This window comes from Anomaloglossus baeobatrachus, chromosome 2, assembly GCF_048569485.1.
Source record: "Anomaloglossus baeobatrachus isolate aAnoBae1 chromosome 2, aAnoBae1.hap1, whole genome shotgun sequence".
In the NCBI taxonomy this organism is placed as follows: Eukaryota; Metazoa; Chordata; class Amphibia; order Anura; family Aromobatidae; genus Anomaloglossus; species Anomaloglossus baeobatrachus.
This window is the reverse complement of record NC_134354.1, coordinates 110,723,590-110,795,678: the sequence shown is the minus strand read 5'-3', so window position 1 is coordinate 110,795,678 and position 72,089 is coordinate 110,723,590.

Here is a 72,089-nt window from a genome sequence, read left to right as displayed (position 1 = left end):
CATTGAGATCCCTGACTCTCCTGAGACCTCCGCCTGCAAGTCCTCTGTAGCTGCTCACTAACCTGCACCAGCTGGCTCCTCAGCTTCTTGATGCCATCCACCTGCGCTGCCTCTCCAATAAGATCCATCAGTTGTTCCCGGGCCTTCTGCTGCTGCCGCTCCGCTCACACAGCTCCGCACCACTTCAGGAGTCTTCATGCATCCGCTGATCCACAAGCAAAAGCTGCATGCAGTGTGCAACGTATATTCTTGGAGCCGCCAATCCACCGCAACCAACACTGTGCAACCGCCAACCGTTCCTCCTGGACGACTGCTTGCACTCTAGCACCGTATGTGATGGGGGTACTCACTCTACTTGCTTCTCAGTTACATTGAGGTAGGCACAGGCGGCACTTTGAATACAAAGTCCAGCCTGCTTTATTTAAACTGCATAAAGCATGCCACCAGTATACGAGATAAATGGCATTTCAGTGCAGGAAAACAACATATGCATTTTCCCCATGGCATTTTAGTTTTAGCTCAGTACGTCGCAGGATCAAGGCTTCTTGCAAGAAGACCAAAGTCAGTATATTTAACCCCCTCACAACACATACAGACCATGTGCCAAACAAACTGACACAATTTTAAAAGCCTGAGACACACCCATGGGCAGAAGTATGTGGATAGCCAGACCCACCCATCTCTCTGGCTATCTGTAAAACCTGTCCCTGGAATGCCCTAATAAGACTTGTGGCACTACAAGTCTTAGAGCAGATATTCAGGCTTCCACAACTTTCGGAATACATACCCTCTGCCATGTTACATAGTACATAATGATGTGCTCGTCACCTATATGACCAATCCATCTTTTGGACTGGGTGTCATTAGTAGTACTTATATGGTCACAGTTACGTATGTCATGATATTACTTTTAAAAAAGATAGTCAGGTATTTAAAGTTTTTTGAATGAATGTGAAGTCTGCCAAGTCAGGAGCTTGGCAACTTGTCCATACTAAAGGATCTGTAGAAGAATGTAACATGGTCAAATTTGACCCATGAAAACACATTTAAAAATCTGCATCACAATAAAATGCACTGATCATCTACTTTCCATAAATTATTAGCAAATTGGTTTAATTACACCTATCCCAAAAATTTACCAGCCTCCTCCATAGCCCCTCTAGCTGTCCTAACCATCGCCAAGATAGGTGTCTTTTCTACCATTGTAAGTAGAAGTCATCTTTAATCAATTTGCTCCTAATTTAGACAAAATAGCTGGAACGTTTATCACACAAACTGTACATGTGAGGTCTGTCTATTTTACAACAGGTGTAATATGTAGTTATGAAACGTCCATTTTTTTTATTTGACTGGACTACACTACTTCTTTATTTTCGTATGTATTAGTACATGATGATGTGGTCTACACCTATAGGACCCATCCATTTCTTGGACTGTCATTAACAGTACTTGTTTGGCAACAACTATCTAATCACATCTCAATATTACTTTTAAAAAAAAAGTCGGTCGGGCATATAAGGTTTCACGTTACATTTCCTGGCATCCCAAGGGAACTCCAGTATCAATCTGCACAGATCCTCAGTATACCAGGTTTCTCCCTGGGCAGTCCGTGTCTGCACTGGGCCCACAAGGGATTGCACTTCAGCAGTTCCCATTGCGATCCCTGACTCTCCTGAGACCTCCGCCTGCAAGTCCTCTTTAGCTGCTCACTAACCTGCACCAGCTGGCTCCTCAGCTTCTTGATGCCATCCACCTGCACTGCCTCTCCAATAAGATCCATAAGTTGTTCCCGGGCCTTCTGCTGCTGCCGCTCCGCTCACACAGCTCCGCACCACTTCAGGAGTCTTCATGCATCCGCTGATCCACAAGCAAAAGCTGCATGCAGTGTGCAACGTATATTCTTGGAGCCGCCAATCCACCGCAACCAACACTGTGCAACCGCCAACCGTTCCTCCTGGACGACTGCTTGCACTCTAGCACCGTATGTGATGGGGGTACTCACTCTACTTGCTTCTCAGTTACATTGAGGTAGGCACAGGCGGCACTTTGAATACAAAGTCCAGCCTGCTTTATTTAAACTGCATAAAGCATGCCACCAGTATACGAGATAAATGGCATTTCAGTGCAGGAAAACAACATATGCATTTTCCCCATGGTATTTTAGTTTTAGCTCAGTACGTCGCAGGATCAAGTCTTCTTGCAAGAAGACCAAAGTCAGTATATTTAACCCCCCTCACAACACATACAGACCATGTGCCAAACAAACTGACACAATTTTAAAAGCCTGAGACACACCCATGGGCAGAAGTATGTGGATAGCCAGACCCACCCATCTCTCTGGCTATCTGTAAAACCTGTCCCTGGAATGCCCTAATAAGACTTGTGGCACTACAAGTCTTAGAGCAGATATTCAGGCTTCCACAACTTTCGGAATACATACCCTCTGCCATGTTACATAGTACATAATGATGTGCTCGTCACCTATATGACCAATCCATCTTTTGGACTGGGTGTCATTAGTAGTACTTATATGGTCACAGTTACGTATGTCATGATATTACTTTTAAAAAAGATAGTCAGGTATTTAAAGTTTTTTGAATGAATGTGAAGTCTGCCAAGTCAGGAGCTTGGCAACTTATCCATACTAAAGGATCTGTAGAAGAATGTAACATGGTCAAATTTGACCCATGAAAACACATTTAAAAATCTGCATCACAATAAAATGCACTGATCATCTACTTTCCATAAATTATTAGCAAATTGGTTTAATTACACCTATCCCAAAAATTTACCAGCCTCCTCCATAGCCCCTCTAGCTGTCCTAACCATCGCCAAGATAGGTGTCTTTTCTACCATTGTAAGTAGAAGTCATCTTTAATCAATTTGCTCCTAATTTAGACAAAATAGCTGGAACGTTTATCACACAAACTGTACATGTGAGGTCTGCCTATTTTACAACAGGTGTAATATGTAGTTATGAAACCTCCTTTTTTTTTATTTGCCTGGACTACACTACTTCTTAATTTTCGTAGGTATTAGTACATGATGATGTGGTCTACACCTATAGGACCCATCCATCTCTTGGACTGTCATTAACAGTACATGTTTGGTAACAACTATCTAATCACATCTCAATATTACTTTTAAAAATATAGTCGGTCGGGCATATAAAGTTGAACGTTACATTTCCTGGCTTCCCAAGGGAACTCCAGTATCAATCTGCACAGATCCTCAGTATACCAGGTTTCTCCCTGGGCAGTCCGTGTCTGCACTGGGCCCACAAGGGATTGCACTTCAGCAGTTCCCATTGCGATCCCTGACTCTCCTGAGACCTCCGCCTGCAAGTCCTCTTTAGCTGCTCACTAACCTGCACCAGCTGGCTCCTCAGCTTCTTGATGCCATCCACCTGCACTGCCTCTCCAATAAGATCCATCAGTTGTTCCCGGGCCTTCTGCTGCTGCCGCTCCGCTCACACAGCTCCGCACCACTTCAGGAGTCTTCATGCATCCGCTGATCCACAAGCAAAAGCTGCATGCAGTGTGCAACGTATATTCTTGGAGCCGCCAATCCACCGCAACCAACACTGTGCAACCGCCAACCGTTCCTCCTGGACGACTGCTTGCACTCTAGCACCGTATGTGATGGGGGTACTCACTCTACTTGCTTCTCAGTTACATTGAGGTAGGCACAGGCGGCACTTTGAATACAAAGTCCAGCCTGCTTTATTTAAACTGCATAAAGCATGCCACCAGTATACGAGATAAATGGCATTTCAGTGCAGGAAAACAACATATGCATTTTCCCCATGGCATTTTAGTTTTAGCTCAGTACGTCGCAGGATCAAGTCTTCTTGCAAGAAGACCAAAGTCAGTATATTTAACCCCCCTCACAACACATACAGACCATGTGCCAAACAAACTGACACAATTTTAAAAGCCTGAGACACACCCATGGGCAGAAGTATGTGGATAGCCAGACCCACCCATCTCTCTGGCTATCTGTAAATCCTGTCCCTGGAATGCCCTAATAAGACTTGTGGCACTACACGTCTTAGAGCAGATATTCAGGCTTCCACAACTTTCGGAATACATACCCTCTGCCATGTTACATAGTACATAATGATGTGCTCGTCACCTATATGACCAATCCATCTTTTGGACTGGGTGTCATTAGTAGTACTTATATGGTCACAGTTACGTATGTCATGATATTACTTTTAAAAAAGATAGTCAGGTATTTAAAGTTTTTTGAATGAATGTTAAGTCTGCTAAGTCAGGAGCTTGGAAACTTATCCATACTAAAGGATCTGTAGAAGAATGTAACATGGTCAAATTTGACCCATGAAAACACATTTAAAAATCTGCATCACAATAAAATGCACTGATCATCTACTTTCCATAAATTATTAGCAAATTGGTTTAATTACACCTATCCAAAAAATTTACCAGCCTCCTCCATAGCCCCTCTAGCTGTCCTAACCATCGCCAAGATAGGTGTCTTTTCTACCATTGTAAGTAGAAGTCATCTTTAATCAATTTGCTCCTAATTTAGACAAAATAGCTGGAACGTTTATCACACAAACTGTACATGTGAGGTCTGCCTATTTTACAACAGGTGTAATATGTAGTTATGAAACCTCCATTTTTTTTATTTGCCTGGACTACACTACTTCTTAATTTTCGTAGGTATTAGTACATGATGATGTGGTCTACACCTATAGGACCCATCCATCTCTTGGACTGTCATTAACAGTACATGTTTGGCAACAACTATCTAATCACATCTCAATATTACTTTTAAAAATATAGTCGGTTGGGCATATAAAGTTTAACGTTACATTTCCTGGCTTCCCAAGGGAACTCCAGTATCAATCTGCACAGATCCTCAGTATACCAGGTTTCTCCCTGGGCAGTCCGTGTCTGCACTGGGCCCACAAGGGATTGCACTTCAGCAGTTCCCATTGCAATCCCTGACTGTCCTGAGACCTCCGCCTGCCGGTCCCCTTTAGCTGCTCACTAACCTGCACCAGCTGGCTCCTCAGCTTCTTGATGCCATCCACCTGCGCTGCCTCTCCAATAAGATCCATCAGTTGTTCCCGGGCCTTCTGCTGCTGCCGCTCCGCTCACACAGCTCCGCACCACTTCAGGAGTCTTCATGCATCCGCTGTACCACAAGCAAAAGCTGCATGCAGTGTGCAACATATATTCTTGGAGCCGCCAATCCGCCGCAACCAACACTGTGCAACCGCCAACCGTTCCTCCCGGACGACTGCTTGCACTCTAGCACCGTATGTGATGGGGGTACTCACTCTACTTGCATCTCAGTTACATTGAGGTAGGCACAGGAGGCACTTTGAATACAAAGTCCAGACTGCTTTATTTAAACTGCATAAAGCATGCCACCAGTATACGAGATAAATGGCATTTCAGTGCAGGAAAACAACATATGCATTTTCCCCATGGCATTTTAGTTTTAGCTCAGTACGTCGCAGGATCAAGTCTTCTTGCAAGAAGACCAAAGTCAGTATATTTAACCCCCCTCACAACACATACAGACCATGTGCCAAACAAACTGACACAATTTTAAAAGCCTGAGACACACCCATGGGCAGAAGTATGTGGATAGCCAGACCCACCCATCTCTCTGGCTATCTGTAAAACCTGTCCCTGGAATGCCCTAATAAGACTTGTGACACTACAAGTCTTAGAGCAGATATTCAGGCTTCCACAACTTTTGGAATACATACCCTCTGCCATGTTACATACTACATAATGATGTGCTCGTCACCTATATGACCAATCCATCTTTTGGACTGGGTGTCATTAGTAGTACTTATATGGTCACAGTTACGTATGTCATGATATTACTTTTAAAAAAGATAGTCAGGTATTTAAAGTTTTTTGAATGAATGTTAAGTCTGCCAAGTCAGGAGCTTGGCAACTTATCCATACTAAAGGATCTGTAGAAGAATGTAACATGGTCAAATTTGACCCATGAAAACACATTTAAAAATCTGCATCACAAAAAAAAAGGAATGATCATCTACTTTCCATAAATTATTAGCAAATTGGTTTAATTACACCTATCCAAAAAATTTACCAGCCTCCTCCATAGCCCCTCTAGCTGTCCTAACCATCGCCAAGATAGGTGTCTTTTCTACCATTGTAAGTAGAAGTCATCTTTAATCAATTTGCTCCTAATGTAGACAAAATAGCTGGAACGTTTATCACACAAACTGTACATGTGAGGTCTGCCTATTTTACAACAGGTGTAATATGTAGTTATTAAACGTCCATTTTTTTTATTTGCCTGGACTACACTACTTCTTTATTTTCGTAGGTATTAGTACATGATGATGTGGTCTACACCTATAGGACCCATCCATCTCTTGGACTGTCATTAGCAGTACTTGTTTGGCAACAACTATCTAATCACATCTCAATATTTTTTTTAAAAATAAAGTCGGTCGGGCATATAAAGTTTAACGTTACATTTCCTGGCTTCCCAAGGGAAGTCCAGTATCAATCTGCACAGATCCTCAGTATACCAGGTTTCTCCCTGGGCAGTCCGTGTCTGCACTGGGCCCACAAGGGATTGCACTTCAGCAGTTCCCATTGCGATCCCTGACTCTCCTAAGACCTCCGCCTGCAAGTCCTCTTTAGCTGCTCACTAACCTGCACCAGCTGGCTCCTCAGCTTCTTGATGCCATCCACCTGCACTGCCTCTATAAGATCCATCAGTTGTTCCCGGGCCTTCTGCTGCTGCCGCTCCGCTCACACAGCTCCGCACCACTTCAGGAGTCTTCATGCATCCGCTGATCCACAAGCAAAAGCTGCATGCAGTGTGCAACGTATATTCTTGGAGCCGCCAATCCACCGCAACCAACACTGTGCAACTGCCAACCGTTCCTCCCGGACGACTGCTTGCACTCTAGCACCGTATGTGATGGGGGTACTCACTCTACTTGCTTCTCAGTTACATTGAGGTAGGCACAGGAGGCACTTTGAATACAAAGTCCAGCCTGCTTTATTTAAACTGCATAAAGCATGCCACCAGTATACGAGATAAATGGCATTTCAGTGCAGGAAAACAACATATGCATTTTCCCCATGGCATTTTAGTTTTAACTCAGTACGTCGCAGGATCAAGTCTTCTTGCAAGAAGACCAAAGTCAGTATATTTAACCCCCTCACAACACATACAGACCATGTGCCAAACAAACTGACACAATTTTAAAAGCCTGAGACACACCCATGGGCAGAAGTATGTGGATAGCCAGACCCACCCATCTCTCTTGCTATCTGTAAAACCTGTCCCTGGAATGCCCTAATAAGACTTGTGGCACTACAAGTCTTAGAGCAGATATTCAGGCTTCCACAACTTTCGGAATACATACCCTCTGCCATGTTACATAGTACATAATGATGTGCTCGTCACCTATATGACCAATCCATCTTTTGGACTGGGTGTCATTAGTAGTACTTATATGGTCACAGTTACGTATGTCATGATATTACTTTTAAAAAAGATAGTCAGGTATTTAAAGTTTTTTGAATGAATGTTAAGTCTGCCAAGTCAGGAGCTTGGCAACTTATCCATACTAAAGGATCTGTAGAAGAATGTAACATGGTCAAATTTGACCCATGAAAACACATTTAAAAATCTGCATCACAAAAAAAAAGGAATGATCATCTACTTTCCATAAATTATTAGCAAATTGGTTTAATTACACCTATCCAAAAAATTTACCAGCCTCCTCCATAGCCCCTCTAGCTGTCCTAACCATCGCCAAGATAGGTGTCTTTTCTACCATTGTAAGTAGAAGTCATCTTTAATCAATTTGCTCCTAATGTAGACAAAATAGCTGGAACGTTTATCACACAAACTGTACATGTGAGGTCTGCCTATTTTACAACAGGTGTAATATGTAGTTATTAAACGTCCATTTTTTTTATTTGCCTGGACTACACTACTTCTTTATTTTCGTAGGTATTAGTACATGATGATGTGGTCTACACCTATAGGACCCATCCATCTCTTGGACTGTCATTAACAGTACTTGTTTGGCAACAACTATCTAATCACATCTCAATATTACTTTTAAAAATAAAGTCGGTCGGGCATATAAAGTTTAACGTTACATTTCCTGGCTTCCCAAGGGAACTCCAGTATCAATCTGCACAGATCCTCAGTATACCAGGTTTCTCCCTGGGCAGTCCGTGTCTGCACTGGGCCCACAAGGGATTGCACTTCAGCAGTTCCCATTGCGATCCCTGACTCTCCTAAGACCTCCGCCTGCAAGTCCTCTTTAGCTGCTCACTAACCTGCACCAGCTGGCTCCTCAGCCTCTTGATGCCATCCACCTGCACTGCCTCTATAAGATCCATCAGTTGTTCCCGGGCCTTCTGCTGCTGCCGCTCCGCTCACACAGCTCCGCACCACTTCAGGAGTCTTCATGCATCCGCTGATCCACAAGCAAAAGCTGCATGCAGTGTGCAACGTATATTCTTGGAGCCGCCAATCCACCGCAACCAACACTGTGCAACTGCCAACCGTTCCTCCCGGACGACTGCTTGCACTCTAGCACCGTATGTGATGGGGGTACTCACTCTACTTGCTTCTCAGTTACATTGAGGTAGGCACAGGAGGCACTTTGAATACAAAGTCCAGCCTGCTTTATTTAAACTGCATAAAGCATGCCACCAGTATACGAGATAAATGGCATTTCAGTGCAGGAAAACAACATATGCATTTTCCCCATGGCATTTTAGTTTTAGCTCAGTACGTCGCAGGATCAAGTCTTCTTGCAAGAAGACCAAAGTCAGTATATTTAACCCCCTCACAACACATACACACCATGTGCCAAACAAACTGACACAATTTTAAAAGCCTGAGACACACCCATGGGCAGAAGTATGTGGATAGCCAGACCCACCCATCTCTCTTGCTATCTGTAAAACCTGTCCCTGGAATGCCCTAATAAGACTTGTGGCACTACAAGTCTTAGAGCAGATATTCAGGCTTCCACAACTTTCGGAATACATACCCTCTGCCATGTTACATAGTACATAATGATGTGCTCGTCACCTATATGACCAATCCATCTTTTGGACTGGGTGTCATTAGTAGTACTTATATGGTCACAGTTACGTATGTCATGATATTACTTTTAAAAAAGATAGTCAGGTATTTAAAGTTTTTTGAATTAATGTTAAGTCTGCTAAGTCAGGAGCTTGGCAACTTATCCATACTAAAGGATCTGTAGAAGAATGTAACATGGTCAAATTTGACCCATGAAAACACATTTAAAAATCTGCATCACAATAAAATGCACTGATCATCTACTTTCCATAAATTATTAGCAAATTGGTTTATTTACACCTATCCAAAAAATTTACCAGCCTCCTCCATAGCCCCTCTAGCTGTCCTAACCATCGCCAAGATAGGTGTCTTTTCTACCATTGTAAGTAGAAGTCATCTTTAATCAATTTGCTCCTAATTTAGACAAAATAGCTGGAACGTTTATCACACAAACTGTACATGTGAGGTCTGCCTATTTTACAACAGGTGTAATATGTAGTTATGAAACGTCCATTTTTTTTATTTGCCTGGACTACACTACTTCTTTATTTTCGTAGGTATTAGTACATGATGATGTGGTCTACACCTATAGGACCCAATCTTCTCTTGGACTGTCATTAACAGTACTTGTTTGGCAACAACTATCTAATCACATCTCAATATTACTTTTAAAAATATAGTCGGTCGGGCATATAAAGTTTAACGTTACATTTCCTGGCTTCCCAAGGGAACTCCAGTATCAATCTGCACAGATCCTCAGTATACCAGGTTTCTCTCTGGGCAGTCCGTGTCTGCACTGGGCCCACAAGGGATTGCACTTCAGCAGTTCCCATTGCGATCCCTGACTCTCCTGAGACCTCCGCCTGCCGGTCCCCTTTAGCTGCTCACTAACCTGCACCAGCTGGCTCCTCAGCTTCTTGATGCCATCCACCTGCGCTGCCTCTCCAATAAGATCCATCAGTTGTTCCCGGGCCTTCTGCTGCTGCCGCTCCGCTCACACAGCTCCGCACCACTTCAGGAGTCTTCATGCATCCGCTGATCCACAAGCAAAAGCTGCATGCAGTGTGCAATGTATATTCTTGGAGCCGCCAATCCACCGCAACCAACACTGTGCAACCGCCAACCGTTCCTCCCGGACGACTGCTTGCACTCTAGCACCGTATGTGATGGGGGTACTCACTCTACTTGCTTCTCAGTTACATTGAGGTAGGCACAGGAGGCACTTTGAATACAAAGTCCAGCCTGCTTTATTTAAACTGCATAAAGCATGCCACCAGTATACGAGATAAATGGCATTTCAGTGCAGGAAAACAACATATGCATTTTCCCCATGGCATTTTAGTTTTAGCTCAGTACGTCGCAGGATCAAGTCTTCTTGCAAGAAGACCAAAGTAAGTATATTTAACCCCCCTCACAACACATACAGACCATGTGCCAAACAAACTGACACAATTTTAAAAGCCTGAGACACACCCATGGGCAGAAGTATGTGGATAGCCAGACCCACCCATCTCTCTGGCTATCTGTAAAACCTGTCCCTGGAATGCCCTAATAAGACTTGTGGCACTACAAGTCTTAGAGCAGATATTCAGGCTTGCACAACTTTCGGAATACATACCCTCTGCCATGTTACATAGTACATAATGATGTGCTCGTCACCTATATGACCAATCCATCTTTTGGACTGGGTGTCATTAGTAGTACTTATATGGTCACAGTTACGTATGTCATGATATTACTTTTAAAAAAGATAGTCAGGTATTTAAAGTTTTTTGAATGAATGTTAAGTCTGCCAAGTCAGGAGCTTGGCAACTTATCCATACTAAAGGATCTGTAGAAGAATGTAACATGGTCAAATTTGACCCATGAAAACACATTTAAAAATCTGCATCACAAAAAAAAAGGAATGATCATCTACTTTCCATAAATTATTAGCAAATTGGTTTAATTACACCTATCCAAAAAATTTACCAGCCTCCTCCATAGCCCCTCTAGCTGTCCTAACCATCGCCAAGATAGGTGTCTTTTCTACCATTGTAAGTAGAAGTCATCTTTAATCAATTTGCTCCTAATGTAGACAAAATAGCTGGAACGTTTATCACACAAACTGTACATGTGAGGTCTGCCTATTTTACAACAGGTGTAATATGTAGTTATTAAACGTCCATTTTTTTTATTTGCCTGGACTACACTACTTCTTTATTTTCGTAGGTATTAGTACATGATGATGTGGTCTACACCTATAGGACCCATCCATCTCTTGGACTGTCATTAACAGTACTTGTTTGGCAACAACTATCTAATCACATCTCAATATTTTTTTTAAAAATAAAGTCGGTCGGGCATATAAAGTTTAACGTTACATTTCCTGGCTTCCCAAGGGAACTCCAGTATCAATCTGCACAGATCCTCAGTATACCAGGTTTCTCCCTGGGCAGTCCGTGTCTGCACTGGGCCCACAAGGGATTGCACTTCAGCAGTTCCCATTGCGATCCCTGACTCTCCTAAGACCTCCGCCTGCAAGTCCTCTTTAGCTGCTCACTAACCTGCACCAGCTGGCTCCTCAGCTTCTTGATGCCATCCACCTGCACTGCCTCTATAAGATCCATCAGTTGTTCCCGGGCCTTCTGCTGCTGCCGCTCCGCTCACACAGCTCCGCACCACTTCAGGAGTCTTCATGCATCCGCTGATCCACAAGCAAAAGCTGCATGCAGTGTGCAACGTATATTCTTGGAGCCGCCAATCCACCGCAACCAACACTGTGCAACTGCCAACCGTTCCTCCCGGACGACTGCTTGCACTCTAGCACCGTATGTGATGGGGGTACTCACTCTACTTGCTTCTCAGTTACATTGAGGTAGGCACAGGAGGCACTTTGAATACAAAGTCCAGCCTGCTTTATTTAAACTGCATAAAGCATGCCACCAGTATACGAGATAAATGGCATTTCAGTGCAGGAAAACAACATATGCATTTTCCCCATGGCATTTTAGTTTTAGCTCAGTACGTCGCAGGATCAAGTCTTCTTGCAAGACCAAAGTCAGTATATTTAACCCCCTCACAACACATACAGACCATGTGCCAAACAAACTGACACAATTTTAAAAGCCTGAGACACACCCATGGGCAGAAGTATGTGGATAGCCAGACCCACCCATCTCTCTTGCTATCTGTAAAACCTGTCCCTGGAATGCCCTAATAAGACTTGTGGCACTACAAGTCTTAGAGCAGATATTCAGGCTTCCACAACTTTCGGAATACATACCCTCTGCCATGTTACATAGTACATAATGATGTGCTCGTCACCTATATGACCAATCCATCTTTTGGACTGGGTGTCATTAGTAGTACTTATATGGTCACAGTTACGTATGTCATGATATTACTTTTAAAAAAGATAGTCAGGTATTTAAAGTTTTTTGAATGAATGTTAAGTCTGCCAAGTCAGGAGCTTGGCAACTTATCCATACTAAAGGATCTGTAGAAGAATGTAACATGGTCAAATTTGACCCATGAAAACACATTTAAAAATCTGCATCACAATAAAATGCACTGATCATCTACTTTCCATAAATTATTAGCAAATTGGTTTATTTACACCTATCCAAAAAATTTACCAGCCTCCTCCATAGCCCCTCTAGCTGTCCTAACCATCGCCAAGATAGGTGTCTTTTCTACCATTGTAAGTAGAAGTCATCTTTAATCAATTTGCTCCTAATTTAGACAAAATAGCTGGAACGTTTATCACACAAACTGTACATGTGAGGTCTGCCTATTTTACAACAGGTGTAATATGTAGTTATGAAACGTCCATTTTTTTTATTTGCCTGGACTACACTACTTCTTTATTTTCGTAGGTATTAGTACATGATGATGTGGTCTACACCTATAGGACCCAATCTTCTCTTGGACTGTCATTAACAGTACTTGTTTGGCAACAACTATCTAATCACATCTCAATATTACTTTTAAAAATATAGTCGGTCGGGCATATAAAGTTTAACGTTACATTTCCTGGCTTCCCAAGGGAACTCCAGTATCAATCTGCACAGATCCTCAGTATACCAGGTTTCTCTCTGGGCAGTCCGTGTCTGCACTGGGCCCACAAGGGATTGCACTTCAGCAGTTCCCATTGCGATCCCTGACTCTCCTAAGACCTCCGCCTGCATGTCCTCTTTAGCTGCTCACTAACCTGCACCAGCTGGCTCCTCAGCTTCTTGATGCCATCCACCTGCACTGCCTCTATAAGATCCATCAGTTGTTCCCGGGCCTTCTGCTGCTGCCGCTCCGCTCACACAGCTCCGCACCACTTCAGGAGTCTTCATGCATCCGCTGATCCACAAGCAAAAGCTGCATGCAGTGTGCAACGTATATTCTTGGAGCCGCCAATCCACCGCAACCAACACTGTGCAACTGCCAACCGTTCCTCCCGGACGACTGCTTGCACTCTAGCACCGTATGTGATGGGGGTACTCACTCTACTTGCTTCTCAGTTACATTGAGGTAGGCACAGGAGGCACTTTGAATACAAAGTCCAGCCTGCTTTATTTAAACTGCATAAAGCATGCCACCAGTATACGAGATAAATGGCATTTCAGTGCAGGAAAACAACATATGCATTTTCCCCATGGCATTTTAGTTTTAGCTCAGTACGTCGCAGGATCAAGTCTTCTTGCAAGAAGACCAAAGTCAGTATATTTAACCCCCTCACAACACATACAGACCATGTGCCAAACAAACTGACACAATTTTAAAAGCCTGAGACACACCCATGGGCAGAAGTATGTGGATAGCCAGACCCACCCATCTCTCTTGCTATCTGTAAAACCTGTCCCTGGAATGCCCTAATAAGACTTGTGGCACTACAAGTCTTAGAGCAGATATTCAGGCTTCCACAACTTTCGGAATACATACCCTCTGCCATGTTACATAGTACATAATGATGTGCTCGTCACCTATATGACCAATCCATCTTTTGGACTGGGTGTCATTAGTAGTACTTATATGGTCACAGTTACGTATGTCATGATATTACTTTTAAAAAAGATAGTCAGGTATTTAAAGTTTTTTGAATGAATGTTAAGTCTGCCAAGTCAGGAGCTTGGCAACTTATCCATACTAAAGGATCTGTAGAAGAATGTAACATGGTCAAATTTGACCCATGAAAACACATTTAAAAATCTGCATCACAATAAAATGCACTGATCATCTACTTTCCATAAATTATTAGCAAATTGGTTTATTTACACCTATCCAAAAAATTTACCAGCCTCCTCCATAGCCCCTCTAGCTGTCCTAACCATCGCCAAGATAGGTGTCTTTTCTACCATTGTAAGTAGAAGTCATCTTTAATCAATTTGCTCCTAATGTAGACAAAATAGCTGGAACGTTTATCACACAAACTGTACATGTGAGGTCTGCCTATTTTACAACAGGTGTAATATGTAGTTATTAAACGTCCATTTTTTTTATTTGCCTGGACTACACTACTTCTTTATTTTCGTAGGTATTAGTACATGATGATGTGGTCTACACCTATAGGACCCATCCATCTCTTGGACTGTCATTAACAGTACTTGTTTGGCAACAACTATCTAATCACATCTCAATATTTTTTTTAAAAATAAAGTCGGTCGGGCATATAAAGTTTAACGTTACATTTCCTGGCTTCCCAAGGGAACTCCAGTATCAATCTGCACAGATCCTCAGTATACCAGGTTTCTCCCTGGGCAGTCCGTGTCTGCACTGGGCCCACAAGGGATTGCACTTCAGCAGTTCCCATTGCGATCCCTGACTCTCCTAAGACCTCCGCCTGCATGTCCTCTTTAGCTGCTCACTAACCTGCACCAGCTGGCTCCTCAGCTTCTTGATGCCATCCACCTGCACTGCCTCTATAAGATCCATCAGTTGTTCCCGGGCCTTCTGCTGCTGCCGCTCCGCTCACACAGCTCCGCACCACTTCAGGAGTCTTCATGCATCCGCTGATCCACAAGCAAAAGCTGCATGCAGTGTGCAACGTATATTCTTGGAGCCGCCAATCCACCGCAACCAACACTGTGCAACTGCCAACCGTTCCTCCCGGACGACTGCTTGCACTCTAGCACCGTATGTGATGGGGGTACTCACTCTACTTGCTTCTCAGTTACATTGAGGTAGGCACAGGAGGCACTTTGAATACAAAGTCCAGCCTGCTTTATTTAAACTGCATAAAGCATGCCACCAGTATACGAGATAAATGGCATTTCAGTGCAGGAAAACAACATATGCATTTTCCCCATGGCATTTTAGTTTTAGCTCAGTACGTCGCAGGATCAAGTCTTCTTGCAAGAAGACCAAAGTCAGTATATTTAACCCCCTCACAACACATACAGACCATGTGCCAAACAAACTGACACAATTTTAAAAGCCTGAGACACACCCATGGGCAGAAGTATGTGGATAGCCAGACCCACCCATCTCTCTTGCTATCTGTAAAACCTGTCCCTGGAATGCCCTAATAAGACTTGTGGCACTACAAGTCTTAGAGCAGATATTCAGGCTTCCACAACTTTCGGAATACATACCCTCTGCCATGTTACATAGTACATAATGATGTGCTCGTCACCTATATGACCAATCCATCTTTTGGACTGGGTGTCATTAGTAGTACTTATATGGTCACAGTTACGTATGTCATGATATTACTTTTAAAAAAGATAGTCAGGTATTTAAAGTTTTTTGAATGAATGTTAAGTCTGCCAAGTCAGGAGCTTGGCAACTTATCCATACTAAAGGATCTGTAGAAGAATGTAACATGGTCAAATTTGACCCATGAAAACACATTTAAAAATCTGCATCACAATAAAATGCACTGATCATCTACTTTCCATAAATTATTAGCAAATTGGTTTATTTACACCTATCCAAAAAATTTACCAGCCTCCTCCATAGCCCCTCTAGCTGTCCTAACCATCGCCAAGATAGGTGTCTTTTCTACCATTGTAAGTAGAAGTCATCTTTAATCAATTTGCTCCTAATTTAGACAAAATAGCTGGAACGTTTATCACACAAACTGTACATGTGAGGTCTGCCTATTTTACAACAGGTGTAATATGTAGTTATGAAACGTCCATTTTTTTTATTTGACTGTACTACACTACTTCTTTATTTTCGTAGGTATTAGTACTTGATGATGTGGTCTACACCTATAGGACCCATCCATCTCTTGGACTGTCATTAACAGTACTTGTTTGGCAACAACTATCTAATCGCATCTCAATATTACTTTTAAAAATATAGTCGGTCGGGCATATAAAGTTTAACGTTACATTTCCTGGCTTCCCAAGGGAACTCCAGTATCAATCTGCACAGATCCTCAGTATACCAGGTTTCTCCCTGGGCAGTCCGTGTCTGCACTGGGCCCACAAGGGATTGCACTTCAGCAGTTCCCATTGCGATTTCTGACTCTCCTGAGACCTCCGCCTGCCGGTCCCCTTTAGCTGCTCACTAACCTGCACCAGCTGGCTCCTCAGCTTCTTGATGCCATCCACCTGTGCTGCCTCTCCAATAAGATCGATCACTTGTTCCCGGGCCTTCTGCTGCTGCCACTCCGCTCACACAGCTCCACACCACTTCAGGAGTCTTCATGCATCCGCTGATCCACAAGCAAAAGCTGCATGCAGTGTGCAACGTATATTCTTGGAGCCGCCAATCCACCGCAACCAACACTGTGCAACCGCCAACCGTTCCTCCCGGACGACTGCTTGCACTCTAGCACCGTATGTGATGGGGGTACTCACTCTACTTGCTTCTCAGTTACATTGAGGTAGGCACAGGAGGCACTTTGAATACAAAGTCCAGCCTGCTTTATTTAAACTGCATAAAGCATGCCACCAGTATACGAGATAAATGGCATTTCAGTGCAGGAAAACAACATATGCATTTTCCCCATGGCATTTTAGTTTTAGCTCAGTACGTCGCAGGATCAAGTCTTCTTGCAAGAAGACCAAAGTCAGTATATTTAACCCCCCTCACAACACATACAGACCATGTGCCAAACAAACTGACACAATTTTAAAAGCCTGAGACACACCCATGGGCAGAAGTATGTGGATAGCCAGACCCACCCATCTCTCTGGCTATCTGTAAAACCTGTCCCTGGAATGCCCTAATAAGACTTGTGGCACTACAAGTCTTAGAGCAGATATTCAGGCTTCCACAACTTTCGGAATACATACCCTCTGCCATGTTACATAGTACATAATGATGTGCTCGTCACCTATATGACCAATCCATCTTTTGGACTGGGTGTCATTAGTAGTACTTATATGGTCACAGTTACGTATGTCATGATATTACTTTTAAAAAAGATAGTCAGGTATTTAAAGTTTTTTGAATGAATGTTAAGTCTGCCAAGTCAGGAGCTTGGCAACTTATCCATACTAAAGGATCTGTAGAAGAATGTAACATGGTCAAATTTGACCCATGAAAACACATTTAAAAATCTGCATCACAATAAAATGCACTGATCATCTACTTTCCATAAATTATTAGCAAATTGGTTTATTTACACCTATCCAAAAAATTTACCAGCCTCCTCCATAGCCCCTCTAGCTGTCCTAACCATCGCCAAGATAGGTGTCTTTTCTACCATTGTAAGTAGAAGTCATCTTTAATCAATTTGCTCCTAATTTAGACAAAATAGCTGGAACGTTTATCACACAAACTGTACATGTGAGGTCTGCCTATTTTACAACAGGTGTAATATGTAGTTATGAAACGTCCATTTTTTTTATTTGACTGTACTACACTACTTCTTTATTTTCGTAGGTATTAGTACTTGATGATGTGGTCTACACCTATAGGACCCATCCATCTCTTGGACTGTCATTAACAGTACTTGTTTGGCAACAACTATCTAATCGCATCTCAATATTACTTTTAAAAATATAGTCGGTCGGGCATATAAAGTTTAACGTTACATTTCCTGGCTTCCCAAGGGAACTCCAGTATCAATCTGCACAGATCCTCAGTATACCAGGTTTCTCCCTGGGCAGTCCGTGTCTGCACTGGGCCCACAAGGGATTGCACTTCAGCAGTTCCCATTGCGATTTCTGACTCTCCTGAGACCTCCGCCTGCCGGTCCCCTTTAGCTGCTCACTAACCTGCACCAGCTGGCTCCTCAGCTTCTTGATGCCATCCACCTGTGCTGCCTCTCCAATAAGATCGATCACTTGTTCCCGGGCCTTCTGCTGCTGCCACTCCGCTCACACAGCTCCACACCACTTCAGGAGTCTTCATGCATCCGCTGATCCACAAGCAAAAGCTGCATGCAGTGTGCAACGTATATTCTTGGAGCCGCCAATCCACCGCAACCAACACTGTGCAACCGCCAACCGTTCCTCCCGGACGACTGCTTGCACTCTAGCACCGTATGTGATGGGGGTACTCACTCTACTTGCTTCTCAGTTACATTGAGGTAGGCACAGGAGGCACTTTGAATACAAAGTCCAGCCTGCTTTATTTAAACTGCATAAAGCATGCCACCAGTATACGAGATAAATGGCATTTCAGTGCAGGAAAACAACATATGCATTTTCCCCATGGCATTTTAGTTTTAGCTCAGTACGTCGCAGGATCAAGTCTTCTTGCAAGAAGACCAAAGTCAGTATATTTAACCCCCCTCACAACACATACAGACCATGTGCCAAACAAACTGACACAATTTTAAAAGCCTGAGACACACCCATGGGCAGAAGTATGTGGATAGCCAGACCCACCCATCTCTCTGGCTATCTGTAAAACCTGTCCCTGGAATGCCCTAATAAGACTTGTGGCACTACAAGTCTTAGAGCAGATATTCAGGCTTCCACAACTTTCGGAATACATACCCTCTGCCATGTTACATAGTACATAATGATGTGCTCGTCACCTATATGACCAATCCATCTTTTGGACTGTGTGTCATTAATAGTACTTATATGGTCACAGTTACGTATGTCATGATATTACTTTTAAAAAAGATAGTCAGGTATTTAAAGTTTTTTGAATGAATGTTAAGTCTGCCAAGTCAGGAGCTTGGCAACTTATCCATACTAAAGGATATGTAGAAGAATGTAACATGGTCAAATTTGACCCATGAAAACACATTTAAAAATCTGCATCACAATAAAATGCACTGATCATCTACTTTCCATAAATTATTAGCAAATTGGTTTAATTACACCTATCCAAAAAATTTACCAGCCTCCTCCATAGCCCCTCTAGCTGTCCTAACCATCGCCAAGATAGGTGTCTTTTCTACCATTGTAAGTAGAAGTCATCTTTAATCAATTTGCTCCTAATTTAGACAAAATAGCTGGAACGTTTATCACACAAACTGTACATGTGAGGTCTGCCTATTTTACAACAGGTGTAATATGTAGTTATGAAACGTCCATTTTTTTTATTTGCCTGGACTACACTACATTATTTTCGTAGGTATTAGTACATGATGATGTGGTCTACACCTATAGGACCCATCCATCTCTTGGACTGTCATTAACAGTACTTCTTTGGCAACAACTATCTAATCACATCTCAATATTACTTTTAAAAATAAAGTCGGTCGGGCATATAAAGTTTAACGTTACATTTCCTGGCTTCCCAAGGGAACTCCAGTATCAATCTGCACAGATCCTCAGTATACCAGGTTTCTCCCTGGGCAGTCCGTGTCTGCACTGGGCCCACAAGGGATTGCACTTCAGCAGTTCCCATTGCGATCCCTGACTCTCCTGAGACCTCCACCTGCCGGTCCCCTTTAGCTGCTCACTAACCTGCACCAGCTGGCTCCTCAGCTTCTTGATGACATCCACCTGCGCTGCCTCTCCAATAAGATCCATCAGTTTTTCCCGGGCCTTCTGCTGCTGCCGCTCCGCTCACACAGCTCCGCACCACTTCAGGAGTCTTCATGCATCCGCTGATCCACAAGCAAAAGCTGCATGCAGTGTGCAACGTATATACTTGGAGCCGCCAATCCACCGCAACCAACATTGGGCAACCGCCAACCGTTCCTCCCGGACGACTGCTTGCACTCTAGCACCGTATGTGATAGGGGTACTCACTCTACTTGCTTCTCAGTTACATTGAGGTAGGCACAGGCGGCACTTTGAATACAAAGTCCAGCCTGCTTTATTTAAACTGCATGAAGCATGCCACCAGTATACGAGATAAATGGCATTTCAGTGCAGGAAAACAACATATGCATTTTCCCCATGGCATTTTAGTTTTAGCTCAGTACGTCACAGGATCAAGTCTTCTTGCAAGAAGACCAAAGTCAGTATATTTAACCCCCTCACAACACATACAGACCATGTGCCAAACAAACTGACACAATTTTAAAAGCCTGAGACACACCCATGGGCAGAAGTATGTGGATAGCCAGACCCACCCATCTCTCTGGCTATCTGTAAAACCTGTCCCTGGAATGCCCTAATAAGACTTGTGGCACTACAAGTCTTAGAGCAGATATTCAGGCTTGCACAACTTTCGGAATACATACCCTCTGCCATGTTACATAGTACATAATGATGTGCTCGTCACCTATATGACCAATCCATCTTTTGGACTGGGTGTCATTAGTAGTACTTATATGGTCACAGTTACGTATGTCATGATATTACTTTTAAAAAAGATAGTCAGGTATTTAAAGTTTTTTGAATGAATGTTAAGTCTGCCAAGTCAGGAGCTTGGCAACTTATCCATACTAAAGGATCTGTAGAAGAATGTAACATGGTCAAATTTGACCCATGAAAACACATTTAAAAATCTGCATCACAAAAAAAAAGGAATGATCATCTACTTTCCATAAATTATTAGCAAATTGGTTTAATTACACCTATCCAAAAAATTTACCAGCCTCCTCCATAGCCCCTCTAGCTGTCCTAACCATCGCCAAGATAGGTGTCTTTTCTACCATTGTAAGTAGAAGTCATCTTTAATCAATTTGCTCCTAATTTAGACAAAATAGCTGGAACGTTTATCACAAAAACTGTACATGTGAGGTCTGCCTATTTTACAACAGGTGTAATATGTAGTTATGAAACGTCCATTTTTTTTATTTGCCTGGACTACACTACTTCTTAATTTTCGTAGGTATTAGTACATGATGATGTGGTCTACACCTATAGGACCCAATCTTCTCTTGGACTGTCATTAACAGTACTTGTTTGGCAACAACTATCTAATCACATCTCAATATTACTTTTAAAAATATAGTCGGTCGGGCATATAAAGTTTAACGTTACATTTCCTGGCTTCCCAAGGGAACTCCAGTATCTATCTGCACAGATCCTCAGTATACCAGGTTTCTCTCCGGGCAGTCCGTGTCTGCACTGGGCCCACAAGGGATTGCACTTCAGCAGTTCCCATTGCGATCCCTGACTCTCCTGAGACCTCCACCTGCCGGTCCCCTTTAGCTGCTCACTAACCTGCACCAGCTGGCTCCTCAGCTTCTTGATGCCATCCACCTGCGCTGCCTCTCCAATAAGATTCATCAGTTGTTCCCGGGCCTTCTGCTGCTGCCGCTCCGCTCATACAGCTCCGCACCACTTCAGGAGTCTTCATGCATCCGCTGATCCACAAGCAAAAGCTGCATGCAGTGTGCAACGTATATTCTTGGAGCCACCAATCCACCGCAACCAACAGTGTGCAACCGCCAACCGTTCCTGCCGGACGACTGCTTGCACTCTAGCACCGTATGTGATGGGGGTACTCACTCTACTTGCTTCTCAGTTACATTGAGGTAGGCACAGGAGGCACTTTGAATACAAAGTCCAGCCTGCTTTATTTAAACTGCATAAAGCATGCCACCAGTATACGAGATAAATGGCATTTCAGTGCAGGAAAACAACATATGCATTTTCCCCATGGCATTTTAGTTTTAGCTCAGTACGTCGCAGGATCAAGTCTTCTTGCAAGAAGACCAAAGTCAGTATATTTAACCCCCCTCACAACACATACAGACCATGTGCCAAACAAACTGACACAATTTTAAAAGCCTGAGACACACCCATGGGCAGAAGTATGTGGATAGCCAGACCCACCCGTCTCTCTGGCTATCTGTAAAACCTGTCCCTGGAATGCCCTAATAAGACTTGTGGCACTACAAGTCTTAGAGCAGATATTCAGGCTTCCACAACTTTCGGAATACATACCCTCTGCCATGTTACATAGTACATAATGATGTGCTTGTCACCTATATGACCAATCCATCTTTTGGACTGGGTGTCATTAGTAATACTTATATGGTCACAGTTACGTATGTCATGATATTACTTTTAAAAAAGATAGTCAGGTATTTAAAGTTTTTTGAATGAATGTTAAGTCTGCCAAGTCAGGAGCTTGGCAACTTATCCATACTAAAGGATCTGTAGAAGAATGTAACATGGTCAAATTTGACCCATGAAAACACATTTAAAAATCTGCATCACAATAAAATGCACTGATCATCTACTTTCCATAAATTATTAGCAAATTGGTTTAATTACACCTATCCAAAAAATTTACCAGCCTCCTCCATAGCCCCTCTAGCTGTCCTAGTCATCGCCAAGATAGGTGTCTTTTCTACCATTGTAAGTAGAAGTCATCTTTAATCAATTTGCTCCTAATTTAGACAAAATAGCTGGAACGTTTATCACACAAACTGTACATGTGAGGTCTGCCTATTTTACAACAGGTGTAATATGTAGTTATTAAACGTCCATTTTTTTATTTGCCTGGACTACACTACTTCTTTATTTTCGTAGGTATTAGTACATGATGATGTGGTCTACACCTATAGGACCCATCCATCTCTTGGACTGTCATTAACAGTACTTGTTTGGCAACAACTATCTAATCACATCTCAATATTACTTTTAAAAATAAAGTCAGTCGGGCATATAAAGTTTAACGTTACATTTCCTGGCTTCCCAAGGGAACTCCAGTATCAATCTGCACAGATCCTCAGTATACCAGGTTTCTCCCTGGGCAGTCCGTGTCTGCACTGGGCCCACAAGGGATTGCACTTCAGCAGTTCCCATTGCGATCCCTGACTCTCCTGAGACCTCCGCCTGCCGGTCCCCTTTAGCTGCTCACTAACCTGCACCAGCTGGCTCCTCAGCTTCTTGATGCCATCCACCTGTGCTGCCTCTCCAATAAGATCAATCACTTGTTCCCGGGCCTTCTGCTGCTGCCGCTCCGCTCACACAGCTCCGCACCACTTCAGGAGTCTTCATGCATCCGCTGATCCACAAGCAAAAGCTGCATGCAGTGTGCAACGTATATTCTTGGAGCCGCCAATCCACCGCAACCAACACTGTGCAACCGTCAACCGTTCCTCCCGGACGACTGCTTGCACTCTAGCACCGTATGTGATGGGGGTACTCACTCTACTTGCTTCTCAGTTACATTGAGGTAGGCACAGGCGGCACTTTGAATACAAAGTCCAGCCTGCTTTATTTAAACTGCATAAAGTATGCCACCAGTATACGAGATAAATGGCATTTCAGTGCAGGAAAACAACATATGCATTTTCCCCATGGCATTTTAGTTTTAGCTCAGTACGTCGCAGGATCAAGTCTTCTTGCAAGAAGACCAAAGTCAGTATATTTAACCCCCCTCACAACACATACAGACCATGTGCCAAACAAACTGACACAATTTTAAAAGCCTGAGACACACCCATGGGCAGAAGTATGTGGATAGCCAGACCCACCCATCTCTCTGGCTATCTATAAAACCTGTCCCTGGAATGCCCTAATAAGACTTGTGGCACTACAAGTCTTAGAGCAGATATTCAGGCTTCCACAACTTTCGGAATACATACCCTCTGCCATGTTACATAGTACATAATGATGTGCTCGTCACCTATATGACCAATCTATCTTTTGGACTGTGTGTCATTAATAGTACTTATATGGTCACAGTTACGTATGTCATGATATTAATTTTAAAAAAGATAGTCAGGTATTTAAAGTTTTTTGAATGAATGTTAAGTCTGCCAAGTCAGGAGCTTGGCAACTTATCCATACTAAAGGATATGTAGAAGAATGTAACATGGTCAAATTTGACCCATGAAAACACATTTAAAAATCTGCATCACAATAAAATGCACTGATCATCTACTTTCCATAAATTATTAGCAAATTGGTTTAATTACACCTATCCAAAAAATTTACCAGCCTCCTCCATAGCCCCTCTAGCTGTCCTAACCATCGCCAAGATAGGTGTCTTTTCTACCATTGTAAGTAGAAGTCATCTTTAATCAATTTGCTCCTAATTTAGACAAAATAGCTGGAACGTTTATCACACAAACTGTACATGTGAGGTCTGCCTATTTTACAACAGGTGTAATATGTAGTTATGAAACGTCCATTTTTTTTATTTGCCTGGACTACACTACTTCTTTATTTTCGTAGGTATTAGTACATGATGATGTGGTCTACACCTATAGGACCCATCCATCTCTTGGACTGTCATTAACAGTACTTGTTTGGCAACAACTATCTAATCACATCTCAATATTACTTTTAAAAATAAAGTCGGTCGGGCATATAAAGTTTAACGTTACATTTCCTGGCTTCCCAAGGGAACTCCAGTATCAATCTGCACAGATCCTCAGTATACCAGGTTTCTCCCTGGGCAGTCCGTGTCTGCACTGGGCCCACAAGGGATTGCACTTCAGCAGTTCCCATTGCGATCCCTGACTCTCCTGAGACCTCCACCTGCCGGTCCCCTTTAGCTGCTCACTAACCTGCACCAGCTGGCTCCTCAGCTTCTTGATGCCATCCACCTGCGCTGCCTCTCCAATAAGATTCATCAGTTGTTCCCGGGCCTTCTGCTGCTGCCGCTCCGCTCATACAGCTCCGCACCACTTCAGGAGTCTTCATGCATCCGCTGATCCACAAGCAAAAGCTGCATGCAGTGTGCAATGTATATTCTTGGAGCCGCCAATCCACCGCAACCAACACTGTGCAACCGCCAACCGTTCCTCCCGGACGACTGCTTGCACTCTAGCACCGTATGTGATGGGGGTACTCACTCTACTTGCTTCTCAGTTACATTGAGGTAGGCACAGGAGGCACTTTGAATACAAAGTCCAGCCTGCTTTATTTAAACTGCATAAAGCATGCCACCAGTATACGAGATAAATGGCATTTCAGTGCAGGAAAACAACATATGCATTTTCCCCATGGCATTTTAGTTTTAGCTCAGTACGTCGCAGGATCAAGTCTTCTTGCAAGAAGACCAAAGTCAGTATATTTAACCCCCCTCACAACAGATACAGACCATGTGCCAAACAAACTGACACAATTTTAAAAGCCTGAGACACACCCATGGGCAGAAGTATGTGGATAGCCAGACCCACCCATCTCTCTGGCTATCTGTAAAACCTGTCCCTGGAATGCCCTAATAAGACTTGTGGCACTACAAGTCTTAGAGCAGATATTCAGGCTTGCACAACTTTCGGAATACATACCCTCTGCCATGTTACATAGTACATAATGATGTGCTCGTCACCTATATGACCAATCCATCTTTTGGACTGGGTGTCATTAGTAGTACTTATATGGTCACAGTTACGTATGTCATGATATTACTTTTAAAAAAGATAGTCAGGTATTTAAAGTTTTTTGAATGAATGTTAAGTCTGCCAAGTCAGGAGCTTGGCAACTTATCCATACTAAAGGATCTGTAGAAGAATGTAACATGGTCAAATTTGACCCATGAAAACACATTTAAAAATCTGCATCACAAAAAAAAAGGAATGATCATCTACTTTCCATAAATTATTAGCAAATTGGTTTAATTACACCTATCCAAAAAATGTACCAGCCTCCTCCATAGCCCCTCTAGCTGTCCTAACCATCGCCAAGATAGGTGTCTTTTCTACCATTGTAAGTAGAAGTCATCTTTAATCAATTTGCTCCTAATTTAGACAAAATAGCTGGAACGTTTATCACACAAACTGTACATGTGAGGTCTGCCTATTTTACAACAGGTGTAATATGTAGTTATGAAACGTCCATTTTTTTTATTTGCCTGGACTACACTACTTCTTAATTTTCGTAGGTATTAGTACATGATGATGTGGTCTACACCTATAGGACCCAATCTTCTCTTGGACTGTCATTAACAGTACTTGTTTGGCAACAACTATCTAATCACATCTCAATAATACTTTTAAAAATATAGTCGGTCGGGCATATAAAGTTTAACGTTACATTTCCTGGCTTCCCAAGGGAACTCCAGTATCTATCTGCACAGATCCTCAGTATACCAGGTTTCTCTCTGGGCAGTCCGTGTCTGCACTGGGCCCACAAGGGATTGCACTTCAGCAGTTCCCATTGCGATCCCTGACTCTCCTGAGACCTCCACCTGCCGGTCCCCTTTAGCTGCTCACTAACCTGCACCAGCTGGCTCCTCAGCTTCTTGATGCCATCCACCTGCGCTGCCTCTCCAATAAGATTCATCAGTTGTTCCCGGGCCTTCTGCTGCTGCCGCTCCGCTCATACAGCTCCGCACCACTTCAGGAGTCTTCATGCATCCGCTGATCCACAAGCAAAAGCTGCATGCAGTGTGCAATGTATATTCTTGGAGCCGCCAATCCACCGCAACCAACACTGTGCAACCGCCAACCGTTCCTCCCGGACGACTGCTTGCACTCTAGCACCGTATGTGATGGGGGTACTCACTCTACTTGCTTCTCAGTTACATTGAGGTAGGCACAGGAGGCACTTTGAATACAAAGTCCAGCCTGCTTTATTTAAACTGCATAAAGCATGCCACCAGTATACGAGATAAATGGCATTTCAGTGCAGGAAAACAACATATGCATTTTCCCCATGGCATTTTAGTTTTAGCTCAGTACGTCGCAGGATCAAGTCTTCTTGCAAGAAGACCAAAGTCAGTATATTTAACCCCCCTCACAACACATACAGACCATGTGCCAAACAAACTGACACAATTTTAAAAGCCTGAGACACACCCATGGGCAGAAGTATGTGGATAGCCAGACCCACCCATCTCTCTGGCTATCTGTAAAACCTGTCCCTGGAATGCCCTAATAAGACTTGTGGCACTACAAGTCTTAGAGCAGATATTCAGGCTTGCACAACTTTCGGAATACATACCCTCTGCCATGTTACATAGTACATAATGATGTGCTCGTCACCTATATGACCAATCCATCTTTTCGACTGGGTGTCATTAGTAGTACTTATATGGTCACAGTTACGTATGTCATGATATTACTTTTAAAAAAGATAGTCAGGTATTTAAAGTTTTTTGAATGAATGTTAAGTCTGCCAAGTCAGGAGCTTGGCAACTTATCCATACTAAAGGATCTGTAGAAGAATGTAACATGGTCAAATTTGACCCATGAAAACACATTTAAAAATCTGCATCACAAAAAAAAAGGAATGATCATCTACTTTCCATAAATTATTAGCAAATTGGTTTAATTACACCTATCCAAAAAATTTACCAGCCTCCTCCATAGCCCCTCTAGCTGTCCTAACCATCGCCAAGATAGGTGTCTTTTCTACCATTGTAAGTAGAAGTCATCTTTAATCAATTTGCTCCTAATTTAGACAAAATAGCTGGAACGTTTATCACACAAACTGTACATGTGAGGTCTGCCTATTTTACAACAGGTGTAATATGTAGTTATTAAACGTCCATTTTTTTTATTTGCCTGGACTACACTACTTCTTTATTTTCGTAGGTATTAGTACATGATGATGTGGTCTACACCTATAGGACCCATCCATCTCTTGGACTGTCATTAACAGTACTTGTTTGGCAACAACTATCTAATCACATCTCAATATTACTTTTAAAAATAAAGTCAGTCGGGCATATAAAGTTTAACGTTACATTTCCTGGCTTCCCAAGGGAACTCCAGTATCAATCTGCACAGATCCTCAGTATACCAGGTTTCTCCCTGGGCAGTCCGTGTCTGCACTGGGCCCACAAGGGATTGCACTTCAGCAGTTCCCATTGCGATCCCTGACTCTCCTGAGACCTCCGCCTGCCGGTCCCCTTTAGCTGCTCACTAACCTGCACCAGCTGGCTCCTCAGCTTCTTGATGCCATCCACCTGTGCTGCCTCTCCAATAAGATCGATCACTTGTTCCCGGGCCTTCTGCTGCTGCCGCTCCGCTCACACAGCTCCGCACCACTTCAGGAGTCTTCATGCATCCGCTGATCCACAAGCAAAAGCTGCATGCAGTGTGCAACGTATATTCTTGGAGCCGCCAATCCACCGCAACCAACACTGTGCAACCGTCAACCGTTCCTCCCGGACGACTGCTTGCACTCTAGCACCGTATGTGATGGGGGTACTCACTCTACTTGCTTCTCAGTTACATTGAGGTAGGCACAGGCGGCACTTTGAATACAAAGTCCAGCCTGCTTTATTTAAACTGCATAAAGTATGCCACCAGTATACGAGATAAATGGCATTTCAGTGCAGGAAAACAACATATGCATTTTCCCCATGGCATTTTAGTTTTAGCTCAGTACGTCGCAGGATCAAGTCTTCTTGCAAGAAGACCAAAGTCAGTATATTTAACCCCCCTCACAACACATACAGACCATGTGCCAAACAAACTGACACAATTTTAAAAGCCTGAGACACACCCATGGGCAGAAGTATGTGGATAGCCAGACCCACCCATCTCTCTGGCTATCTGTAAAACCTGTCCCTGGAATGCCCTAATAAGACTTGTGGCACTACAAGTCTTAGAGCAGATATTCAGGCTTGCACAACTTTCGGAATACATACCCTCTGCCATGTTACATAGTACATAATGATGTGCTCGTCACCTATATGACCAATCCATCTTTTCGACTGGGTGTCATTAGTAGTACTTATATGGTCACAGTTACGTATGTCATGATATTACTTTTAAAAAAGATAGTCAGGTATTTAAAGTTTTTTGAATGAATGTTAAGTCTGCCAAGTCAGGAGCTTGGCAACTTATCCATACTAAAGGATATGTAGAAGAATGTAACATGGTCAAATTTGACCCATGAAAACACATTTAAAAATCTGCATCACAATAAAATGCACTGATCATCTACTTTCCATAAATTATTAGCAAATTGGTTTAATTACACCTATTCAAAAAAATTTACCAGCCTCCTCCATAGCCCCTCTAGCTGTCCTAACCATCGCCAAGATAGGTGTCTTTTCTACCATTGTAAGTAGAAGTCATCTTTAATCAATTTGCTCCTAATTTAGACAAAATAGCTGGAACGTTTATCACACAAACTGTACATGTGAGGTCTGCCTATTTTACAACAGGTGTAATATGTAGTTATGAAACGTCCATTTTTTTTATTTGCCTGGACTACACTACTTCTTTATTTTCGTAGGTATTAGTACATGATGATGTGGTCTACACCTATAGGACCCATCCATCTCTTGGACTGTCATTAACAGTACTTGTTTGGCAACAACTATCTAATCACATCTCAATATTACTTTTAAAAATAAAGTCGGTCGGGCATATAAAGTTTAACGTTACATTTCCTGGCTTCCCAAGGGAACTCCAGTATCAATCTGCACAGATCCTCAGTATACCAGGTTTCTCCCTGGGCAGTCCGTGTCTGCACTGGGCCCACAAGGGATTGCACTTCAGCAGTTCCCATTGCGATCCCTGACTCTCCTGAGACCTCCGCCTGCCGGTCCCCTTTAGCTGCTCACTAACCTGCACCAGCTGGCTTTTCAGCTTCTTGATGCCATCCACCTGCGCTGCCTCTCCAATAAGATCCATCAGTTTTTCCCGGGCCTTCTGCTGCTGCCGCTCCGCTCACACAGCTCCGCACCACTTCAGGAGTCTTCATGCATCCGCTGATCCACAAGCAAAAGCTGCATGCAGTGTGCAACGTATATACTTGGAGCCGCCAATCCACCGCAACCAACATTGGGCAACCGCCAACCGTTCCTCCCGGACGACTGCTTGCACTCTAGCACCGTATGTGATAGGGGTACTCACTCTACTTGCTTCTCAGTTACATTGAGGTAGGCACAGGCGGCACTTTGAATACAAAGTCCAGCCTGCTTTATTTAAACTGCATAAAGCATGCCACCAGTATACGAGATAAATGGCATTTCAGTGCAGGAAAACAACATATGCATTTTCCCCATGGCATTTTAGTTTTAGCTCAGTACGTCACAGGATCAAGTCTTCTTGCAAGAAGACCAAAGTCAGTATATTTAACCCCCTCACAACACATACAGACCATGTGCCAAACAAACTGACACAATTTTAAAAGCCTGAGACACACCCATGGGCAGAAGTATGTGGATAGCCAGACCCACCCATCTCTCTGGCTATCTGTAAAACCTGTCCCTGGAATGCCCTAATAAGACTTGTGGCACTACAAGTCTTAGAGCAGATATTCAGGCTTCCACAACTTTCGGAATACATACCCTCTGCCATGTTACATAGTACATAATGATGTGCTCGTCACCTATATGACCAATCCATCTTTTGGACTGGGTGTCATTAGTAGTACTTATATGGTCACAGTTACGTATGTCATGATATTACTTTTAAAAAAGATAGTCAGGTATTTAAAGTTTTTTGAATGAATGTTAAGTCTGCCAAGTCAGGAGCTTAGCAACTTATCCATACTAAAGGATCTGTAGAAGAATGTAACATGGTCAAATTTGACCCATGAAAACACATTTAAAAATCTGCATCACAATAAAATGCACTGATCATCTACTTTGCATAAACTATTAGCAAATTGGTTTAATTACACCTATCCCAAAAATTTACCAGCCTCCTCCATAGCCCCTCTAGCTGTCCTAACCATCGCCAAGATAGGTGTCTTTTCTACCATTGTAAGTAGAAGTCATCTTTAATCAATTTGCTCCTAATTTAGACAAAATAGCTGGAACGTTTATCACACAAACTGTACATGTGAGGTCTGCCTATTTTACAACAGGTGTAATATGTAGTTATGAAACATCCATTTTTTTTATTTGCCTGGACTACACTACTTCTTAATTTTCGTAGGTATTAGTACATGATGATGTGGTCTACACCTATAGGACCCATCCATCTCTTGGACTGTCATTAACAGTACTTGTTTGGCAACAACTATCTAATCTTATCTCAATATTACTTTTAAAAATATAGTCGGTCGGGCATATAAAGTTTAATGTTACATTTCCTGGCTTCCCAAGGGAACTCCAGTATCAATCTGCACAGATCCTCAGTATACCAGGTTTCTCCCTGGGCAGTCCGTGTCTGCACTGGGCCCACAAGGGATTGCACTTCAGCAGTTCCCATTGCGATCCCTGACTCTCCTGAGACCTCCGCCTGCCGGTCCCCTTTAGCTGCTCACTAACCTGCACCAGCTGGCTCCTCAGCTTCTTGATGCCATCCACCTGCGCTGCCTCTTTAATAAGATCCATCAGTTGTTCCCGGGCCTTCTGCTGCTGCCGCTCCGCTCACACAGCTCCGCACCACTAGAGGAGTCTTCATGCATCCGCTGATCCACAAGCAAAAGCTGCATGCAGTGTGCAACGTATATTCTTGGAGCCGCCAATCCACCGCAACCAACACTGGGCAACCGCCAACCGTTCCTCCCGGACGACTGCTTGCACTCTAGCACCGTATGTGATGGGGGTACTCACTCTACTTGCTTCTCAGTTACATTGAGGTAGGCACAGGCGGCACTTTGAATACAAAGTCCAGCCTGCTTTATTTAAACTGCATAAAGCATGCCACCAGTATACGAAATAAATGGCATATCAGTGCAGGAAAACAACATATGCATTTTCCCCATGGCATTTTAGTTTTAGCTCAGTACGTCGCAGGATCAAGTCTTCTTGCAAGAAGACCAAAGTCAGTATATTTAACCCCCTCACAACACATACAGACCATGTGCCAAACAAACTGACACAATTTTTAAAGCCTGAGACACACCCATGGGCAGAAGTATGTGGATAGCCAGACCCACCCATCTCTCTGGCTATCTGTAAAACCTGTCCCTGGAATGCCCTAATAAGACTTGTGGCACTACAAGTCTTAGAGCAGATATTCAGGCTTCCACAACTTTCGGAATACATACCCTCTGCTATGTTACATAGTACATAATGATGTGCTTGTCACCTATATGACCAATCCATCTTTTGGACTGGGTGTTATTAGTAATACTTATATGGTCACAGTTACGTATGTCATGATATTACTTTTAAAAAAGATAGTCAGGTATTTAAAGTTTTTTGAATGAATGTTAAGTCTGCCAAGTCAGGAGCTTGGCAACTTATCCATACTAAAGGATCTGTAGAAGAATGTAACATGGTCAAATTTGACCCATGAAAACACATTTAAAAATCTGCATCACAATAAAATGCACTGATCATCTACTTTCCATAAATTATTAGCAAATTGGTTTAATTACACCTATCCAAAAAATTTACCAGCCTCCTCCATAGCCCCTCTAGCTGTCCTAACCATCGCCAAGATAGGTGTCTTTTCTACCATTGTAAGTAGAAGTCATCTTTAATCAATTTGCTCCTAATTTAGACAAAATAGCTGGAACGTTTATCACACAAACTGTACATGTGAGGTCTGCCTATTTTACAACAGGTGTAATATGTAGTTATGAAACGTCCATTTTTTTTATTTGCCTGGAATACACTACTTCTTTATTTTCGTAGGTATTAGTACATTGTTACGGGGGGCTGTCTGATAATAACCTAAAGGAGTATCAGACAGTCAGGGTCCACCGTGCAAAGACTCTGCTGCAGACTATGGCAGAGAGCAATACCTCTGTTAACTCACAGAAGGATATAATAAGTAAGTAAAGCAATTCCTCCCTTACTTGGAGGGTGTGTGGAATGATCTCTGTTAATAATCACAGAGACAAAGGCAATGTGTGCGAAATGGCACCTACCTAGGTCAGCTCTTCTAGTGGTGCAAAAGAGACGAACAGCAGCGTAAGCTGCACAAAGCTCCTACCTGCGTTCGCTCCACTAGTGTGCGAGGATACGAACAACTGCCAGACGCAGTATAAGGAATGTTACCCTAGCGGCAACGTCCACATACGAGTCGAACCACAAGGCCCAGCCAGACCATGTGCCTCAGGCGCCTGCCTATGTCCGCTCCCCTAAGAGGTAAGGATACGGATAGCAGCCGAAGCTGTAAGGTATAAGAACGCTACCCTGCCGGTAGCGCTCACCTAGCATAGACAGAGGAATGCCTAGAGGAACGCGCACAGAGCGTCTACTCTTATGCATGAACCAAGAGGACTGAGCGCCATGCGGCGTGTGTCAGGGTCTTATATAGACTTTGTGCCTCATCCAAGATGGAGAACACCAGAGCCAATCCGCTGCCAGAATGACAGGAGTGACGTCCTGCTGGCCTATCACCGAGCAAGGCGTCACAAGCACATAACCAGCGACCAATCGGCATAGAAGGTGTCAGAGACATGTGACCTCGTGTCAGCGATGATGTCACCCGCACATGTGCAATGGCTCCAAGATAGGACTTAGTCTCCGGCGCTCGCACATGTGCAGTAGCAAGAAATCTGGACTTAGTCTCCAGCGCTCGCACATGTGCAGTAGCAAGAAATCTGGACATAGTCTCCAGTGCTCGCAGCAACCGTAACATACATGATGATGTGATCTACACCTATAGGACCCATCCATCTCTTGGACTGTCATTAACAGTACTTGTTTGGCAACAACTATCTAATCACATCTCAATATTACTTTTAAAAATATAGTCGGTCGGGCATATAAAGTTTAACGTTACATTTCCTGGCTTCCCAAGGGAACTCCAGTATCAATCTGCACAGATCCTCAGTATACCAGGTTTCTCTCTGGGCAGTCCGTGTCTGCACTGGGCCCACAAGGGATTGCACTTCAGCAGTTCCCATTGCGATCCCTGACTCTCCTGAGACCTCCGCCTGCCGGTCCCCTTTAGCTGCTCACTAACCTGCACCAGCTGGCTCCTCAGCTTCTTGATGCCATCCACCTGTGCTGCCTCTCCAATAAGATCCATCAGTTGTTCCCGTGCCTTCTGCTGCTGCCGCTCCGCTCACACAGCTCCGCACCACTTCAGGAGTCTTCATGCATCCGCTGATCCACAAGCAAAAGCTGCATGCAGTGTGCAACGTATATTCTTGGAGCCGCCAATCCACCGCAACCAACACTGTGCAACCGCCAACCGTTTCTCCCGGACGACTGCTTGCACTCTAGCACCGTATGTGATGGGGGTACTCACTCTACTTGCTTCTCAGTTACATTGAGGTAGGCACACGCGGCACTTTGAATACAAAGTCCAGCCTGCTTTATTTAAACTGCATAAAGCATGCCACCAGTATACGAGATAAATGGCATTTCAGTGCAGGAAAACAACATATGCATTTTCCCCATGGCATTTTAGTTTTAGCTCAGTACGTCGCAGGATCAAGTCTTCTTGCAAGAAGACCAAAGTCAGTATATTTAACCCCCTCACAACACATACAGACCATGTGCCAAACAAACTGACACAATTTTAAAAGCCTGAGACACACCCATGGGCAGAAGTATGTGGATAGCCAGACCCACCCATCTCTCTTGCTATCTGTAAAACCTGTCCCTGGAATGCCCTAATAAGACTTGTGGCACTACAAGTCTTAGAGCAGATATTCAGGCTTCCACAACTTTCGGAATACATACCCTCTGCCATGTTACATAGTACATAATGATGTGCTCGTCACCTATATGACCAATCCATCTTTTGGACTGGGTGTCATTAGTAGTACTTATATGGTCACAGTTACGTATGTCATGATATTACTTTTAAAAAAGATAGTCAGCTATTTAAAGTTTTTTGAATGAATGTTAAGTCTGCTAAGTCAGGAGCTTGGCAACTTATCCATACTAAAGGATCTGTAGAAGAATGTAACATGGTTAAATTTGACCCATGAAAACACATTTAAAAATCTGCATCACAATAAAATCCACTGATCATCTACTTTCCATAAATTATTAGCAAATTGGTTTAATTACACCTATCCAAAAAATTTACCAGCCTCCTCCATAGCCCCTCTAGCTGTCCTAACCATCGCCAAGATAGGTGTCTTTTCTACCATTGTAAGTAGAAGTCATCTTTAATCAATTTGCTCCTAATTTAGACAAAATAGCTGGAACGTTTATCACACAAACTGTACATGTGAGGTCTGCCTATTTTACAACAGGTGTAATATGTAGTTATGAAACGTCCATTTTTTTTATTTGCCTGGACTACACTACTTCTTTATTTTCGTAGGTATTAGTACATGATGATGTGGTCTACACCTATAGGACCCATCCATCTCTTGGACTGTCATTAACAGTACTTGTTTGGCAACAACTATCTAATCACATCTCAATATTACTTTTAAAAATAAAGTCGGTCGGGCATATAAAGTTTAACGTTACATTTCCTGGCTTCCCAAGGGAACTCCAGTATCAATCTGCACAGATCCTCAGTATACCAGGTTTCTCCCTGGGCAGTCAGTGTCTGCACTGGGCCCACAAGGGATTGCACTTCAGCAGTTCCCATTGCGATCCCTGACTCTCCTGAGACCTCCGCCTGCCGGTCCCCTTTAGCTGCTCACTAACCTGCACCACCTGGATCCTCAGCTTCTTGATGCCATCCACCTGCGCTGCCTCTCCAATAAGATCCATCAGTTGTTCCCGGGCCTTCTGCTGCTGCCGCTCCGCTCACACAGCTCCGCACCACTTCAGGAGTCTTCATGCATCCGCTGATCCACAAGCAAAAGCTGCATGCAGTGTGCAACGTATATTCTTGGAGCCGCCAATCCACCGCAACCAACACTGTGCAACCGCCAACCGTTCCTCCCGGACGACTGCTTGCACTCTAGCACCGTATGTGATGGGGGTACTCACTCTACTTGCTTCTCAGTTACATTGAGGTAGGCACAGGAGGCACTTTGAATACAAAGTCCAGCCTGCTTTATTTAAACTGCATAAAGCATGCCACCAGTATACGAGATAAATGGCATTTCAGTGCAGGAAAACAACATATGCATTTTCCCCATGGCATTTTAGTTTTAGCTCAGTACGTCGCAGGATCAAGTCTTCTTGCAAGAAGACCAAAGTCAGTATATTTAACCCCCCTCACAACACATACAGACCATGTGCCAAACAAACTGACACAATTTTAAAAGCCTGAGACACACCCATGGGCAGAAGTATGTGGATAGCCAGACCCACCCATCTCTCTGGCTATCTGTAAAACCTGTCCCTTGAATGCCCTAATAAGACTTGTGGCACTACAAGTCTTAGAGCAGATATTCAGGCTTCCACAACTTTCGGAATACATACCCTCTGCCATGTTACATAGTACATAATGATGTGCTCGTCACCTATATGACCAATCCATCTTTTGGACTGGGTGTCATTAGTAGTACTTATATGGTCACAGTTACGTATGTCATGATATTACTTTTAAAAAAGATAGTTAGGTATTTAAAGTTTTTTGAATGAATGTTAAGTCTGCCAAGTCAGGAGCTTGGCAACTTATCCATACTAAAGGATCTGTAGAAGAATGTAACATGGTCAAATTTGACCCATGAAAACACATTTAAAAATCTGCATCACAATAAAATGCACTGATCATCTACTTTCCATAAATTATTAGCAAATTGGTTTAATTACACCTATCCAAAAAATTTACCAGCCTCCTCCATAGCCCCTCTAGCTGTCCTAACCATCGCCAAGATAGGTGTCTTTTCTACCATAGTAAGTAGAAGTCATCTTTAATCAATTTGCTCCTAATTTAGACAAAATAGCTGGAACGTTTATCACACAAACTGTACATGTGAGGTCTGCCTATTTTACAACAGGTGTAATATGTAGTCATGAAACGTCCATTTTTTTTATTTGACTGGACTACACTACTTCTTTATTTTCGTAGGTATTAGTACATGATGATGTGGTCTACACCTATAGGACCCATCCATCTCTTGGGCTGTCATTAACAGTACTTGTTTGGCAACAACTATCTAATTACATCTCAATATTACTTTTAAAAATAAAGTCGGTCGGGCATATAAAGTTTAACGTTACATTTCCTGGCTTCCCAAGGGAACTCCAGTATCAATCTGCACAGATCCTCAGTATACCAGGTTTCTCCCTGGGCAGTCCGTGTCTGCACTGGGCCCACAAGGGATTGCACTTCAGCAGTTCCCATTGCGATCCCTGACTCTCCTGAGACCTCCGCCTGCCGGTCCCCTTTAGCTGCTCACTAACCTGCACCAGCTGGCTCCTCAGCTTCTTGATGCCATGCACCTGCGCTGCCTCTCTAATAAGATCCATCAGTTGTTCCCGGGCCTTCTGCTGCTGCCGCTCCGCTCACACAGCTCCGCACCACTTCAGGAGTCTTCATGCATCCGCTGATCCACAAGCAAAAGCTGCATGCAGTGTGCAACGTATATTCTTGGAGCCGCCAATCCACCGCAACCAACACTGTGCAACCGCCAACCGTTCCTTCCGGACGACTGCTTGCACTCTAGCACCGAAATGTGATGGGGTACTCACTCTACTTGCTTCTCAGTTACATTGAGGTAGGCACAGGAGGCACTTTGAATACAAAGTCCAGCCTGCTTTATTTAAACTGCATAACACATGCCACCAGTATACGAGATAAATGGCATTTCAGTGCAGGAAAACAACATATGCATTTTCCCCATGGCATTTTAGTTTTAGCTCAGTACGTCGCAGGATCAAGTCTTCTTGCAAGAAGACCAAAGTCAGTATATTTAACCCCCCTCACAACACATACAGACCATGTGCCAAACAAACTGACACAATTTTAAAAGCCTGAGACACACCCATGGGCAGAAGTATGTGGATAGCCAGACCCACCCATCTCTCTGGCTATCTGTAAAACCTGTCCCTGGAATGCCCTAATAAGACTTGTGGCACTACAAGTCTTAGAGCAGATATTCAGGCTTCCACAACTTTCGGAATACATACCCTCTGCCATGTTACATAGTACATAATGATGTGCTCGTCCCCTATATGACCAATCCATCTTTTGGACTGGGTGTCATTAGTAGTACTTATATGGTCACAGTTACGTATGTCATGATATTACTTTTAAAAAAGATAGTCAGGTATTTAAAGTTTTTTGAATGAATGTTAAGTCTGCCAAGTCAGGAGCTTGGCAACTTATCCATACTAAAGGATCTGTAGAAGAATGTAACATGGTCAAATTTGACCCATGAAAACACATTTAAAAATCTGCATCACAATAAAATCCACTGATCATCTACTTTCCATAAATTATTAGCAAATTGGTTTAATTACACCTATCCAAAAAATTTACCAGCCTCCTCCATAGCCCCTCTAGCTGTCCTAACCATCGCCAAGATAGGTGTCTTTTCTACCATTGTAAGTAGAAGTCATCTTTAATCAATTTGCTCCTAATTTAGACAAAATAGCTGGAACGTTTATCACACAAACTGTACATGTGAGGTCTGCCTATTTTACAACAGGTGTAATATGTAGTCATGAAACGTCCATTTTTTTTATTTGACTGGACTACACTACTTCTTTATTTTCGTAGGTATTAGTACATGATGATGTGGTCTACACCTATAGGACCCATCCATCTCTTGGACTGTCATTAACAGTACTTGTTTGGCAACAACTATCTAATCACATCTCAATATTACTTTTAAAAATAAAGTCGGTCGGGCATATAAAGTTTAACGTTACATTTCCTGGCTTCCCAAGGGAACTCCAGTATCAATCTGCACAGATCCTCAGTATACCAGGTTTCTCCCTGGGCAGTCCGTGTCTGCACTGGGCCCACAAGGGATTGCACTTCAGCAGTTCCCATTGCGATCCCTGACTCTCCTGAGACCTCCGCCTGCCGGTCCCCTTTAGCTGCTCACTAACCTGCACCAGCTGGCTCCTCAGCTTCTTGATGCCATCCACCTGCGCTGCCTCTCTAATAAGATCCATCAGTTGTTCCCGGGCCTTCTGCTGCTGCCGCTCCGCTCACACAGCTCCGCACCACTTCAGGAGTCTTCATGCATCCGCTGATCCACAAGCAAAAGCTGCATGCAGTGTGCAACGTATATTCTTGGAGCCGCCAATCCACCGCAACCAACACTGTGCAACCGCCAACCGTTCCTTCCGGACGACTGCTTGCACTCTAGCACCGAAATGTGATGGGGTACTCACTCTACTTGCTTCTCAGTTACATTGAGGTAGGCACAGGAGGCACTTTGAATACAAAGTCCAGCCTGCTTTATTTAAACTGCATAACACATGCCACCAGTATACGAGATAAATGGCATTTCAGTGCAGGAAAACAACATATGCATTTTCCCCATGGCATTTTAGTTTTAGCTCAGTACGTCGCAGGATCAAGTCTTCTTGCAAGAAGACCAAAGTCAGTATATTTAACCCCCCTCACAACACATACAGACCATGTGCCAAACAAACTGACACAATTTTAAAAGCCTGAGACACACCCATGGGCAGAAGTATGTGGATAGCCAGACCCACCCATCTCTCTGGCTATCTGTAAAACCTGTCCCTGGAATGCCCTAATAAGACTTGTGGCACTACAAGTCTTAGAGCAGATATTCAGGCTTCCACAACTTTCGGAATACATACCCTCTGCCATGTTACATAGTACATAATGATGTGCTCGTCCCCTATATGACCAATCCATCTTTTGGACTGGGTGTCATTAGTAGTACTTATATGGTCACAGTTACGTATGTCATGATATTACTTTTAAAAAAGATAGTCAGGTATTTAAAGTTTTTTGAATGAATGTTAAGTCTGCCAAGTCAGGAGCTTGGCAACTTATCCATACTAAAGGATCTGTAGAAGAATGTAACATGGTCAAATTTGACCCATGAAAACACATTTAAAAATCTGCATCACAATAAAATGCACTGATCATCAACTTTCCATAAATTATTAGCAAATTGGTTTAATTACACCTATCCAAAAAATTTACCAGCCTCCTCCATAGCCCCTCTAGCTGTCCTAACCATCGCCAAGATAGGTGTCTTTTCTACCATTGTAAGTAGAAGTCATCTTTAATCAATTTGCTCCTAATTTAGACAAAATAGCTGGAACATTTATCACACAAACTGAACATGTGAGGTCTGCCTATTTTACAACAGGTGTAATATGTAGTTATGAAACGTTCATTTTTTTTATTTGCCTGGACTACACTACTTCTTTATTTTCGTAGGTATTAGTACATGATGATGTGGTCTACACCTATAGGACCCATCCATCTCTTGGACTGTCATTAACAGTACTTGTTTGGCAACAACTATCTAAGCACATCTCAATATTACTTTTAAAAATAAAGTCGGTCGGGCATATAAAGTTTAACGTTACATTTCCTGGCTTCCCATGGGAACTCCAGTATCAATCTGCACAGATCCTCAGTATACCAGGTTTCTCCCTGGGCAGTCCGTGTCTGCACTGGGCCCACAAGGGATTGCACTTCAGTAGTTCCCATTGCGATCCCTGACTCTCCTGAGACCTCCGCCTGCCGGTCCCCTTTAGCTGCTCACTAACCTGCACCAGCTGGCTCCTCAGCTTCTTGATGCCATCCACCTGCGCTGCCTCTTCAATAAGATCCATCAGTTGTTCCCGGGCCTTCTGCTGCTGCCGCTCCGCTCACACAGCTCCGCACCACTTCAGGAGTCTTCATGCATCCGCTGATCCACAAGCAAAGCTGCATGCAGTGTGCAACATATATTCTTGGAGCCGCCAATCCACCGCAACCAACACTGTGCAACCGCCAACCGTTCCTCCCGGACGACTGTTTGCACTCTAGCACCGTATGTGATGGGGTACTCACTCTACTTGCTTCTCAGTTACATTGAGGTAGGCACAGGAGGCACTTTGAATACAAAGTCCAGCCTGCTTTATTTAAACTGCATAAAGCATGGCACCAGTATACGAGATAAATGGCATTTCAGTGCAGGAAAACAACATATGCATTTTCCCCATGGCATTTTAGTTTTAGCTCAGTACGTCGCAGGATCAAGGCTTCTTCCAAGAAGACCAAAGTCAGTATATTTACCCCTTTACATTACATACAGACCATGTGCCAAACAAACTGACACAATTTTAAAAGCCTGAAACACACCCATGGGCAGAAGTATGTGGATAGCCAGACCCACCCATCTCTCTGGCTATCTGTAAAACCTGTCCCTGGAATGCCCTAATAAGACTTGTGGCACTACAAGTCTTAGAGCAGATATTCAGGCTTCCACAACTTTCGGAATACATACCCTCTGCCATGTTACATAGTACATAATGATGTGCTCGTCACCTATATGACCAATCCATCTTTTGGACTGGGTGTCATTAGTAGTACTTATATGGTCACAGTTACGTATGTCATGATATTACTTTTAAAAAAGATAGTCAGGTATTTAAAGTTTTTTGAATGAATGTGAAGTCTGCCAAGTCAGGAGCTTGGCAACTTATCCATACTAAAGGATCTGTAGAAGAATGTAACATGGTCAAATTTGACCCATGAAAACACATTTAAAAATCTGCATCACAATAAAATGCACTGATCATCTACTTTCCATAAATTATTAGCAAATTGGTTTAATTACACCTATCCCAAAAATTTACCAGCCTCCTCCATAGCCCCTCTAGCTGTCCTAACCATCGCCAAGATAGGTGTCTTTTCTACCATTGTAAGTAGAAGTCATCTTTAATCAATTTGCTCCTAATTTAGACAAAATAGCTGGAACGTTTATCACACAAACTGTACATGTGAGGTCTGCCTATTTTACAACAGGTGTAATATGTAGTTATGAAACGTCCATTTTTTTTATTTGACTGGACTACACTACTTCTTTATTTTCATAGGTATTAGTACATGATGATGTGGTCTACACCTATAGGACCCATCCATCTCTTGGACTGTCATTAACAGTACTTGTTTGGCAACAACTATCTAATCACATCTCAATATTACTTTTAAAAATAAAGTCGGTCGGGCATATAAGGTTTAACGTTACATTTCCTGGCTTCCCAAGGGAACTCCAGTATCAATCTGCACAGATCCTCAGTATACCAGGTTTCTCCCTGGGCAGTCCGTGTCTGCACTGGGCCCACAAGGGATTGCACTTCAGCAGTTCCCATTGCGATCCCTGACTCTCCTGAGACCTCCGCCTGCAAGTCCTCTTTAGCTGCTCACTAACCTGCACCAGCTGGCTCCTCAGCTTCTTGATGCCATCCACCTGCGCTGCCTCTCCAATAAGATCCATCAGTTGTTCCCGGGCCTTCTGCTGCTGCCGCTCCGCTCACACAGCTCCGCAGCACTTCAGGAGTCTTCATGCATCCGCTGATCCACAAGCAAAAGCTGCATGCAGTGTGCAACGTATATTCTTGGAGCCGCCAATCCACCGCAACCAACACTGTGCAACCGCCAACCGTTCCTCCTGGACGACTGCTTGCACTCTAGCACCGTATGTGATGGGGGTACTCACTCTACTTGCTTCTCAGTTACATTGAGGTAGGCACAGGCGGCACTTTGAATACAAAGTCCAGCCTGCTTTATTTAAACTGCATAAAGCATGCCACCAGTATACGAGATAAATGGCATTTCAGTGCAGGAAAACAACATATGCATTTTCCCCATGGCATTTTAGTTTTAGCTCAGTACGTCGCAGGAACAAGTCTTCTTGCAAGAAGACCAAAGTCAGTATATTTAACCCCCCTCACAACACATACAGACCATGTGCCAAACAAACTGACACAATTTTAAAAGCCTGAGACACACCCATGGGCAGAAGTATGTGGATAGCCAGACCCACCCATCTCTCTGACTATCTGTAAAACCTGTCCCTGGAATGCCCTAATAAGACTTGTGGCACTACAAGTCTTAGAGCAGATATTCAGGCTTCCACAACTTTCGGAATACATACCCTCTGCCATGTTACATAGTACATAATGATGTGCTCGTCACCTATATGACCAATCCATCTTTTGGACTGGGTGTCATTAGTAGTACTTATATGGTCACAGTTACATATGTCATGATATTACTTTTAAAAAAGATAGTCAGGTATTTAAAGTTTTTTGAATGAATGTTAAGTCTGCCAAGTCAGGAGTTTGGCAACTTATCTATACTGAAGGATCTGTAGAAGAATGTAACATGGTCAAATTTGACCCATGAAAACATTTAAAAATCTGCATCACAATAAAATGCACTGATCATCTACTTTCCATAAATTATTAGCAAATTGGTTTAATTACACCTATCCAAAAAATTTACCAGCCTCCTCCATAGCCCCTCTAGCTGTCCTAACCATCGCCAAGATAGGTGTCTTTTCTACCATTGTAAGTAGAAGTCATCTTTAATCAATTTGCTCCTAATTTAGACAAAATAGCTGGAACGTTTATCACACAAACTGTACATGTGAGGTCTGCCTATTTTACAACAGGTGTAATATGTAGTTATGAAACGTCCATTTTTTTATTTGCCTGGACTACACTACTTCTTTATTTTCTTTTTTTTTCCAATTTAAGATTTTATTAAATTTCAAAGGAATTACAAAATTAAAACATACATCATACATCCATGCTGTACCAAATGATACAGATCAGAAATCCCAAGTCAATGCAATACCATGCCTTCGCAGGCTTCGTGATATTCTATGGATAGTAGAAATAATACCCGGGTAAACATTTAAAACCTTAGATGATAATTTAACAAGAAGAAGAGATTAAGTTGAGTGATAGTCATAGAATCCAAAGAAGGAGAGGTATTTCAGAGGAAAGAGGGGAGAGATAGAAAGCAGGGTGAGGCGGCCGGGGCTGATGCCTTGTCTATTGAGCTAAAATTTGTCGGGAGGATGGTGTGTACTGTCTAAAAGAGAAAAGGCCAGGGTGCCCCCAATCCGGAGATTAAATTAGTTCAAGAAATTTCTCACTGGACAGGAAAGACTCCCACTGGAACCACTTAGTGGCTGTCTCCACTGTTTGCCCTCGTGATTGGGCCATCACCATCTCCATGCGATGGATCACATTTACCTCTGTTACCCACTCGTCCAATGTCGGGGGGGTAGAGTCTTTCCAGCGCCGTGGGACCACTGTCTTGGCGGCCTGAAGAAGGTGACCCAAAATGGATTTTTTAAAAACCTTTTCCGGTACGTTAAAGATATACAGTAAAGCTGCCTCCGGGCGGCTGGGTACTACGATCCCTGTAACCTCTTTTATGGCTACCAGTACTTTGTTCCAAAAGACCGACAGGCCCGGGCAGTGCCACCAGATGTGAGACATGGTGCCTCCTGAGGCCCCGCAACGCCAGCACGTGTCCGGTATTTCGGGGCACCACGCATGAAGAGACGCCGGAACCCTGTACCACCTGGAAAGTATTTTATAGCTGGTTTCTTGCATCCTAGTGGCAACTACCGACCTGTGGGTCAAGCGGAAACAACGCTCCCATAGATTCCTGGGGATCGTTTGGTTGAGCTCCAACTCCCAAGTTCTACAAAAGCGAGGAAGCGACCCCTCTGCTGCACTAGTCATAAGCTTATACACCCTTGATATTGCATGACGCATGTCGGAAGGCCCAGTGCAAAGGTTTTCAAAAGGAGTTTGGGGTGGGGAGTGAGCCCTGGTAGTGTCCTGAGAGGCTAGGAAATGCTTGAGTTGAGCATACTCAAAGTTAAATCGCATTTTGAAATTCCGGCCCTCTACTATCTCCAGGAGTGGGATGAGAGACCCGCTCGGAGCCACCCGGTTTAATCTTAAAGGAGTCAGTTTCGTGCTTCCCAGAAAATTATTAGATGACGCTCCCGGTAAAAACTCCGGGTTATCGGTTAGTGGCATAAGGGGCCCTCCAGGCTGAATCATGAGATTGCGTGATGACATAGAGTGGACCGTTTTCAATGTTTGTTTAGTACTATAAGACATCTCAATCTTATGTCTGGTGAGGAGCGGCCAGGTCCAGGGCAGGGTCGGTAATGATAAGGGGCACATATCCTGTGCCATACAGACCCAAAGCTTAGAACCAGTATTATGTAAAAGGTCCGTCCAGGATCCTGGCATAAGCGGCTGCTAAGTAGTACCGCCTACAGTCAGGTAGTCCTGTCCCTCCCGCATTCTTGGTCCTAGTTAGGACGCTACTCCCTATACGGGCACGCCTTCCGGACCAAACAAATTGATTGAATATGCGCTGCATCTTGGCCCAATAGGATGCTGGAACATAAACCGGAACTGTCTGTATCAAGTACAGCAATCTCGGCAGCGCCGTCATCCTGAGTGCGCTGATCCTGCCGAACCATGAAAGAGTGCCTCTGTGCCACCGGGCTAAATCACCCTCGAGCCGTGACAGGAAACTTTGGTAGTTTAATTGAAAGAGCTTGGACAAGTCAGATGGGATCTTGATGCCCAAGTACCCAATAGTACCGTGGGGTGGCCATTTAAAGGGAAAGTTTGGTTTTATAACATTCACAGTTGTTTGGGGTAGAGAAATATTTAAGGCTTCTGATTTATCAAAATTGATTTTAAAATTGGACCATTTGCTAAAGCGGTTCAGCTCCACCATTAAGGATGGGAGAGAGGTGATGGGGTTACATAGATAAATAAGGAGATCATCAGCAAAAGCAGCACATTTATGCTCCCGGTTGGTGATTTTAATTCCCTTTATGTCCGGGTTGGCCCGGATGGCCGACAACAAGTGTTCCATGACTAAGACATACAATAAAGGTGACAAGGGACATCCCTGCCGGGTCCCGTTTCGAATGGAGAAGGGTTTCGATAGAGTGCCATTAATCTTAAGGTGAGCAGTCGGGGCATGGTATAAAGCCATAATTTTGGATGAGTAAACCGGTCCCAAACCTATGTGGTCCAAGGTCTGTGCAATTGACTGCCAGGAGACTCTGTCGAAAGCCTTCTCAGCGTCCAAGGATAGCAACATCATCGGCAGTTGTTTAGTATGTGCGTGTTGAATTAAATCCAAGGTTTTTATGGTGTTGTCCCTTGCCTCTCTACCCGGAACAAACCCAACCTGGTCCAAATGGATCAGGTCAGGAAGCAAAGGACCAAGTCTATTTGCCAAAAGCTTGGCATAAATTTTTAAATCTACATTAAGAAGTGATATTGGTCTAAAACTACCACACACCGTGGGGTCCTTTCCAGCCTTACTGAGTAATGAGATGTGTGCTGTGGTGGAATGGGGTGGGAAGGGGACAGAGTCCGAAATCGAGTTAAAGGAAAGGAGCATTAGGGGTGCTAATTGTTCCGAAAAGGATTTATAAAATTTGGCGGGGAATCCGTCGGGGCCAGGGCTCTTGTTTCCAGGCGTGTCGCGAATCACTGCCAGCAGGTCCTCCAGTATAAATGGACTTTCCAAGTTGTCAATTATAGAGCTATCGAGACGTCCAAAAGGTGAGGGCATTAAAGGGCCCTCATCACTCGACCTGGGGGGCTCGACCGGTAAATTATATAACTTGGAATAATAGTCGTGGAAAGTATTCGAGATTTCTGGGGTGGCATAGAGTATTTCGTCGCGTGGGTTCTTGATGCAAGGTATGAGGGTATGAGCTCTTTCTTCTCTCAGCGCGTTGGCCAACAATCTGCCGGGTTTGTCCCCAAACTCGTAAAACCTCCCCCTTCCCACCTGTATTAGACGCTGATATGAGGAATCAAGCAGTTTTTTAACCTGGAACCTAGCTTGTAAAAGAGCTTGTAGATTTGTGGCCGATAAGGCTCGCTTGTGGATGAGCTCCAGTTCAGAGACCTTCTGGAGAGCTTTTACTATGCTTTGGGCCTTTTCTTTCTTGATTCGGGACCCGTGTTTAATAAAAATACCTCGTAGGACACATTTCAATGCTTCCCACTTATATGTGGGGGCTGTGTCATCTACTGAGTGGTCCTCCATGAACCTAGTAATAGAGGTCTGAATATCAGTAACACAAAGCTCATCCAGTAGCAACGACTCATTCAGCCGCCACGACCCTTTAGGAGCCGAAAGAGAGGGGATCTCTATTGTGCAATACACCGGCGCGTGGTCTGACCACAATATATTATCCATTCCCGTATGTTGGATCCATGGGAGAGCGCTATGTTGAATTAGTATGTAGTCAAGACGACTATAAGAGTCCTGAGTGTGTGAATAAAAACTATAGTCTCTGTCCGAGGGATGCTGTATTCTCCAGGTATCAAACAATTGAATGCGCAGTAGAGCTTTTTTGATCCGTTTAATGGTGGTGTATGCAATACTAGATTTCCCTTTGGAATTATCTAATGTGGGGTCGAGGGTGACATTTAGGTCGCCACATAAAATCACCGTGCCCTGTAGCAAGGGGATCGCGACGTCAATCAGACGGGAAACAAAGCTGTCCTGTTTTTGATTTGGGGCGTAAGCATTAATTATTGTGAAAATGTGGGTTCCCACCCTCAGTGAGAGTATAATATATCTTCCAAGACTATCTGTCGTGCACTTTAAGATTTGATGTGGGAGGGATTTATGGATGGCTATTGCCACGCCTTTAGAACGGGAGTCTGGGTTGTCTGAGGATACCCATGTCTGGTAATATTTATTTTTAAGAATAGGGGCATGTCCTTGTTTGAAGTGTGTCTCCTGGAGGCACGCTATTCTCACCTTCCGTTTATGAAGATGATACAGTATCTGTGTCCTTTTCTCCGGAACATTGAGGCCCCTGGCATTGAAAGAAGCAATGGTTAGGTCCGCCATCTATAAAAGAGTAGTACATTAGAGATATATAAGAGAGGGTATCGAACACTATCAGCCCGGCCGCCGAGAATAGAAAGAAGGGAAAGCTGGAGGCAAGTAGGATAAAGTGGGGAGAAGAGGAAAAGAGTAACGAAAACAGGGAGAACATCAGGCAAAAAAAACCTTGCACAGTAAACTAAATCCGAACAATTGTTCCTAGGGAACATATCCGCCTGATCTAGGCAGGACAGAGGATCCCGACCTATTTGGGGAAAAAGGATGTCAGACATAGCCAAGCCGAGCTCCGTGCATGCAAGAAAAACATTAAAGATAACCACAGGAACCGGCAACAATATCAAATATTCATGCAGTACGGGCGATGAATAAACTTAAAGGCAGCATACATTCCGCCACTGAGCACATCTATATCGGTCACCGGGGACGGCCCATCCCCCGACCCCGCCTTTCTCTCGGGGGCAGCCCCCTGCCGGACACAGGAGGTGTGGACCGTCCAGAAGAGGCCGGCCGTCCCCTAGGTACCCACTGCTGGAGTAGGGTAGTCGGCCAGGTTGCAATAGGGATTGTAGGTAGATTCAGGCTCTTAGTAAAAGCCGGGAGGTCTTCTGGGGATCGCAAGACCATCCATCGGGAGTCCTTCCGCACCGACAGGGAGAATGGAAATCCCCATCGAAACGGTAGACCCCTCTCCTTCAAGGCATCAAGAAGGGGCTTAAGGGTCGCACGTTGGGCCAGGGTGTGGCGTGAGAGATCCGGCATTATGCGTATGGTAGAGCCATTAAACGACAAGTTTTGTTTCCCCCTAGCTGCTTGTAGGATGGCCTCTTTTACAGCGAAAAAATGCACTCTGCACACGATATCCCTCGGGCGGGGGTCATCTGGATCCGGGGGACGTAGGGCTCTATGGGCTCTATCGAGCTCGAGGGGAGCCCCTGGTGGCCTCTTTAGCAGATTGTTAAAGATAGAACGGAGAGCAGTAGGTATATCAGGAGCGGCAATAGATTCCGGGATACCTCTAATACGTAAATTGTTCCGTCTGTTTCTATTCTCTAAGTCGTCTACATGTTGTTGAAGGGCAAATAGTTGCTTGGATTGGTTTTCTACAGTCTCTTGAATAGATTGAATAGACGTCTGAGAATTTGATTGTTGCTCTGTCAGGGTGTCGACCCTGTGAGTAAGTGAGGAAAGATCTTGTCGTAGTTGGATAAACTCTTGTTTACATTCCGCCACCACTTGATTAGCCAGTGCTGCAATGTCGTTCTTGGTGGGGATCGCTTGCAACAGTGACCGTAGGTCTGCCAGGGAGGCCGGGCGGTCCTCGCCCATCGAGGTGGCAGCACAAGACGTATTGGGGTATGAATAGAAAGAGTCCTGTATAGCTGGACCGTATATTAGTGTTTGCGTTTGCGTGCTTTGGGGGTTTTTCATGCCCTGGGCCCTCCATCCCTGGGAATCAAAATGCCCTTTTCTCTGTCCGAGACTGTCGGGCTCTCAGCCCAGGAAGATCCAGTGGACCATCGATCTGGAGAGGGAGGGGTTGCTTCCCTCTGAGGTGTCCCCCAGGATTCGTTGGCAGCTACCCAGGATTCAGGTGGCTCCCCTGCATTTCCAACTTCCCCTGCAGGTCTTTTAACCCCTGGTGCATACGCCTGGCTGGTTACTTTACCTCCCTCTCTGGTAGGAGTCCCGCTCCCCAGGCCCTCCCGCGGTCCCCGTACCTGGGTCCTTTCTCCCAGCAGTCCTTCTGGGCATATCGCTGCTCCCTCCTTTCCTCTGGCTGCCGGGCCAGTGTATGCAGACAGGGGCAGCAGTGCCTGCAGCGCGGCTTCCCTGTGCAGCGCCTACTTCTCCCGTGCCCGGGCCTGCCACGGTGATGCATCTTCTGGGCCCGAGCACACGTGCACTCCGTGCACGCACGCCGCATTACTCTCCGCTCCCCTGATGCCGGCCGCCGATGAGTCATCCGGATTACCCGTCTCCAGCAGAGATGTCGCAGGGCGTGAGGCAGGTAGGACGCCTGCTGCGGTCGACCCATCTTCCCTTCCCGGTCTGCTGGATGGCGTCTCCATGGCGCGGCCGCCATCTTGGAATGGCGCCGCAGATGATGCCGCTTCCTCCACCGCAGGGGGTCCACTGATTCCCGCCGTCCCCGGGTGTTCTTTGGAGGCTCCATCCTTGTCATGTGGGGACCCTGCCGCCTCACCCCTTCTCTGGGTCTTCAGGCCCATCGCCCCAGCGGACACCGGTGCAGGGGCCCCTTCAGGCTGTAGTTCTCTCCCAGGCTGAGAGGCAGTCCCAGGCTCCCGGGAACGGGTGAGAAACACCCCAATCGTGCCCTGAGATGCAGGAAGTTGCCCTGAGGTGTTGGGCTTGTTTTTCTTGGTGGATTTGCCCATTATATATATAGTAAACCGGCCCTTTGGATGGATATTTAGAGGAGCTCTAACAAGCAGCTTCCTCACTCGGCCATGTCCAGCTCCGCCCCCCTACTTCTTTATTTTCGTAGGTATTAGTACATGATGATGTGGTCTACACCTATAGGACCCATCCATCTCTTGGACTGTCATTAACAGTACTTGTTTGGCAACAACTATCTAATCACATCTCAATATTACTTTTAAAAATAAAGTCGGTCGGGCATATAAAGTTTAACGTTACATTTCCTGGCTTCCCAAGGGAACTCCAGTATCAATCTGCACAGATCCTCAGTATACCAGGTTTCTCCCTGGGCAGTCCGTGTCTGCACTGTGCCCACAAGGGATTGCACTTCAGCAGTTCCCATTGCGATCCCTGACTCTCCTGAGACCTCTGCCTGCCGATCCCCTTTAGCTGCTCACTAACCTGCACCAGCTGGCTCCTCAGCTTCTTGATGCCATACACCTGCGCTGCCTCTCCAATAAGATCCATCAGTTGTTCCCGGGCCTTCTGCTGCTGCCGCTCCGCTCACACAGCTCCGCACCACTTCAGGAGTCTTCATGCATCCGCTGATCCACAAGCAAAAGCTGCATGCAGTGTGCAACGTATATTCTTGGAGCCGCCAATCCACCGCAACCAACACTGTGCAACCGCCAACCGTTCCTCCCGGACGACTGCTTGCACTCTAGCACCGTATGTGATGGGGGTACTCACTCTACTTGCTTCTCAGTTACATTGAGGTAGGCACAGGCGGCACTTTGAATACAAAGTCCAGCCTGCTTTATTTAAACTGCATAAAGCATGCCACCAGTATACGAGATAAATGGCATTTCAGTGCAGGAAAACAACATATGCATTTTCCCCATGGCATTTTAGTTTTAGCTCAGTACGTCGCAGGATCAAGTCTTCTTGCAAGAAGACCAAAGTCAGTATATTTAACCCCCCTCACAACACATACAGACCATGTGCCAAACAAACTGACACAATTTTAAAAGCCTGAGACACACCCAAGGGCAGAAGTATGTGGATAGCCAGACCCACCCATCTCTCTGGCTATCTGTAAATCCTGTCCCTGGAATGCCCTAATAAGACTTGTGGCACTGCAAGTCTTAGAGCAGATATTCAGGCTTCCACAACTTTCGGAATACATACCCTCTGCCATGTTACATAGTACATAATGATGTGCTCGTCACCTATATGACCAATCCATCTGTTGGACTGGGTGTCATTAGTAGTACTTATATGGTCACAGTTACGTATGTTATGATATTACTTTTAAAAAAGATAGTCAGGTATTTAAAGTTTTTTGAATGAATGTTAAGTCTGCCAAGTCAGGCGTTTGGCAACTTATCTATACTAAAGGATCTGTAGAAAAATGTAACATGGTCAAATTTGACCCATGAAAACATTTAAAAATCTGCATCACAATAAAATGCACTGATCATCTACTTTCCATAAATTATTAGCAAATTGGTTTAATTACACCTATCCAAAAAATTTACCAGCCTCCTCCATAGCCCCTCTAGCTGTCCTAACCATCGCCAAGATAGGTGTCTTTTCTACCATTGTAAGTAAAAGTCATCTTTAATCAATTTGCTCCTAATTTAGACAAAATAGCTGGAACGTTTATCACACAAACTGTACATGTGAGGTCTGCCTATTTTACAACAGGTGTAATATGTAGTTATGAAACGTCCATTTTTTTTATTTGACTGGACTACACTACTTTATTTTCGTAGGTATTAGTACATGATGATGCGGTCTACACCTATAGGACCCATCCATCTCTTGGACTGTCATTAACAGTACTTGTTTGGCAACAACTATCTAATCACATCTCAATATTACTTTTAAAAATATAGTCGGTCGGGCATATAAAGTTTAACGTTACATTTCCTGGCTTCCCAAGGGAACTCCAGTATCAATCTGCACAGATCCTCAGTATACCAGGTTTCTCCCTGGGCAGTCCGTGTCTGCACTGGGCCCACAAGGGATTGCACTTCAGCAGTTCCCATTGCGATCCCTGACTCTCCTGAGACCTCCGCCTGCCGATCCCCTTTAGCTGCTCACTAACTTGCACCAGCTGGCTCCTCAGCTTCTTGATGCCATACACCTGCGCTGCCTCTCCAATAAGATCCATCAGTTGTTCCCGGGCCTTCTGCTGCTGCCGCTCCGCTCACACAGCTCCGCACCACTTCAGGAGTCTTCATGCATCCGCTGATCCACAAGCAAAAGCTGCATGCAGTGTGCAACGTATATTCTTGGAGCCGCCAATCCACCGCAACCAACACTGTGCAACCGCCAACCGTTCCTCCCGGACGACTGCTTGCACTCTAGCACCGTATGTGATGGGGGTACTCACTCTACTTGCTTCTCAGTTACATTGAGGTAGGCACAGGCGGCACTTTGAATACAAAGTCCAGCCTGCTTTATTTAAACTGCATAAAGCATGCCACCAGTATACGAGATAAATGGCATTTCAGTGCAGGAAAACAACATATGCATTTTCCCCATGGCATTTTAGTTTTAGCTCAGTACGTCGCAGGATCAAGTCTTCTTGCAAGAAGACCAAAGTCAATATATTTAACCCCCCTCACAACACATACAGACCATGTGCCAAACAAACTGACACAATTTTAAAAGCCTGAGACACACCCAAGGGCAGAAGTATGTGGATAGCCAGACCCACCCATCTCTCTGGCTATCTGTAAATCCTGTCCCTGGAATGCCCTAATAAGACTTGTGGCACTGCAAGTCTTAGAGCAGATATTCAGGCTTCCACAACTTTCGGAATACATACCCTCTGCCATGTTACATAGTACATAATGATGTGCTCGTCACCTATATGACCAATCCATCTGTTGGACTGGGTGTCATTAGTAGTACTTATATGGTCACAGTTACGTATGTCATGATATTACTTTTAAAAAAGATAGTCAGGTATTTAAAGTTTTTTGAATGAATGTTAAGTCTGCCAAGTCAGGAGTTTGGCAACTTATCTATACTAAAGGATCTGTAGAAAAATGTAACATGGTCAAATTTGACCCATGAAAACATTTAAAAATCTGCATCACAATAAAATGCACTGATCATCTACTTTCCATAAATTATTAGCAAATTGGTTTAATTACACCTATCCAAAAAATTTACCAGCCTCCTCCATAGCCCCTCTAGCTGTCCTAACCATCGCCAAGATAGGTGTCTTTTCTACCATTGTAAGTAGAAGTCATCTTTAATCAATTTGCTCCTAATTTAGACAAAATAGCTGGAACGTTTATCACACAAACTGTACATGTGAGGTCTGCCTATTTTACAACAGGTGTAATATGTAGTTATGAAACGTCCATATTTTTATTTGCCTGGACTACACTACTTCTTTATTTTCGTAGGTATTAGTACATGATGATGTGGTCTATACCTATAGGACCCATCCATCTCTTGGACTGTCATTAACAGTACTTGTTTGGCAACAACTATCTAATCACATCTCAATATTACTTTTAAAAATAAAGTCGATCGGGCATATAAAGTTTAACGTTACATTTCCTGGCTTCCCAAGGGAACTCCAGTATCAATCTGCACAGATCCTCAGTATACCAGGTTTCTCCCTGGGCAGTCCGTGTCTGCACTGGGCCCACAAGGGATTGCACTTCAGCAGTTCCCATTGCGATCCCTGACTCTCCTGAGACCTCCGCCTGCCGGTCCCCTTTAGCTGCTCACTAACCTGCACCAGCTGGCTCCTCAGCTTCTTGATGCCGTCCACCTGTGCTGCCTCTCCAATAAGATCCATCACTTGTTCCCGGGCCTTCTGCTGCTGCCGCTCCGCTCACACAGCTCCGCACCACTTCAGGAGTCTTCATGCATCCGCTGATCCACAAGCAAAAGCTGCATGCAGTGTGCAACGTATATTCTTGGAGCCGCCAATCCACCGCAACCAACACTGTGCAACCGCCAACCGTTCCTCCCGGACGACTGCTTGCACTCTAGCACCGTATGTGATGGGGGTACTCACTCTACTTGCTTCTCAGTTACATTGAGGTAGGCACAGGCGGCACTTTGAATACAAAGTCCAGCCTGCTTTATTTAAACTGCATAAAGCATGCCACCAGTATACGAGATAAATGGCATTTCAGTGCAGGAAAACAACATATGCATTTTCCCCATGGCATTTTAGTTTTAGCTCAGTACGTCGCAGGATCAAGTCTTCTTGCAAGAAGACCAAAGTCAGTATATTTAACCCCCCTCACAACACATACAGACCATGTGCCAAACAAACTGACACAATTTTAAAAGCCTGAGAGACACCCATGGGCAGAAGTATGTGGATAGCCAGACCCACCCATCTCTCTGGCTATCTGTAAATCCTGTCCCTGGAATGCCCCAATAAGACTTGTGGCACTACACGTCTTAGAGCAGATATTCAGGCTTCCACAACTTTCGGAATACATACCCTCTGCCATGTTACATAGTACATAATGATGTGCTCGTCACCTATATGACCAATCCATCTTTTGGACTGGGTGTCATTAGTAGTACTTATATGGTCACAGTTACGTATGTCATGATATTACTTTTAAAAAAGATAGTCAGGTATTTAAAGTTTTTTGAATGAATGTTAAGTCTGCCAAGTCAGGAGCTTGGCAACTTATCCATACTAAAGGATCTGTAGAAGAATGTAACATGGTCAAATTTGACCCATGAAAACACATTTAAAAATCTGCATCACAATAAAATGCACTGATCATCTACTTTCCATAAATTATTAGCAAATTGGTTTAATTACACCTATCCAAAAAATTTACCAGCCTCCTCCATAGCCCCTCTAGCTGTCCTAACCATCGCCAAGATAGGTGTCTTTTCTACCATTGTAAGTAGAAGTCATCTTTAATCAATTTGCTCCTAATTTAGACAAAATAGCTGGAACGTTTATCACACAAACTGTACATGTGAGGTCTGCCTATTTTACAACAGGTGTAATATGTAGTTATGAAACGTCCATTTTTTTTATTTGACTGGACTACACTACTTTATTTTCGTAGGTATTAGTACATGATGATGTGGTCTACACCTATAGGACCCATCCATCTCTTGGATTGTCATTAACAGTACTTGTTTGGCAACAACTATCTAATCACATCTCAATATTACTTTTAAAAATAAAGTCGGTCGGGCATATAAAGTTTAACGTTACATTTCCTGGCTTCCCAAGGGAACTCCAGTATCAATCTGCACAGATCCTCAGTATACCAGGTTTCTCCCTGGGCAGTCCGTGTCTGCACTGGGCCCACAAGGGATTGCACTTCAGCAGTTCCCATTGCGATCCCTGACTCTCCTGAGACCTCCGCCTGCCGGTCCCCTTTAGCTGCTCACTAACCTGCACCAGCTGGCTCCTCAGCTTCTTGATGCCATCCACCTGCGCTGCCTCTCCAATAAGATCCATCAGTTGTTCCCGGGCCTTCTGCTGCTGCCGCTCCGCTCACACAGCTCCGCACCACTTCAGGAGTCTTCATGCATCCGCTGATCCACAAGCAAAAGCTGCATGCAGTGTGCAACGTATATTCTTGGAGCCGCCAATCCACCGCAACCAACACTGTGCAACCGCCAACCGTTCCTCCCGGACGACTGCTTGCACTCTAGCACCGTATGTGATGGGGGTACTCACTCTACTTGCTTCTCAGTTACATTGAGGTAGGCACAGGCGGCACTTTGAATACAAAGTCCAGCCTGCTTTATTTAAACTGCATAAAGCATGCCACCAGTATACGAGATAAATGGCATTTCAGTGCAGGAAAACAACATATGCATTTTCCCCATGGCATTTTAGTTTTAGCTCAGTACGTCGCAGGATCAAGTCTTCTTGCAAGAAGACCAAAGTCAGTATATTTAACCCCCCTCACAACACATACAGACCATGTGCCAAACAAACTGACACAATTTTAAAAGCCTGAGACACACCCAAGGGCAGACGTATGTGGATAGCCAGACCCACCCATCTCTCTGGCTATCTGTAAATCCTGTCCCTGGAATGCCCTAATAAGACTTGTGGCACTACAAGTCTTAGAGCAGATATTCAGGCTTCCACAACTTTCGGAATACATACCCTCTGCCATGTTACATAGTACATAATGATGTGCTCGTCACCTATATGACCAATCCATCTTTTGGACTGGGTGTCATTAGTAGTACTTATATGGTCACAGTTACGTATGTCATGATATTACTTTTAAAAAAGATAGTCAGGTATTTAAAGTTTTTTGAATGAATGTTAAGTCTGCCAAGTCAGGAGTTTGGCAACTTATCTATACTAAAGGATCTGTAGAAGAATGTAACATGGTCAAATTTGACCCATGAAAACATTTAAAAATCTGCATCACAATAAAATGCTTTGATCATCTACTTTCCATAAATTATTAGCAAATTGGTTTAATTACACCTATCCAAAAAATTTACCAGCCTCCTCCATAGCCCCTCTAGCTGTCCTAACCATCGCCAAGATAGGTGTCTTTTCTACCATTGTAAGTAGAAGTCATCTTTAATCAATTTGCTCTTAATTTAGACAAAATAGCTGGAACGTTTATCACACAAACTGTACATGTGAGGTCTGCCTATTTTACAACAGGTGTAATATGTAGTTATGAAACGTCCATTTTTTTATTTGCCTGGACTACACTACTTCTTTATTTTCGTAGGTATTAGTACATGATGATGTGGTCTACACCTATAGGACCCATCCATCTCTTGGACTGTCATTAACAGTACTTGTTTGGCAACAACTATCTAATCACATCTCAATATTACTTTTAAAAATAAAGTCGGTCGGGCATATAAAGTTTAACGTTACATTTCCTGGCTTCCCAAGGGAACTCCAGTATCAATCTGCACAGATCCTCAGTATACCAGGTTTCTCCCTGGGCAGTCCGTGTCTGCACTGGGCCCACAAGGGATTGCACTTCAGCAGTTCCCATTGCGATCCCTGACTCTCCTGAGACCTCCGCCTGCCGGTCCCCTTTAGCTGCTCACTAACCTGCACCAGCTGGCTCCTCAGCTTCTTGATGCCATCCACCTGCGCTGCCTCTCCAATAAGATCCATCAGTTGTTCCCGGGCCTTCTGCTGCTGCCGCTCCGCTCACACAGCTCTGCACCACTTCAGGAGTCTTCATGCATCCGCTGATCCACAAGCAAAAGCTGCATGCAGTGTGCAACATATATTCTTGGAGCCGCCAATCCACCGCAACCAACACTGTGCAACCGCCAACTGTTCCTCCCGGACGACTGCTTTCACTCTAGCACCGTATGTGATGGGGGTACTCACTCTACTTGCTTCTCAGTTACATTGAGGTAGGCACAGGAGGCACTTTGAATACAATGTCCAGCCTGCTTTATTTAAACTGCATAAAGCATGCCACCAGTATACGAGATAAATGGCATTTCAGTGCAGGAAAACAACATATGCTTTTTCCCCATGGCATTTTAGTTTTAGCTCAGTACGTCGCAGGATCAAGTCTTCTTGCAAGAAGACCAAAGTCAGTATATTTAACCCCCCTCACAACACATACAGACCATGTGCCAAACAAACTGACACAATTTTAAAAGCCTGAGACACACCCATGGGCAGAAGTATGTGGATAGCCAGACCCACCCATCTCTCTGGCTATCTGTAAAACCTGTCCTTGGAATGCCCTAATAAGACTTGTGGCACTACAAGTCTTAGAGCAGAAATTCAGGCTTCCACAAATTTCGGAATACATACCCTCTGCCATGTTACATAGTACATAATGATGTGCTCGTCACCTATATGACCAATCCATCTTTTGGACTGGGTGTCATTAGTAGTACTTATATGGTCACAGTTACGTATGTCATGATATTACTTTTAAAAAAGATAGTCAGGTATTTAAATTTTTTGAATGAATGTTAAGTCTGCCAAGTCAGGAGCTTGGCAACTTATCCATACTAAAGGATCTGTAGAAGAATGTAACATGGTCAAATTTGACCCATGAAAACACATTTAAAAATCTGCATCACAATAAAATTCACTGATTATCTACTTTCAATAAATTATTAGCAAATTGGTTTAATTACACCTATCCAAAAAATTTACCAGCCTCCTCCATAGCCCCTCTAGCTGTCCTAACCATCGCCAAGATAGGTGTCTTTTCTACCATTGTAAGTAGAAGTCATCTTTAATCAATTTGCTCCTAATTTAGACAAAATAGTTGGAACGTTTATCACACAAACTGTACATGTGAGGTCTGCCTATTTTACAACAGGTGTAATATGTAGTTATGAAACATCCATTTTTTTTATTTGCCTGGACTACACTACTTCTTAATTTTCGTAGGTATTAGTACATGATGATGTGGTCTACACCTATAGGACCCATCCATCTCTTGGACTTTCATTAACAGTACATGTTTGGCAACAACTATCTAATCACATCTCAATATTACTTTTAAAAATATAGTCGGTCAGGCATATAAAGTTTAACGTTACATTTCCTGGCTTCCCAAGGGAACTCCAGTATCAATCTGCACAGATCCTCAGTATACCAGGTTTCTCCCTGGGCAGTCCGTGTCTGCACTGGGCCCACAAGGGATTGCACTTCAGCAGTTTCCATTGCGATCCCTGACTCTCCTGAGACCTCCACCTGTAAGTCCTCTTTAGCTGCTCACTAACCTGCACCAGCTGACTCCTCAGCTTCTTGATGCCATCCACCTGCGCTGCCTCTCCAATAAGATCCATCAGTTGTTCCCGGGCCTTCTGCTGCTGCCGCTCCGCTCACACAGCTCCGCACCACTTCAGGAGTCTTCATGCATCCGCTGATCCACAAGCAAAAGCTGCATGAAGTGTGCAACGTATATTCTTGGAGCCGCCAATCCACCGCAGCCAACACTGTGCAACCGCCAACCGTTCCTCCCGGACGACTGCTTGCACTCTAGCACCGTATGTGATGGGGGTACTCACTCTACTTGCTTCTCAGTTACATTGAGGTAGGCACAGGCGGCACTTTGAATACAAAGTCCAGCCAGCTTTATTTAAACTGCATAAAGCATGTCACCAGTATACGAGATAAATGGCATTTCAGTGCAGGAAAACAACATATGCATTTTCCCCATGGCATTTTAGTTTTAGCTCAGTACGTCGCAGGATCAAGTCTTCTTGCAAGAAGACCAAAGTCAGTATATTTAACCCCCCTCACAACACATACAGACCATGTGCCAAACAAACTGACACAATTTTAAAAGCCTGAGACACACCCAAGGGCAGAAGTATGTGGATAGCCAGACCCACCCATCTCTCTGGCTATCTGTAAACCCTGTCCCTAAAAATGCCCTAATAAGACTTGTGGCACTACAAGTCTTAGAGCAGATATTCAGGCTTCCACAACTTTCGGAATACATACCCTCTGCCATGTTACATAGTACATAATGATGTGCTCGTCACCTATATGACCAATCCATCTTTTGGACTGGGTGTCATTAGTAGTACTTATATGGTCACAGTTACGTATGTCATGATATTACTTTTAAAAAAGATAGTCAGGTATTTAAAGTTTTTTGAATGAATGTTAAGTCTGCCAAGTCAGGAGTTTGGCAACTTATCTATACTAAAGGATCTGTAGAAGAATGTAACATGGTCAAATTTGACCCATGAAAACACATTTAAAAATCTGCATCACAATAAAATGCACTGATCATCTACTTTCCATAAATTATTAGCAAATTGGTTTAATTACACCTATCCAAAAAATTTACCAGCCTCCTCCATAGCCCCTCTAGCTGTCCTAACCATCGCCAAGATAGGTGTCTTTTCTACCATTGTAAGTAGAAGTCATCTTTAATCAATTTGCTCCTAATTTAGACAAAATAGCTGGAACGTTTATCACACAAACTGTACATGTGAGGTCTGCCTATTTTACAACAGGTGTAATATGTAGTTATGAAACGCCCATTTTTTTATTTGCCTGGACTACACTACTTCTTTATTTTCGTAGGTATTAGTACATGATGATGTGGTCTACACCTATAGGACCCATCCATCTTTTGGACTGTCATTAACAGTACTTGTTTGGCAACAACTATCTAATCACATCTCAATATTACATTTAAACATAAAGTCGGTCGGGCATATAAAGTTTAACGTTACATTTCCTGGCTTCCCAAGGGAACTCCAGTATCAATCTGCACAGATCCTCAGTATACCAGGTTTCTCCCTGGGCAGTCCGTGTCTGCACTGGGCCCACAAGGGATTGCACTTCAGCAGTTCCCATTGCGATCCCTGACTCTCCTGAGACCTCCGCCTGCCGGTCCCCTTTAGCTGCTCACTAACCTGCACCAGCTGGCTCCTCAGCTCCTTGATGCCGTCCACCTGTGCTGCCTCTCCAATAAGATCCATCACTTGTTCCCGGGCCTTCTGCTGCTGCCACTCCGCTCACACAGCTCCGCACCACTTCAGGAGTCTTCATGCATCCGCTGATCCACAAGCAAAAGCTGCATGCAGTGTGCAACGTATATTCTTGGAGCCGCCAATCCACCGCAACCAACACTGTGCAACCGCCAACCGTTCCTCCCGGACGACTGCTTGCACTCTAGCACCGTATGTGATGGGGGTACTCACTCTACTTGCTTCTCAGTTACATTGAGGTAGGCACAGGCGGCACTTTGAATACAAAGTCCAGCCTGCTTTATTTAAACTGCATAAAGCATGCCACCAGTATACGAGATAAATGGCATTTCAGTGCAGGAAAACAACATATGCATTTTCCCCATGGCATTTTAGTTTTAGCTCAGTACGTCGCAGGATCAAGTCTTCTTGCAAGAAGACCAAAGTCAGTATATTTAACCCCCCTCACAACACATACAGACCATGTGCCAAACAAACTGACACAACTTTAAAAGCCTGAGACACACCCATGGGCAGAAGTATGTGGATAGCCAGACCCACCCATCTCTCTGGCTATCTGTAAAACCTGTCCTTGGAATGCCCTAATAAGACTTGTGGCACTACAAGTCTTAGAGCAGAAATTCAGGCTTCCACAAATTTCGGAATACATACCCTCCGCCATGTTACATAGTACATAATGATGTGCTCGTCACCTATATGACTAATCCATCTTTTGGACTGGGTGTCATTAGTAGTACTTATATGGTCACAGTTACGTATGTCATGATATTACTTTTAAAAAAGATAGTCAGGTATTTAAAGTTTTTTGAATGAATGTTAAGTCTGCCAAGTCAGGAGCTTGGCAACTTATCCATACTAAAGGATCTGTAGAAGAATGTAACATGGTCAAATTTGACCCATATAAACACATTTAAAAATCTGCATTACAATAAAATGCACTGATTATCTACTTTCCATAAATTATTAGCAAATTGGTTTAATTACACCTATCCAAAAAATTTACCAGCCTCCTCCATAGCCCCTCTAGCTGTCCTAACCATCGCCAAGATAGGTGTCTTTTCTACCATTGTAAGTAGAAGTCATCTTTAATCAATTTGCTCCTAATTTAGACAAAATAGCTGGAACGTTTATCACACAAACTGTACATGTGAGGTCTGCCTATTTTACAACAGGTGTAATATGTAGTTATGAAACATCCATTTTTTTTATTTGCCTGGACTACACTACTTCTTAATTTTCGTAGGTATTAGTACATGATGATGTGGTCTACACCTATAGGACCCATCTATCTCTTGGACTGTCATTAACAGTACATGTTTGGCAACAACTATCTAATCACATCTCAATATTACTTTTAAAAATATAGTCGGTCGGGCATATAAAGTTTAACGTTACATTTCCTGGCTTCCCAAGGGAACTCCAGTATCAATCTGCACAGATCCTCAGTATACCAGGTTTCTCCCTGGGCAGTCCGTATCTGCACTGGGCCCACAAGGGATTGCACTTCAGCAGTTCCCATTGCGATCCCTGACTCTCCTGAGACCTCCGCCTGCCGTTCCCTTTAGCTGCTCACTAACCTGCACCAGCTGGCTCCTCAGCTTCTTGATGCCATCCACCTGCGCTGCCTCTCCAATAAGATTCATCAGTTGTTCACGGACCTTCTGCTGCTGCCGCTCCGCTCACACAGCTCCGCACCACTTCAGGAGTCTTCATGCATCCGCTGATCCACAAGCAAAAGCTGCATGCAGTGTGCAACGTATATTCTTGGAGCCGCCAATCCACCGCAACCAACACTGTGCAACCGCCAACCGTTCCTCCCGGAGACTGCTTGCACTCTAGCACCGTATGTGATGGGGGTACTCACTCTACTTGCTTCTCAGTTACATTGAGGTAGGCACAGGCGGCACTTTGAATACAAAGTCCAGCCTGCTTTATTTAAACTGCATAAAGCATGCCACCAGTATACGAGATAAATGGCATTTCAGTGCAGGAAAACAACATATGCATTTTCCCCATGGCATTTTAGTTTTAGCTCAGTACGTCGCAGGATCAAGTCTTCTTGCAAGAAGACCAAAGTCAGTATATTTAACCCCCCTCACAACACATACAGACCATGTGCCAAACAAACTGACACAATTTTACAAGCCTGAGACACACCCATGGGCAGAAGTATGTGGATAGCCAGACCCACCCATCTCTCTGGCTATCTGTAAAACCTGTCCCTGGAATGCCCTAATAAGACTTGTGGCACTACAAGTCTTAGAGCAGTTATTCAGGCTTCCACAACTTTCGGAATACATACCCTCTGCCATGTTACATAGTACATAATGATGTGCTCGTCACCTATATGACCAATCCATCTTTTGGACTGGGTGTCATTAGTAGTACTTATATGGTCACAGTTACGTATGTTATGATATTACTTTTTAAAAAGATAGTCAGGTATTTAAAGTTTTTTGAATAAATGTTAAGTCTGCAAAGTCAGGAGCTTGGCAACTTATCCATATTAAAGGATCTGTAGAAGAATGTAACATGGTCAAATTTGACCCATGAAAACACATTTAAAAATCTGCATCACAATAAAATGCACTGATCATCTACTTTCCATAAATTATTAGCAAATTGGTTTAATTACACCTATCCAAAAAATTTACCAGCCTCCTCCATAGCCCCTCTAGCTATCCTAACCATCGCCAAGATAGGTGTCTTTTCTACCATTGTAAGTAGAAGTCATCTTTAATCAATTTGCTCCTAATTTAGACAAAAGAGCTGGAACGTTTATCACACAAACTGTACATGTGAGGTCTGCCTATTTTACAACAGGTGTAATATGTAGTTATGAAACGTCCATTTTTTTTATTTGCCTGGACTACACTACTTCTTAATTTTCGTAGGTATTAGTACATGATGATGTGGTCTACACCTATAGGATCCAATCTTCTCTTGGACTGTCATTAACAGTACTTGTTTGGCAACAACTATCTAATCACATCTCAATATTACTTTTAAAAATATAGTCGGTCGGGCATATAAAGTTTAACGTTACATTTCCTGGCTTCCCAAGGGAACTCCAGTATCAATCTGCACAGATCCTCAGTATACCAGGTTTCTCCCTGGGCAGTCCGTGTCTGCACTGGGCCCACAAGGGATTGCACTTCAGCAGTTCCCATTGCGATCCCTGACTCTCCTGAGACCTCCACCTGTAAGTCCTCTTTAGCTGCTCACTAACCTGCACCAGCTGACTCCTCAGCTTCTTGATGCCATCCACCTGCGCTGCCTCTCCAATAAGATCCATCAGTTGTTCCTGGGCCTTCTGCTGCTGCCGCTCCGCTCACACAGCTCCGCACCACTTCAGGAGTCTTCATGCATCCGCTGATCCACAAGCAAAAGCTGCATGCAGTGTGCAACGTATATTCTTGGAGCCGCCAATCCACCGCAACCAACACTGTGCAACCGCCAACCATTCCTCCCGGACGACTGCTTGCACTCTAGCACCGTATGTGATGGGGGTACTCACTCTACTTGCTTCTCAGTTACATTGAGGTAGGCACAGGCGGCACTTTGAATACAAAGTCCAGCCTGCTTTATTTAAACTGCATAAAGCATGCCACCAGTATACGAGATAAATGGCATTTCAGTGCAGGAAAACAACATATGCATTTTCCCCATGGCATTTTAGTTTTAGCTCAGTACGTCGCAGGATCAAGTCTTCTTGCAAGAAGACCAAAGTCAGTATATTTAACCCCCCTCACAACACATACAGACCATGTGCCAAACAAACTGACACAATTTTAAAAGCCTGAGACACACCCATGGGCAGAAGTATGTGGATAGCCAGACCCACCCATCTCTCTGGCTATCTGTAAAACCTGTCCCTGGAATGCCCTAATAAGACTTGTGGCACTACACGTCTTAGAGCAGATATTCAGGCTTCCACAACTTTCGGAATACATACCCTCTGCCATGTTACATAGTACATAATGATGTGCTCGTCACCTATATGACCAATCCATCTTTTGGACTGGGTGTCATTAGTAGTACTTATATGGTCACAGTTACGTATGTCATGATATTACTTTTAAAAAAGATAGTCAGGTATTTAAAGTTTTTTGAATGAATGTTAAGTCTGCCAAGTCAGGAGCTTGGCAACTTATCCATACTAAAGGATCTGTAGAAGAATGTAACATGGTCAAATTTGACCCATGAAAACACATTTAAAAATCTGCATCACAATAAAATGCACTGATCATCTACTTTCCATAAATTATTAGCAAATTGGTTTAATTACACCTATTCAAAAAATTTACCAGCCTCCTCCATAGCCCCTCTAGCTGTCCTAACCATCGCCAAGATAGGTGTCTTTTCTACCATTGTAAGTAGAAGTCATCTTTAATCAATTTGCTCCTAATTTAGACAAAATAGCTGGAACGTTTATCACACAAACTGTACATGTGAGGTCTGCCTATTTTACAACAGGTGTAATATGTAGTTATGAAACGTCAATTTTTTTTATTTGCCTGGACTACACTACTTTATTTTCGTAGGTATTAGTACATGATGATGTGGTCTACACCTATAGGACCCATCCATCTCTTGGACTGTCATTAACAGTACTTGTTTGGCAACAACTATCTAATCACATCTCAATATTACTTTTAAAAATAAAGTCGGTCGGGCATATAAAGTTTAACGTTACATTTCCTGGCTTCCCAAGGGAACTCCAGTATCAATCTGCACAGATCCTCAGTATACCAGGTTTCTCCCTGGGCAGTCCGTGTCTGCACTGGGCCCACAAGGGATTGCACTTCAGCAGTTCCCATTGCGATCCCTGACTCTCCTGAGACCTCCGCCTGCCGGTCCCCTTTAGCTGCTCACTAACCTGCACCAGCTGGCTCCTCAGCTTCTTGATGCCATCCACCTGCGCTGCCTCTCCAATAAGATCCATCAGTTGTTCCCGGGCCTTCTGCTGCTGCCGCTCCGCTCACACAGCTCCGCACCACTTCAGGAGTCTTCATGCATCCGCTGATCCACAAGCAAAAGCTGCATGAAGTGTGCAACGTATATTCTTGGAGCCGCCAATCCACCGCAGCCAACACTGTGCAACCGCCAACCGTTCCTCCCGGACGACTGCTTGCACTCTAGCACCGTATGTGATGGGGGTACTCACTCTACTTGCTTCTCAGTTACATTGAGGTAGGCACAGGCGGCACTTTGAATACAAAGTCCAGCCTGCTTTATTTAAACTGCATAAAGCATGTCACCAGTATACGAGATAAATGGCATTTCAGTGCAGGAAAACAACATATGCATTTTCCCCATGGCATTTTAGTTTTAGCTCAGTACGTCGCAGGATCAAGTCTTCTTGCAAGAAGACCAAAGTCAGTATATTTAACCCCCCTCACAACACATACAGACCATGTGCCAAACAAACTGACACAATTTTAAAAGCCTGAGACACACCCAAGGGCAGAAGTATGTGGATAGCCAGACCCACCCATCTCTCTGGCTATCTGTAAACCCTGTCCCTGGAATGCCCTAATAAGACTTGTGGCACTACAAGTCTTAGAGCAGATATTCAGGCTTCCACAACTTTCGGAATACATACCCTCTGCCATGTTACATAGTACATAATGATGTGCTCGTCACCTATATGACCAATCCATCTTTTGGACTGGGTGTCATTAGTAGTACTTATATGGTCACAGTTACGTATGTCATGATATTACTTTTAAAAAAGATAGTCAGGTATTTAAAGTTTTTTGAATGAATGTTAAGTCTGCCAAGTCAGGAGTTTGGCAACTTATCTATACTAAAGGATCTGTAGAAGAATGTAACATGGTCAAATTTGACCCATGAAAACACATTTAAAAATCTGCATCACAATAAAATGCACTGATCATCTACTTTCCATAAATTATTAGCAAATTGGTTTAATTACACCTATCCAAAAAATTTACCAGCCTCCTCCATAGCCCCTCTAGCTGTCCTAACCATCGCCAAGATAGGTGTCTTTTCTACCATTGTAAGTAGAAGTCATCTTTAATCAATTTGCTCCTAATTTAGACAAAATAGCTGGAACGTTTATCACACAAACTGTACATGTGAGGTCTGCCTATTTTACAACAGGTGTAATATGTAGTTATGAAACGCCCATTTTTTTATTTGCCTGGACTACACTACTTCTTTATTTTCGTAGGTATTAGTACATGATGATGTGGTCTACACCTATAGGACCCATCCATCTCTTGGACTGTCATTAACAGTACTTGTTTGGCAACAACTATCTAATCACATCTCAATATTACATTTAAAAATAAAGTCGGTCGGGCATATAAAGTTTAACGTTACATTTCCTGGCTTCCCAAGGGAACTCCAGTATCAATCTGCACAGATCCTCAGTATACCAGGTTTCTCCCTGGGCAGTCCGTGTCTGCACTGGGCCCACAAGGGATTGCACTTTAGCAGTTCCCATTGCGATCCCTGACTCTCCTGAGACCTCCGCCTGCCGGTCCCCTTTAGCTGCTCACTAACCTGCACCAGCTGGCTCCTCAGCTTCTTGATGCCGTCCACCTGTGCTGCCTCTCCAATAAGATCCATCACTTGTTCCCGGGCCTTCTGCTGCTGCCGCTCCGCTCACACAGCTCCGCACCACTTCAGGAGTCTTCATGCATCCGCTGATCCACAAGCAAAAGCTGCATGCAGTGTGCAACGTATATTCTTGGAGCCGCCAATCCACCGCAACCAACACTGTGCAACCGCCAACCGTTCCTCCCGGACGACTGCTTGCACTCTAGCACCGTATGTGATGGGGGTACTCACTCTACTTGCTTCTCAGTTACATTGAGGTAGGCACAGGCGGCACTTTGAATACAAAGTCCAGCCTGCTTTATTTAAACTGCATAAAGCATGCCACCAGTATACGAGATAAATGGCATTTCAGTGCAGGAAATCAACATATGCATTTTCCCCATGGCATTTTAGTTTTAGCTCAGTACGTCGCAGGATCAAGTCTTCTTGCAAGAAGACCAAAGTCAGTATATTTAACCCCCCTCACAACACATACAGACCATGTGCCAAACAAACTGACACAACTTTAAAAGCCTGAGACACACCCATGGGCAGAAGTATGTGGATAGCCAGACCCACCCATCTCTCTGGCTATCTGTAAAACCTGTCCTTGGAATGCCCTAATAAGACTTGTGGCACTACAAGTCTTAGAGCAGAAATTCAGGCTTCCACAAATTTCGGAATACATACCCTCCGCCATGTTACATAGTACATAATGATGTGCTCGTCACCTATATGACTAATCCATCTTTTGGACTGGGTGTCATTAGTAGTACTTATATGGTCACAGTTACGTATGTCATGATATTACTTTTAAAAAAGATAGTCAGGTATTTAAAGTTTTTTGAATGAATGTTAAGTCTGCCAAGTCAGGAGCTTGGCAACTTATCCATACTAAAGGATCTGAAGAAGAATGTAACATGGTCAAATTTGACCCATTAAAACACATTTAAAAATCTGCATCACAATAAAATGCACTGATCATCTACTTTCCATAAATTATTAGCAAATTGGTTTAATTACACCTATCCAAAAAATTTACCAGCCTCCTCCATAGCCCCTCTAGCTGTCCTAACCATCGCCAAGATAGGTGTCTTTTCTACCATTGTAAGTAGAAGTCATCTTTAATAAATTTGCTCCTAATTTAGACAAAATAGCTGGAACGTTTATCACACAAACTGTACATGTGAGGTCTGCCTATTTTACAACAGGTGTAATATGTAGTTATGAAACATCCATTTTTTTATTTGCCTGGACTACACTACTTCTTAATTTTCGTAGGTATTAGTACATGATGATGTGGTCTACACCTATAGGACCCATCTATCTCTTGGACTGTCATTAACAGTACATGTTTGGCAACAACTATCTAATCACATCTCAATATTACTTTTAAAAATATAGTCGGTCGGGCATATAAAGTTTAACGTTACATTTCCTGGCTTCCCAAGGGAACTCCAGTATCAATCTGCACAGATCCTCAGTATACCAGGTTTCTCCCTGGGCAGTCCGTATCTGCACTGGGCCCACAAGGGATTGCACTTCAGCAGTTCCCATTGCGATCCCTGACTCTCCTGAGACCTCCGCCTGCCGTTCCCTTTAGCTGCTCACTAACCTGCACCAGCTGGCTCCTCAGCTTCTTGATGCCATCCACCTGCGCTGCCTCTCCAATAAGATTCATCAGTTGTTTACGGACCTTCTGCTGCTGCCGCTCCGCTCACACAGCTCTGCACCACTTCAGGAGTCTTCATGCATCCGCTGATCCACAAGCAAAAGCTGCATGCAGTGTGCAACGTATATTCTTGGAGCCGCCAATCCACCGCAACCAACACTGTGCAACCGCCAACCGTTCCTCCCGGACGACTGCTTGCACTCTAGCACCGTATGTGATGGGGGTACTCACTCTACTTGCTTCTCAGTTACATTGAGGTAGGCACAGGCGGCACTTTGAATACAAAGTCCAGCCTGCTTTATTTAAACTGCATAAAGCATGCCACCAGTATACGAGATAAATGGCATTTCAGTGCAGGAAAACAACATATGCATTTTCCCCATGGCATTTTAGTTTTAGCTCAGTACGTCGCAGGATCAAGTCTTCTTGCAAGAAGACCAAAGTCAGTATATTTAACCCCCCTCACAACACATACAGACCATGTGCCAAACAAACTGACACAATTTTACAAGCCTGAGACACACCCATGGGCAGAAGTATGTGGATAGCCAGACCCACCCATCTCTCTGGCTATCTGTAAAACCTGTCCCTGGAATGCCCTAATAAGACTTGTGGCACTACAAGTCTTAGAGCAGATATTCAGGCTTCCACAACTTTCGGAATACATACCCTCTGCCATGTTACATAGTACATAATGATGTGCTCGTCACCTATATGACCAATCCATCTTTTGGACTGGGTGTCATTAGTAGTACTTATATGGTCACAGTTACGTATGTCATGATATTACTTTTTAAAAAGATAGTCAGGTATTTAAAGTTTTTTGAATAAATGTTAAGTCTGCAAAGTCAGGAGCTTGGCAACTTATCCATATTAAAGGATCTGTAGAAGAATGTAACATGGTCAAATTTGACCCATGAAAACACATTTAAAAATCTGCATCACAATAAAATGCACTGATCATCTACTTTCCATAAATTATTAGCAAATTGGTTTAATTACACCTATCCAAAAAATTTACCAGCCTCCTCCATAGCCCCTCTAGCTGTCCTAACCATCGCCAAGATAGGTGTCTTTTCTACCATTGTAAGTAGAAGTCATCTTTAATCAATTTGCTCCTAATTTAGACAAAATAGCTGGAACGTTTATCACACAAACTGTACATGTGAGGTCTGCCTATTTTACAACAGGTGTAATATGTAGTTATGAAACGTCCATTTTTTTTATTTGCCTGGACTACACTACTTCTTAATTTTCGTAGGTATTAGTACATGATGATGTGGTCTACACCTATAGGATCCAATCTTCTCTTGGACTGTCATTAACAGTACTTGTTTGGCAACAACTATCTAATCACATCTCAATATTACTTTTAAAAATATAGTCGGTCGGGCATATAAAGTTTAACGTTACATTTCCTGGCTTCCCAAGGGAACTCCAGTATCAATCTGCACAGATCCTCAGTATACCAGGTTTCTCCCTGGGCAGTCCGTGTCTGCACTGGGCCCACAAGGGATTGCACTTCAGCAGTTCCCATTGCGATCCCTGACTCTCCTGAGACCTCCGCCTGCCGGTCCCCTTTAGCTGCTCACTAACCTGCACCAGCTGGCTCCTCAGCTTCTTGATGCCATCCACCTGCGCTGCCTCTCCAATAAGATCCATCAGTTGTTCCCAGGCCTTCTGCTGCTGCCGCTCCGCTCACACAGCTCCGCACCACTTCAGGAGTCTTCATGCATCCGCTGATCCACAAGCAAAAGCTGCATGCAGTGTGCAATGTATATTCTTGGAGCCGCCAATCCACCCCAACCAACACTGTGCAACCGCCAACCGTTCCTCCCGGACGACTGCTTGCACTCTAGCACCGTATGTGATGGGGGTACTCACTCTACTTGCTTCTCAGTTACATTGAGGTAGGCACAGGCGGCACTTTGAATACAAAGTCCAGCCTGCTTTATTTAAACTGCATAAAGCATGTCACCAGTATACGAGATAAATGGCATTTCAGTGCAGGAAAACAACATATGCATTTTCCCCATGGCATTTTAGTTTTAGCTCAGTACGTCGCAGGATCAAGTCTTCTTGCAAGAAGACCAAAGTCAGTATATTTAACCCCCCTCACAACACATACAGACCATGTGCCAAACAAACTGACACAATTTTAAAAGCCTGAGACACACCCAAGGGCAGAAGTATGTGGATAGCCAGACCCACCCATCTCTCTGGCTATCTGTAAACCCTGTCCCTGGAATGCCCTAATAAGACTTGTGGCACTACAAGTCTTAGAGCAGATATTCAGGCTTCCACAACTTTCGGAATACATACCCTCTGCCATGTTACATAGTACATAATGATGTGCTCGTCACCTATATGACCAATCCATCTTTTGGACTGGGTGTCATTAGTAGTACTTATATGGTCACAGTTACGTATGTCATGATATTACTTTTAAAAAAGATAGTCAGGTATTTAAAGTTTTTTGAATGAATGTTAAGTCTGCCAAGTCAGGAGTTTGGCAACTTATCTATACTAAAGGATCTGTAGAAGAATGTAACATGGTCAAATTTGACCCATGAAAACACATTTAAAAATCTGCATCACAATAAAATGCACTGATCATCTACTTTCCATAAATTATTAGCAAATTGGTTTAATTACACCTATCCAAAAAATTTACCAGCCTCCTCCATAGCCCCTCTAGCTGTCCTAACCATCGCCAAGATAGGTGTCTTTTCTACCATTGTAAGTAGAAGTCATCTTTAATCAATTTGCTCCTAATTTAGACAAAATAGCTGGAACGTTTATCACACAAACTGTACATGTGAGGTATGCCTATTTTACAACAGGTGTAATATGTAGTTATTAAACGCCCATTTTTTTATTTGCCTGGACTACACTACTTCTTTATTTTCGTAGGTATTAGTACATGATGATGTGGTCTACACCTATAGGACCCATCCATCTCTTGGACTGTCATTAACAGTACTTGTTTGGCAACAACTATCTAATCACATCTCAATATTACATTTAAAAATAAAGTCGGTCGGGCATATAAAGTTTAACGTTACATTTCCTGGCTTCCCAAGGGAACTCCAGTATCAATCTGCACAGATCCTCAGTATACCAGGTTTCTCCCTGGGCAGTCCGTGTCTGCACTGGGCCCACAAGGGATTGCACTTCAGCAGTTCCCATTGCGATCCCTGACTCTCCTGAGACCTCCGCCTGCCGGTC